The following is a 72089-nucleotide window of genomic DNA, read 5'->3' as shown; positions in this document are numbered from 1 at the left end:
GCTCTGTGCTTTCACTGTGTATTTAAAGTAAATTACCAGGATGAATGTATGGAAGACATATTCAGCAATTTTACTAACAACTTGGATTTAGGAAAGTGAAAGTGTTAGTTGCTCAGTCGTGCATCCAACTCTGGGACCCCATGGACTCTAGCCTGCCAGACTCTTCTGTCCCTGGGATTCTCCGAGCAAGAATACTGGAGTGGGTTGCCATTCCCTTCTCCAAGGGATCTTCCCAACCCAGTGGTTGATCCCGGATCTCCCATCCTGCAGGCAGATTCTTTACCATCTGAGCCACACAGGATTTAAGAAGGCCATCAGAAACTAGAATTAGCAAATCCCATGGGCAGAGGAGCCTGGTAGCCTGCAGTCCATGGGGTTGCTAAGAGTTGGACATGACTGAGCGAATTCACTTTCACTTTTCACTTTCATACATTGGAGAAGGAAATGGCAACCCATTCTGGTGTTCTTGCCTGGAGAATCCCAGGGATGGGGGAGCCTGATGGGCTGCAGTCTATGGGGTCGCACAGAGTTGGACACGACTGAAGCGACTTAGCAGCAGCAGTAGAATTAGTATTTAAACATATGTAATGGCCTGGGACAATGGAAAAGATCTCAGAGGATGAACTGTTTGAACATAATGACTCATATCTGACTACTACATTAAATTATACAAACAGCCTCCATAAACCTTATTTTGTGTAGTCCTCACAGTAGAGCTGTAGTAGGTTGAATGGTGGCTCCCCAAAAGATCTACTCACCCAGAACACACGGGTGTGACTTCATTAGGAAAAGAGGGGCTTCACAGGTGCAATTAAGATCAAGTTGCGATAAGATCCTCTTGGACTAGGACGGATGCTAAAGCCAGTGACAATGGTTGTTTGGAATGAAGGGGATAAGACACAGAGACAGTGATGTGGCAGTGGGGACAAAGATGGAGGGATGCTTCTAGAAGCCAAGGGACACTGAGGGCTGCCAGCAGGCACCAGAAGCCAGGAGAGACATAGGCAAAGGATTCTCCCTCAAAGATTCCCCTGACGGTGCAGTGGTTAGGAATCCCCCTGCCAATGCAGGGGACATGGGTTGATTCTTGGTCCAAGAAGATCCCACATGCCAAGGAGCGACTAAGCCTGTGTGCTACAAATACTGAGGCCATGAACTGAAACTACTGAAGTCTGCCTGCCCTAGAACCTGTGCTCTGCAACAAGAAAAGCCACTGCATTGAGAAGCCTACACGTTGCAACCAAAGAGTAGCCCCTGCATGCACACCGCAACTGGAGAAAGCCTGCGCGTAGCAGTGATGACCCAGTGTGGCCAAAAATAAATACACAAAGTTTAAAACAACCACAAGAAAAGGATTCTCCCTCAGAGCCTGAAAGCAAACAGAACCAACCCTCCTGATACCCTAGATTTTGGATTTCCAGCCTCCAGAACTATGAGAGAATAAAGGTCTACTGTTTTAAGCCAAGTGAGTGATACTTCACTGTAACACCTCTATGAAATTAACACAAACACCATTCATTTTTTATTCTATTTTATGTTTTTTACAAAGAAATCAAAGTCAGAAATGTAACAATATTCTGGAAAACTTATTTGACATATATGTGTTATATGCCTACTATGTACCAGGCATTATTCTAGGTGTTGGGATTCAGCAGTAAATAAAACAGTCTTGACCTTCAGGAATTACTGTTATAGTTGAGGAAGACAGCCAGCCAGTAATACAACAAAGTGAACATGTTTTGGGGCCAGTAGACTGACGTGGCTGTAAAGTTTGATGGCCAGGGTAAAGAAAGTAAAACCTGTAAATGCCTCAAGGGTATAAAATCAAACTCTAAGCCAAATCCACAGTCAACTAGGCTTTAAGCTATAGCCAATCATTTCCTTTCTCTGCTTCTGCACCCTCTCTATATAAATCTTCCATCGTTGGAATGCTCCTAACTACTTCTGGTTTGCTGCTGCCTAATTTGAATCCATTTTTGCTCATATCCGCTCTTAAAATCTGTAATAACACCTCAGCTTGTCTTTAACAATGTGACATGACAGGCCGTGGTGGGTGCTCCTGAGGAAACTCAAGCAGGCTGTGGAAGACAGGCAGCTCTATTCTGTAGAGCGAGGGAAGGGTTCTCTGAGAAGGGGCATTGGAGCAGAGATCCAAATGCTGTGATGGAATGGGCCAAGCATAGAAGAGAGTTTCAAAAGACACATGCACCCCAATGTTCACCGCAGCACTGTTTACAATAGCCCAGACATGGAAGCAACTTAGATGTTCTTTGGCAGAGGACTGGATAAACAAGATGTGGTGCATAGATACAATGGAATATTACTTGGCCATTAAAAAGAGGGAAATAATGCCATTTGTAGCAACATGGAAGGGCCTAGAGGTTGCTATACTGAGTGAAGTAAGTCAGACAGAAAAGGAGAAACATCATATGATGTATGATGGAACATACATCATACCCCTTGTATGTGGAACCCAAAAAGAAAGGATACAAATGAACTTATTTACAAAACTCATAGACTTAGAGAACAAACTTACAGCTGCCAAGGGGAAAAATAAGGAGTAGGTATAGTTAAGGAGTTTGGGAGGGAGATGTACATACTGCTGTATCTGAAATGGATAACCAACAACGACCTCCTGTACAGCACAGGGAACTCTGCTCAATGTTATGTGGCAGCCTGGATGGGAGGGGAGTTTGGGAGAGAATGGATGCATGTATATGTATGGCTGAGTCCCTCTGCTGTCCATCTAAAACTATCACAACACTATTAATCAGCTATACTCCAGTATAAAATAAAAAGGTTTTTAAAAAGGTCCTACAGCAGGTTTTTAATGAGTTTGAGGAACACAAGGCATCCAGGGATGAATGGAGTGAACAAGCGAGAAAATAGTTTGAACAAGGAGAGATTCACAGGGTGGAGGGAAGAAATGGTTTGTGTTGGGGATTGTAGGCCTTGTCAGTATTTCATCTTTTGCTCTGAATTAAACAATAAGACACTGGAGAATTTTGAGCAGAGAAATAATCTGCTCTGACATGACTTAAAATGATCACCTGGACTGCTGTAGAGAGCTGACGGTAAAGGGGCATGTGTGGAAGGAAGTGAGGACACCAATTAGGAAGCTGCTGCAGAACCCAGATAAGAACTGATGCATGGGAATCTGAGAGGTTTTGATGGAGGTGGTGAGATATGACCAGCTTCCAGAAATGTTTGAAGCTGAAAAGACTTTGGAGAGTGGAGTCAAGGCTGATTTTAAGGTTCTGGGTCTGAGCAACTGGAAGGATGGCATTGCCAATTACTGAGATGGAAAGACTAGCTAACTAACTGCACAGCAGGAACTTGAGCTCAGGGCAGACCTGTCTGTGCCCAGTGGTCAGTCAATTCACCCCAGACCTCCCAGGACTAATTGGCTCTGTCCTAGAATTACAGCCAAAAAAAAAGAAAAAGAAAACACTCTCACATGTAAAGGATGGGGAAAGGTAACAGCAGGAACAGGACTGAGCAGCCATGTAATTAAAACTCTTAGAAGTTTCAGCTGAGGCCAAGCCTACATCAGTCCTTCACAGGCTGGCATTGCCGAGCGCAATGTTACACTGCCTTCCAAGAGCCATCTCGGATCTCAGTAGATTAAAGCACAGTTGAGATAGCCAAGCCTAGCACGATGCTCAATTCCCAGAGTTACGCTTTTTAACAAGTAGAACGGACAAGAGAGAAAGAACTCAGAGGGCAACAGTCAGAAGAGGAGTGTGTGTCCAAAGACTCGAAAGTTGAGTGAGACAGGTTTGGGGAAAGGTGAAGGTGAGACAGCAGAGAGAAGAAAGTGTTCTGTGAAATGGAGGATAACTATGCTATGTCACAGGAGCACTGAGAGGATTGAACGTGATAATGTATGCGAAACCATTTTGTCAATGAGCAAATGCTTCACAAATGTTAAGCACCGTTATTAAAAGTGAAGGCTTGTCACGCAGAAGAGGCTGTAGATGTGCTCTGTGTGGCCCCAAGGGGTGGAGGTGGGACCAAGAGTTAAAAGCATTTCTGTTCAGAAAAAAGAACTCTCCACTGGTGGAAAGGGTAGTTTCAGTCAATTGACTTCTTCAAGTCTGGAGACGTTCAAAAGCAGACCAGCTGAAGATTTGATTGATACAAAGGTAAAAGGGGGATTTTCCCATCTAATGGTCTATAAGGTTTTTTATTGGTTTTTGTTTTTGTAGCAACTCTGAGGCTATGGTAGCAGCTTAATTTTTGTTTAATTTTCCTGAAGTATAGTTGATTTACAATGTTGGATTAATTTCTGCTGTACTGCAAATTGATTTAGTTATATATATATATATATATATATATATATATATATATATATATATATATATTTTGTTTGTTTGTTTGTTTGTTTCCATGATGGTTTATCACAGGGTACTGAATATAGTTCCCTGTGCTATACAATAGGACCTTGTTGTTTATCCATCTCTGGTGGCTCAGATGGTAAAGAATCCACCTGCAAGGCAGGAGACCCAAGTTTGATCCCAGAGTCAGGACGAGTCCCTGGAGAAGAGAGTGGTTACCCACTCCAGTATTCTGCCTGGAGAATTCCATGGACAGCCTGGCAGGCTACAGTCCCTGGGTCACAAAGTTGGGCATGACTGAGTGACTAACAGTTTCACCTTCATGTATAATACTTTGCAACAATGTTTTCTTCTTATTGCTTCTATATTGGATCCTGTAGCACATTTATCCCACAAAAAGATACTTCAACTCCCAAAATTAATCTGTAAAGGAAAGCCTTCCTACAAGGGCCCAGTTATGCCAGTTAAGGCAGTCTCCAGATAGAATTTCCTATAGAAGAGTTTAAAGAAATCGATGCTCCCTAACTCATCAAAAACCAATGATCAAATAAAAAGCCAGTAATAATTATGTATCTCACCAAACCATGGAAGTGTCTTTAAACCAGGGAAACTTTTCTTTTGAAAAACTGGAAACAATATCAATTATTATTGGATAACTGATAAACACCACCATGATGAAATGTTCTTGTTAGGATAAAATAATTGAGATGATAATTAGGCATAATTAGCATTATTATGAGTCAATCATATTTCAGTGAAAAGAAGAAAACATATTTGGCTAAAAGGATATAATTTTGTTGTTGGTACTTTTCAAATTCTTTCTGGTTCAGCTAGGTCACTCATTGTATTTGCCAATCAATTATTTTAGAGATGACTAGAGATTTCCATTTTAACAAAAGCCCATTTTAGCAAACAGCAGAGCTTTTAGAAGCCCCTCTACTTGATGCATCCAAAATCTTTTCACTGGCTCTTGTCACTCCCCTGCTAATCCGTATATCTCATAATGACTACTGCCAGTGTCAGAGGTAAGCCAACAACAAGATGACAGTGTTGAGAAGAAGAGATTACTTTATTTTCTCTGTTTTATTATACAACTCATATATTTGGCAGGGGAGGGATTGTTGGGGAGAATAATATTTTAGCATAGAAAAAAACAATCTTTTTCATTTTGCCATATTATCCAGAATATTTATAGTCACATTTATTAATTTGGTCAGTTCCTATCTACACACACTAAATCCCCCAAAGGATTTTACTTTTTCCTTCTATATTTCTAAAAGAATTCTTAGGATGCTGGTTAAAAAAAGAGAGAGAGAGTAGAAAAAATTAGAGTAAAGAAAGGCAGTTCATAATAAAAGAAGACAGAAATACAGTATTGGACAAGTTAGGCAATTGCTTCAGTTCAGTTCAGTTCAGTCGCTCAGTCGTTTCCGACTCTTTGCAACCCCATGAATCGCAGCACTCCAGGCCTCCCTGTCCATCACCAACTCCCAGAGTTCACTCAGACTCACATTCATCGAGTCCGTGACGCCATCCAGCCATCTCATCCTCTGTCGTCCCCTTCTCCTCCTGCCCTCAGTCCCTCCCAGCATCAGAGTCTTTTCCAATGAGTCAACTCTTCACATGAGGTGGCCAAAGTACTGGAGCTTCAGCTTTAGCATCATTCCTTCCAAAGAAATCCCAGGGCTGATCTCCTTCAGATTGGACTGGTTGGATCTCCTTGCAGTCCAAGGGACTCTCAAGAGTCTTCTCCAACACCACAGTTCAAACGCATCAATTCTTCGGCGCTCAGCCTTCTTCACAGTCCAACTCTCACATCCATACATGACCACAGGAAAAACCATAGCCTTCACTAGACGGACCTTAGTCGGCAAAGTAATGTCTCTGCTTTTGAATATGCTATCTAGGTTGGTCATAACTTTTCTTCCAAGGAGTAAGCTTCTTTTAATTTCATGGCTGCAATCATCATCTGCAGTGATTTTGGAGCCCCAAAAAATAAAGTCTGACACTGTTTCCACTGTTTCCCTATCTATTTCCCATGAAGTGATGGGACCGGATGCCATGATCTTCGTTCTCTGAATGTTGAGCTTTAAGCCAACCTTTTCACTCTCCTCTTTCACTTTCATCAAGAAGCTTTTGGGTTCCTCTTCATTTTCTGCCATAAGGGTGGTGTCATCTGCATATCTGAGGTTATTGATATTTCTCCCACAATCTTGATACCAGCTTGTATTTTTTCCAGTCCAGCGTTTCTCATGATGTACTCTGCATAGAAGTTAAATAAGCAGGGTGACAATATACAGCCTTGACATACTCCTTTTCCTATTTGGAACCAGTCTGTTGTTCCATGTCCAGTTCTAACTGTTGCCTCCTGACCTGCATACAGATTTCTCAAGAGGCAGGTCAGGTGGTCTGGTATTCCCATCTCTTTCAGAATTTTCCACAGTTTCTTGTGATCCACACAGTCAAAGGCTTTGGCATAGCCAATAAAGCAGAAATAGATGTTCTTCTGGAACTCTCTTGCTTTTTCCATGATCCAGCGGATGTTGGCAATTTGATCTCTTGTTCCTCTGCCTTTTCTAAAACCAGCTTGAACATCAGGAAGTCCGAGGCCAGGGGCGGCCGGGAGAAGCCACCTCACGCCGGAGGCCAGGGGCGGTGGCCCTGAGAAGCCACCCCGTGCCCGAGGCCAGGTGTGGCGGCCGGGAGGAGCAACCCAAGGAGCGGTGGCTGCTCGGGCACAGGAGGGCCTAGAGGAGCTATCCCAAGTTGAAGATCAGGAAGGCCGGCGGTAAAGAGATACCCCTCATCCAAGGCAACTGCTTTAGTGGAAGTAAAAGAGGACATCAGAGTAAACAAATGGTGTAAAATAGATAGCTAGTGAGAAGTTGTAATATAACACAGGAAGCCGAGTATGGCACTCTGTGACAACCTAGAGGGGTAGATAGGAGCATATTATATATATATATATATATATATATATATATATATATATACCAATCCTGAATATTCACTGGAAGGACTAATGCTGAAACTGAAGCTCCAATATTTCGGCCACCTGATTTAAAGAGCTGACTCATTGGAAAAGACCCTGATGCTGGGAAAGATTGAGGGTAGCAGAAGGGGGCAAGAGAATACGATGGTTGGATGGCATCACTGACTCAACAGACATGAGTTTGAGCAAACTCAAACTAGTGAAGGACAGGGAGACATGGTGTGCTGCAGTCCATGGGGTCGCAGAGTCAGACACGACTGAATGACTGAAAAACAACATGGCTGATTAGAGTTGTTGTACAGCAGAAATGAGCTCAACTTTGTAAAGCAATTATCCTCCAATTAAATTTTTTAAAAAAGAACAAACAAATGTATTATTTCAATTCCTAGGACTGGGAGAGTTATGATGGTAAAACCCAAGCAGAGGTTAAGTAGGGTGCCAACTATATAAGAGAATGTGGTTTTCTACAAGAAGATGGCTGTGGCTCTTTAAAAATAATCTCAACATGTGCTTCAACGGGGGAAAAAGGCCCTAGGAGGAAAGTTGCTAGCAACTGTCACAGTTATTAATATAGTAACAATCATTATGATGTATACAATTGTGGAATAACTGACAGAATAACCATGATCCCAAGATTTCAACAATCTAAATGGAAAATTACATTTTCTGAATTCTTGATATAATCCTATCCCGAGATGAAAAGGCTAAGGATGTTATGACAAAGAAAATGAAAATTTCATATAGATAAAAAAATTCTGAATTCCTCTTTGAGAATCAGTACTTCCCATAGAAGCCTCAAAAACCCAAAGACCCCATTACATATAAATTCTAATGAACATAGAGAATTTTCACAGTTTAAATGATCTGAAGAAATATAATAATAATGGGCATTTAAAAAATGAACTACAGGATGCTCAATGTTAGATAATAGCAGTTACATAGCTTTTTACATCTCTCAATGCACTTATCAATAATTTATTAGGAATATGTCAAAATGCCCTTGTTATGAAGGTACACAGGATAATGGTACTTGCTTTAAAAGACAGTTCATGTGAGAAGCTGCAAAATGATAGTGAGGTGTTCAAGGCGTGCTTCCAACTCTTCCATCTAGCCACCTACTTAAATATTAGGGGACATAAATCAAAGAACACACAGCTAAAAATGAGTCCTTTGAAAATGCAGTCTTCCACAGTGAAATGCAGATGAGGTCCTGTCTTGTAATTGGCATATTTTATCATTGTCCTGTAGCTAAAGAAACATTTCAAAACTCTCATTTTGCCATCAAATCCCCCAGCTGATGACCATATTATCTCATTAGTTCAATAAAGTTAACATTTTTACCTCTGTCATCTCTTGTTTTTCCAGATGTCATCTTTTCACCTTGATGAAATATGAGCATGGTAAGTACAGAGTAATGTGTATGACTTTTAACAAGCATCCAAATGTTTGACTGAGAGAGTGACATCTTTTTCAAGGAAACTGCAAAAATGCTGTAAGCACAAACAGCGAAGTAGGATTAAATACGGAGCCTACTTCCCCATGTCTGAAGGACAGCATTCAACTGGAAGTATGATTTGTGGTATGGATAGTTGAACACACTGTTTTTACTTTTTTGTTCTTTTATTTTTAATAATCACTGTTATAATATTTGTTACTAATTTGGGTGAGAAAATTAGTGTTTCAGTTGCCATTAGCCTATTGATGGGCAATATCTCCATGTGATCAAAAGACATTAATATATATTTTATGAAAACATCAATTTTACTTCTCTGATAGTCATTCACCCATCTGTCTATCCTTTCCTTGCTAACTATTATGCACCAGCTACCATATTAGGTGCTGTAGCATGTCAATAAATAAGATATAAACTTTACTCTCAAGGAACTAATAATGGTATCTGGTTCAAGGTCTAATTCATCAACATTTGTGAAAACACAGTAGCGAAGAAATGAAGCCAATTCTGTTTGTGTTATATTGGGTGAGTCAATGAATCACAGAATGTAATATTAAAGGGAACCAAAAGATTTGTTTACTCTAAGCCATTTTTCTAAGTTCAGTTTCAGCTCTGAGTATTAGAGTTCTAATATGCTATGGTACCAAACGTGCATGGAATACAATTTATGTTCCTGCCCAAAACAATATTGGAGATGCTGTAAGAGCATAAATAATCAAAATAAACATTGAATAAAATACTATGAAGATCCCAGGAGCATCCTACTCTTGATTCTACGTATCTTTGAAGTGTTAACTATGGTTAACAGATTTGATGTTTAACTTTTGAAAAAAATGATTAATTAAAGAACTCTCATTTCTAGACCAATCCTATATTTTCTTACAACATCAAACTCCACACTTGACCAACTTCTCATTACAATCTATATTACTGGAGTTTTGTTGATTAGCAGAGTCAATAGCAGACTAACATCACTGAAATACTTAGGATTCTATCATCTCAAAGGGAAGAAAAATGAATTCACCCACAAAAACAGCACAGAAAGTATGAGTCATGACTAAGTGAATATCAAGGTAGTATAACAAATAAGACCTTAAATGAATTATAGATTTGAATAATTACTTATTTGCTTATAGTGATAAATGTATCTCTGTATCCACAGAATATTAATAATCTTCATACTACTGGCCCTATACCAGGTACTGGGCTTATAAAAATTAATGAAACTAGTCTCTAGGAATTCACAGCCCAGAGAATAATATTGTTACAGGTATCACCAATGATCTTGGAGTTAGATCAAAAAGAAGGCTGAGCACCAAAGAATTGATGCCTTTGAATTGTGGTGCTGGAGAACACTCTTGAGAGTCCCTTGGACTGCAAGGAGATCCAGCCAGCCAATCCTAAAGGAAATCAATCCTGAATGTTCATTGGAAGGATGATGCTGAAGCTGAAGCTCCAATATTTTGGCCACCTGATGCAAAGAATCAGCTCATTGGAAAAGACCCTGATGCTGGGAAAGATTGAAAGCAGGAGGAGAAGGGGACACAGAGGATGAGATCGTTGGATGGCACCTTCTACTCAAAGGACATGAGTCTGAGCAAACTCAGGCGGATAGTGAAGAACAGGGAAGCCTGGCATGCTGCAGTTCATGGGGTCACAAAAAGTCAGACATGACTTCGCGACTGAACAACAACAGTGACAACAACAGATATCATGGTGTGCTACAGTATGATGATGGCATTTCCGATGTTATTTTAACAGATTTAAGATCATGAAATCCCAGACGTGCCGTTTACCATGTGTCTGACTTTGTACCTCAGTTTCCTTGTCTGTGTAATGGAGATAATATTGTGTTCTGAGACTAAATGAGGTCATCTATGTAGAGCACTTCAGGATAGTGCCTAACCCATAGGAAAGACTGTATGTGAAGTGGCTCAATCATGTCCGACTCTTTGCAACCCCATGGACTGTAGCCTACCACGCTTCTCCATCCATGGGATTTTCCAGGCAAGACTACTGGAGTGGGTTGCCATTTTCTTCTCCAAGGGATCTTCCTGACCCAGGGATCGAACCCGGGTCTCCTACATTGTAGGAAGACGCTTTACCGTCTGAGCCACCGTCAGTGTTATTATTATTGTTATTATTATTAGGATTATGCTCATAATCTCAATAGACTATCCAAGTCTCAACTGAATGTGGAAGGCGAAAAGTTCCAGGCTTTGAATACCTGTGCTTTTTTCCAGTAAAAGAAATTAAATATGTTCACACCTAAGGTGTGGAGAAAGCAATGGCAGCCCACTCCAGTGTTCTTGCCTTGAGAATCCCAGGGACAGGGGAGCCTGGTGGGCTGCGTCTTTGGGGTCGCACAGAGTCGGACACGACTGAAGCAACTTAGCAGCAGCAGCAGCGGCAGCACACATAGGGTGCACTGTTGGACCATAAAAAGTGAAAGTGTTAGTCACAGTCGTATCCAACTCTGCAACCCCAGGGACTGTAGGAGCCCCGTCAGGCTCCTCTGTTCTTGGAATTCACCAGGCAAGAATACTTGAGTGGGCTGCCATTTCCTTCTCCAGGGGATCTTCCCAAACCAGGGATTAAACCTACATCTCCTGCATTGGCAGATGGATTCTTTGCCATCTGAGCCACCAGAGAAGACCATGTTAGACCATTAATATATACAAACATCATTTTTCCAAGGAAATGATTGGTGTTTACAATCATTAAATAGTATGTGCAGAGAAAGTAAATACTTCATATCTAGAAAATGATTAATTCATGTATGAATAGAGGTTAGCTTATATAGAAACTGAAGCATAATTCAAAATTAAATTGTGCTTCTTCAATGAAAAACAACACAAATATGTGTACAGATTAACTAACATAATTTAGGTTTCAAATGGTAGCCACAGCTGGCGTACCAGCTTTCCATACAGTTTTATGGCCCAGCTTTCTAACTATCTCGAGCTCTTAAGATAATGCATACGTGGGTCATTCATCATTTATTGTGGCAGTTTGCCTCGCTGGTCCCAATTTGTCACTCCTTCTTCTTTCCCTGCCCTTTTATGTGACTTTTCACTTCCTCTGAAAGAAATCAAGTTTAATTTCTCATCTCCTGACTTTGGATGTAGTCACTTTGGCTTTGGCTAAAAGAGTGGGGCAGAAAAGAGCTAGTAAGGAGCCCAAGCCTCAAGAGACTGTGCATGTTTCTGCTTTCATCTCGTGCCTCTACCATGCCATGAAAAAACCACTCCTACGCTAGCCTTCTGGTCCTGAGGGAGTAAGAGGAATGAAGCTGTCCCAGGCAAACTGACTCAACCCAGCTCAGACTCAAGCACAGCCCCAGTTTATCCTCAGCAGAATCAACAGGCTGGCTGGCTTGCAGCTGGTTCATGATTAAGCCCAGGGGATATTAACAGAGCCCCTCAGCAAAGCTGAGCCTGAATCAGTGGACCCCAACCAACATACAGGCAGTTGTCCCATAATAAGAAATCACCTTATTGTTTTTAATAAGTCATTGAATTTTCGGGTATTTTGTTATGAAGCAAAAGCTGACTCAGAATGTTTTCCATTTCTGATGTGTGCACGCTAACTTGGTTCAGTTATGTTCGACTCTGCGACTCTATGGACTGGAGCCTGCCAGGCTTCTCTGTTCTTGGGATTCTCCAGGTAAAAATACTGGAGTGGGTTGCCATGCCCTCCTCCAGGGGATCTTCCAGACCCAGGGATCGAACCCACCTCTACTTATTGAGTCTCCTGCATTGGCAGGCAGTTCTTACCACTAGCGCCACCTGGGCAGCCCCTAAGCATTTTTAAAATGAGTTGTTTAACCAAACTGAAAAGGCCAACGATAGTTTGGCTGGTTTTGACCCATAAATTCAGCATGTCCTCTGAAAACCTCTGTTAATCTGTCTGTAATCTCTGGCCTCTGGACCCTTCCTTGTGTCAGCTTTGTCCCTTTGGCACAAAATGACATTCTTACATACTTCATCTCACATATTTCATCTTGAGAAAAAGAGAGATAAAGAGTGCCTTAATCCTGGCGCTCCAAACAAAAGTCATGAGGTTCACTCAGATAGGATCATCTTAGATCACTGTTGGCTCCTGAACCAATTAACCCAGCCATGGGAAAAAATGTTCTGATAACTCTTAAGTCACAGCTTCCAAACCTGAGGCTACAGGGGCTAAAATCAGATTTGCCAGATTCCATGATTGTTGGTTTTTTTTTCCCCCCAGTGCCAAGGACTGTTAGAGGGAAAGGAAAATAAATATGGGAGAAGCAGCAAGCAGTACACACATTTCAGTCTTGCAGTGCATTTTCACATCTTTCTCACGTCACGTCTTAGATATTCAAAGCCTCGGATTGTTACCCCCGCCAAATATTCTTTTATTAAAAGCAATCAATACAACTTATTTGAATTAACCGTACGTACTGAAAAGTATAAAGAATTTTTTTAGATCAATAAAAATGTAAAGAGACAAGAAAACAAAAGAAGTGATAATGCCACCGTTTATCCCTGCAGTAACTAGAAACAGCTTCTATTTGAAATCTCAGTACCACCTGCTTTGCATCTGCTCAACCAACTGAAAAACGCAGGTCCGGCAAAGAGAAAAAAATCCATTTTAAGTAGATCTGTGACAATACAGGGCGAGGAGGTCTTGAAATCCACCAAGGGTTTTAATCAATAAGACTGACAGCACAGAGCACGCCAGAAGCCAGGAAAAGAAGTGTTTGCAAAAAGCATTCAAGAAACAGCCTGAGCTATAAGGTTCTGGTGACAAACCAGGGCCAGAGAGGCAGAGGCACATACCACCATCTCTCTCTTCTGATCTCAGGAAAGGCGAGGGAGGTAAAGGGCTGATTAGCTTGGGGAGGGTTTTTGTTCGGTCCTTTTATTCAGATTCCAACTTTCTGAATCACGGAAGAATTCTAAAACCTATTGTTTAATTTCAAAAGTTGCGTTTGAAAAACAAGACAAGCTCTTTCTGTTACCTAATTCTCAGCTGTACACTGAAGCTTCTTGAGTGTGCATGCTTCATAAAAGGCAAAGGGACTTAATTGAATTTCGCATGCGGCTTCTAAGTGGATTGCTAGGGTATACCAAGATTAATTAGTTTTGTGTTGTTAATTCAATTCAAAGGTTGCTGATAAACTAAGACCATCAAACTCCATTAGGAGAAACAAAAACTTCTTAATTATGACAGCATCTTTGGGGTTATGGATAAGTTTTATCAGTATGCTAACCTTCCATCCTGGGTATTTAGGGTTTGCGATGGATCTACCGCAGTGCCCCAAAGAGCCCACAATGATTAAAGAGCTTTTCACCAAAATTTTAATTTTCAAATTTGGCATCTTTGAAAAAAAAATCAACCCTTGATTTCAAGGACACCTTCTGCCTTTCTGAATATAAACTTCTATTTTTGGAAAACTAATCTCAGGAGAATTACTCCAGCCTTTTCATATGCATGCATGCATGGAAGTTGTACAAGGCTACAAATACACTAGATTTTGCCATCTCCCTGCCTAACACAATCATAATATCATGATCCCTTGTAGGTGAGAAAAATATCTTTCACCATTCACATATTTGATTTTGTGTAGAGGATATTAAAAATATAATCTCCTGGGCTTCCCAGGTGGTGCAATGGTAAAGAATCTGCCTGCCAATGCAGGAGACACAAGAAACACAGGTTTGATCCCTGGGTTGGGAAGATTCCCTGGAGTAGGAAATGGCAACCCACTCCAGTATTCTTGCCTGGAGATTCCCATGGATGGAGGAGCCCGTGGGCTATAGTCCATGGGATTGCAAGAGGCAGACATGACTGTCTGATTTCCTACATAGCCTTACAAATAACTGCTTCTCTCAGCCTTACACCCAATGAAACCTCACTTTTCCATGAAAGCACATAGGTGAGCACTCTTGCACATCCTGGCACACACACTCATTGGCTTACCACTTGGTTTGGATGCATATGTATATTGCAGTTCAGGATCCAGCCAACTTTCTTTGCAGCCTGCCACAATAGGTCCCTTTAACATCCTTCCCTATTTAGTGCAAGGGACTTCTCTGCATCTGGAACATTCCCCCAGGTGTGTGCATATCTGCACACATACGTGGACACACACAGATACACACACTTACATATGCACACATTTCTATGAATTCTTCCTCACCCCTCAACTCTCAGTGAACCCACACCCCACCTAGGACATCTTCCTTGTTTTCCAGAGCTAGTCTGAATATCAATGTTATGGGCTACTTCAGCACCTATGTTTAGCGTTAATATTGTAATTGACAGATTGTAACAATCTTTCAATTTATCAGTAATTCTTATCAGGTTCCTGAAAGACCTGAACTGGACCTTATTCATGGTTGTATTATCAAACAGGTCGGTGTCTGGTACACTGAAGGAATTCTATTAGCATTTTTGAATAAATGAATGAAGACCACAGTGATTACAAAATTAGCTGTGAAGCCCCTGCCTTAATACATCATTCCATCCTACATCATTTAAGTAAGAATGCCTTTTACTTCCCCTCCCTCTCATCCTGCATCTCTGTGGACTGATTAATCTCTAGCAACTCATCCTAGAGACTTCTAGCTGCCTTCCAATGTTGATTCTCCCCTTTCCCTTTGTAAAAGAACACTTGAGTGTTAGGAGAGAATTCAAATACGGGATGGAACTGGAGAGATATTTTCCATAATTCAAACTAAACTGGTCATTTGAATAAGTATGGTCATTAAAATGTAAAAGTAAGTACTACATGGGACTTCTGGAAAGTCTTTTTAAAAGGCAAAAACATATGCCCTTCTTCAATCCTTCCTCCCTATTGCTACTTAAGATGTGGAAATGATGCCTGGCTCTCTAGCAGCCATTTTGGACCATGGAGCAATATACTAAGGATAGAAAAAGTCTGTGAGTTTTCCGGAGTCACCACACCAGCCATACCACATAACAACTTACTGCTAGACTTCTTGTATATGAGAATAAGAGAAATTTCAGTAAACTCACTTGCAGGCATTTTTCTATAACAACTAGACAATCCTAAATTCTATAACAAGCATAGCCAGAGACTTCTTGTATCTATGCACAGGTTCTAAGGACAATTCTTGGTCCTTGCCTTGGGTAAGCCTTGGGTGGGAGAGGAACTGATGTCCAGTATGGTTTTTCCATATAGGTATAGACTTACCATTCCCCAAGGCTATATATTCCCTCATCTGCAGTAGAACTCTAAATTTTCCAAAATTTATTCTCCATCTCCTACTTCTGTTTTGTTTTCCAGCAAAGGTCATTGCAGCTGACTCAAAGACTTTTCCTGGAAAATATATTTCTAATTTTTCCTGAGCCTTAAAAATTTAAACCAGTGTTTCTCAAAGACTAGTCTCAGAACTTCATCATAGTCCCTGGGATTATTATTATTAATGTGGAGTCCTGGCCTTAAACCAGACATACTTAGTCACAATTTCAGCGGGGGGGGAGCCTCTACATTCTATAAGGTCTCTAAGGGACCGTGAGGCACAAAAGTATGACAACAATTGCTTTCAAACAGACAGTAGAGGCAATTTTTGCTACCCCTCAAATCATAATTCAGAGGACTCCTCTTCCTCCACAAAGAGTTTTGGAAATTCTACTGCCTAGCAGTCCTAAGTGTGGACCATGGACCAGTGGTATCATCTTCCCTTTTTAGAAATGCCTATCTTGGGTCTCACTTCAGACCTACCTATTCTGAATCCGTACTTTAACAAGACCTCCAAGTGCTTCCCAAGCAAGTTAGTGTTTGGGAAGCACTGAGCTCCAGTACTGTGCCCTCTCGAAGTATTTACCTCCGAGCTCTCCTCCTATTCCCACCACTTGGACACACGCTGCAACTCACACTGTCCACAAACCTACTGCTACTGAGCTGTGGTAGAACCATTTACTGAGCATCTAGCAAGTGCCAGAGACAAAATGGTAGGAAGATGTCTGTGATGGCTAATTTTATGTCATCTTGGCTAAGTTATGGTACCCAGATAGTTGTTTCAAAATTAATCTAAATGTTACCATGATGGTACTTTTTAGATGAGTGTGTGTGTGTGTGCGTGTGTGTGCACACGCATGTGCGGTCAGTCGCTTCAGTCGTGTCTGACTCTTTGAGACCCAGTGGACTGCAGCCTGCCAGGCTCCTTGTCCAAGGGATTCTCCAGGCAAGAATACTGGAGTGGGCTGCCATGCCTCCTCCAGGGGGTCCTCCAGAGCCAGGGATCAAACCTGTGTCTCCTGCATTGCAGGTGGATTCTTTACTGCTGAGCCACAGGGGAAGCCTAACTTTTCAGATGAGATTAACATTTAAATCAGTAGATTTTCAGGGAAGCAGATTATCCTCTGCAATGTAGGTGGACCTCATCCAATCAGTTGAAGACCTTAAGAGAAAAAGGATTGACCTCCCCCAAGTGAGAGAGAATTCTGCTTGCAGCCTGCTGTTCTACCCTGAAGATCTGGGACTTACTGGCCTTCATAACTGCATGAGCCAATTCCTTAAAATTCAATCAGTCTTGCTTTCTTTCTATATATACATGCAAATATATATATATATGTATAAAATATATATAACATATTTCTAATATTTAAATATATTTAAAATATTAAATATATTCAACATTTATCAATATTAGAAATAAATATACATACACACACATATATATATACACATTCACATATATATCCTAGTAGGTCTGTTTCTTTGGAGAACCCTAATAAAATTTACTATTATTTGGGTAATATATATATATAAGGTTCACAAATTCATTGTGAACCTTCTTTAGATTGATTCATTCATTGAATCAGAGTCTTCATCTCTCCCTGTTGCCTATGGGATAAACCACAACTCCTTAGCATGCAGTTTCATGCCTTCAGGGTCTTCTCAGCCACACTGCACATCTTGACCACATCAGGCTACTTTTTGTTTTTCAGACCGGCTTTTCTGTCTGTGCTCATTCCTTCTCAACCCTGACCTCCTATCAAATCTTTCTCATCCCCTTTGATGCCTCGCACAAATGACCAACCTTTACTTACTAAACACACACAAATGTTTGTTGAATTTTATTGAATAAAACCTTCCCCTTCCCAGTATCTTGCCAGCTGCAATTAATCACTGCTTTCTGAAAGACCTGTGGACAATCATTTCATTAGGAAATACATTATAGTTTGGTTAAATGTATATCCTGACTTTCACTAGACTTCATGCTCCTTTGAAGGCAGGAAATATGTTTTTATTACACATCTTATTTATTTGCATGTATTCCTTTTAATCTCTTCAGTAATATTTACTACATGAATTAAAAACTATGTTTGATATATATTTGATTATTACCATAATTAATATATTTTAAATACCAAGTGGAGAAGGAGAATAGTTAAATTTCTCCTTTTATCATGCTTTCTCTTTCTTTTCTTTTTCTTTGTTATACTACCTAGCATTTCAGTTATGTAGGATTTTGTTTAGGATGTATCTTATTCCTATTGAATGTAAGCTTGTGAGAGCACAGACTTTGTAAGTACTTAGTAAGTATAAGTTGAATGAATTCATTTGTCTGTGAGCATGAATATTCAGTCAAGGCAGGAGTGCCTATCCACTGAAAATAACAAAGTATCTGCACACTTAAGACAAAGGACCTGAATACAATGTCTTGCTGTAGAATGGTGAAAAGGTGGTCTTGCTGATTTCGGTTTTATCTTGGGTTACCTAAGATGGCTGGGGCTTCCCAGGCAGCACTAGTGGTAAAGAACCTGCCTGCCAATGCAGGAGAAGTAAGAGATGCGGGTTCGATCTCTGGGCCAGGAATATCGCCTGGAGGAGAGCGTGGCAACCCTCCTCAGTATCCTTGCTTGGAGGATCCCAGGGACAGAGGAGCCTGGCAGGCTACAATACATGGGGTCATGAAGAGTCGGACATGACTGAAGTGACAGCACGCACGAACCTAAGGTGGCTGGCCTAGGTCAGAGGTTTTCCAAATTACTTTTTGGTCATGGAGTCCCATTTTGGAAATCAAGTGTTATTGAAAATCACAGCCACCCTACTGTGGGTCAGTGTCCACCCAGAGGAAGGGTGACTTCTTTTCAACGTGCATGAAGCCTCCATATGGCCTAGAGATAGCCCTACGTAGAACACTAAATACAGAAGACAGATGGAAACCAAATCGCTCTGACTAGAGCAAGGATGAAGAACCTTTTCCTCTGGGCCTCTGCCTTATCATTCCCTTGTGGTTCCCAAGGCACCTATCGGGAAACAGGACTTCGTGGAAAGCCCTTTAAAACCACATTATTCAATGCCTCTGGAGATACTTCCAGATCCAAGCATCATTAATCAGGTGGGATTTTCAGCCTAAAACCACTAAGGCCTAAGGAGGTGTGAAGTCTTGATAGAAGCTAAAATAGCACTGATTTCATAGAGAAGCAAGACACCTGACAGTTAGCATCTGTAAGCATTTAGATTATGATGGAACCAAGGGCAATAAGCAGCCTGGATTTTAAGACTGAATCAAGCTGGGCAAACCTAATTGCTTTTTTTTTTTTTTCCTTTTTTTAAAGGGAGAGGGAATTGCATGATTAATAAAAGAGAGACAGAGAATGAAGACGTAACACAACCTAATTTTGGTAAAGCACTTAATACAGTTTCTAATAAAGCCTTACTTGCAAAATAAATTCAAATTGAATTGGATTTGGACTCCAGCATTCTCTACCGGCTGAAAGCTGAGTGTTGGTGACATAGAAACCAAGGATAAAAGCAATGTGTCAAGTTACAGAGGGGTCTGGTAGCCCTGCCTCAGGAATCAGTGAGGCACTAGTGTTAGTTAACAGCTTCATTAATGATCTACATGACGAGACAAAAGAGTATCTTAATGAGTGTTACTGAAGAAACTGTGGGGAGATGCTGTGAATTCTAGTCTCAACAGAGAGGTTTGCAACAAGAAAATAAATATGCAAAAACAGCTGGGAAGAAATATCTAAGAAGCTGATATTCGGGGGAAAACAGTTTAAAAGATTTTGAGGAAACCGACTGCTTAACTCTTATAAAATATCACTCTTTGAGATTTGAGTAAAACAAACATTTAATTCAATTTACTGTTTAGCCTATATGCCCAGGACAATCATTTTCCCCAAAACAACAAGTAAAAATAAAGAAATAACCACAGGGCATGATAAAGTAACTAAATAAAAGTCTTTTTCTTCTTCACTTTTCTTTTTCTCTTGGAGTGTTAGTGGGAGAACTCTGGTAGAGAATGAATACAAAGAATAACAGAATGAGATGTCATATTTTGAGATGGGGAGGGACTTCCCTAGAGGTCCAATGGCTAAGACTTCACTTTCCAACTGGGGGAATGTAGGTTCAATCTTTGGTCAGGGAGTTAAGATCCCACATGCCTCTGGGCCAAAAAAAAAACAAAACATAAAGCAGAAGCAATATTGCAACAAATTCAAAACAGACTTTAAAAATTAATTTAAAAAATTAAAAGCAGAGGTGGATATGCCATCAGGAGATAGAGGCACAATATCAGCAGATAGAGCACAAGATGGAATCAAATTTGCCGGAAGAAATATCAATAACCTCAGATATGCAGATGACACTACACTTATGGCAGAAAGAGAACTAAGCAGAATCTTGATGAAAGTGAAAGAGGAGAGTGAAAAAGTTGGCTTAAAACTCTGCATTCAGAAAACTAAAATCATGGCATCTGGTTCCATCACTTCACGGCAAATAGATGGGGAAACAATGCAAACTGTGAGAGACTTTACTCTTTTGGGCTCCAAAATCGCTGCAGATGGTGGGACTGCAGCCATGAAATTAAAAGACACTTGCTCCTTGGCAGAAAAGCTACGACCAACCTAGACATCATATTAAAAAGCAGAGACATTACTTTGCCAGCAAAGGCCTGTCTAGTCAAGGCTATGGTTTTTCCAGTAGTCATGTATGGATGTGAGAGTTGGACTGTGAAGAAAGCTGAGTGCTGAAGAATTGATACTTTTGAACTGTGGTGTTGGAGAAGACTTTTGAGAGTCCCTTCAACTGCAAGAATATCCAACCACTCAATCCTAAAGGAAATAAGTCCTAAATATTCATTGGAAGGGCTGATGCTGAAGCTGAAACTCCAATACTTTGGCTACCTGATGCACACAAAAAAACCACAACTCATTGGAAAAGACCTTGATGCTGGGAAAGATTGAAGGCAGGGGAAGAAGGGGATGACAAGGATTAAATTGCTGGATGGAATCACCAACTCGATGGACATGAGTTTGAGCAAGCTTCAAGAGTTGGTGATTGATGGACAGGGAAGCCTGGCATGCTGCAATCAGTGGGGCTGCAGAGAGTCAGACACGACTGAGTGACTGAATTGAGCTGAGACAGAGACAGCATTTGTAAATTTCCCCCCACCAACTTCATCCAGATAAAGATTTCAGTGGCCTCTTGAGTTTTTTAAGCTTGACAAAGAGATAAAAAGAATCCAGTAACTCACATGGTTTCAAAACCCAACACCTCTTCTACCATCCTCCACCTTGCCTCCCCTAGGTTGCCTGCCTAGAAGCTGATCACCTGACTCTCTCTTATCTTCAAAAGAATGCCTCCCTGGTATCTGCCAACCATCATCTCTCTTCCTTGGTGAGTAACTGACATTACAATAAACCTCCATTACATTTCATGTTTTAAATAAATGAAGCCTAGTTACTTTCAAATTGTCATTTATTACTTATAAAAAGATATCCCTGTTGTTCAGTTGATCCTATTTTCTATTTTAAATGTTGATTGGGTGTTCTCAGTTGGGCGGAATGCATCAGAACTTTTTCCAATCAAAATTAATAGAAAAAATGTTTTTATTTAATGGCTTTTCACTTACTGGCAAGGCTTTTAGAAACAAATCAAAATCATTAAATGAGAGACAGGGTTTCTGATTTATTCTTCTAGGGTTTTTTTTTCTTTTTTTTTTTTTTTTTGTAGATATCCAACTACATACAGTAATATTAACAATCTAGTTTTTTTATTGGAGTATAATTGCTTTACAATATTGTGTTAGTTTCTGCTGTACAATGAAGTGGATCCATCACATGTGTACATGCATCCCGTTCCTCTTGATCCTCCCTCCCCTCAAACCCCATCTAGGTCATTACAGAGCACCAAGCTGAAACTCCAGTATTTTGGCCACCTGATGTGAAGAACTGACTCATTTGAAAAGATCTTGATGCTGGGAAAGATTGAAGGTGGGAGAAGAAGGGGACGACAGAGGATGAGATGGTTGGATGGCCTCACCGACTCAATGGACATGAGTTTGAGTAAGCTCTGGGAGTTGGTGCTACACAGGAACCCAGGCATGCTGCAGTCCACGGGGTCACAAAGAGCCAGACACGACTGAGTGGCTGAACTGAAGCTGAGCTTCCTGGTCCTTGTTTATTATTCTGTCATTGGTTCTAGTTTTAAATTTACTTTAGTCCTCACAGTGCCTCTCTTTGTAGATAGGTAGGTCTCACCTGAAAACTGCTTACTTGCCCCCGAGGTTCCACCTCCAAATCTTTTTCCCTTGCTGGGGGGGATCAAAGCAGCAAGGCAGCAATAACAGGGCTCACCACGCCCTTCAATTTTCTCCAAGTCCAACCCCCAGCTACCCTGAATAACAGGAAAGCCATGCCAAGACAGAGCCCAGACTGTCTGGAATGCTTGAGCGTTTAATGACTGACAGTGGGAGTCCAGTTGTATGAAGGGACATGCAGTGAAAGAAAGAGAAAGTTTTCCTGTGGTGGGGCAGGGGTGGAGGGTGAGGAGAAGCATTTGGAAGGGATACATACATAAGGACACGCATATACAAACACCATACACAAGAAATCACCAAAAGGATCAAAGGGATCAAAGAACTTCCTCCATTCAGCCTCTTCTACCCTAATTAAGGCATGGTGCTGACAAATGTCTGCAAGGGCAGAAATTAGTATCAGGTTCACACCTAGCCCCAGAGGTAGTATAAAATTTAATCTTGATCTGCCTTAATTCCAGGATAAATTTTCACAGATTTTATTTCATCTCATTGGATCCCTAAGCCAATCACCTGAGCACTAACTCACTTAAAAAAAAAAAAAAGTCAGCATGCTTCCTCAAATCCCAAAATGAATAGCTCTATTATATTCACTTTGCAAATAACCTTTATTTTACATGGAATCTACTCTTAATTCAAACAGTTCTGAGAAGATGTACTACATTCTCTCAAACTTGATCGTTGTGATGTGAAGGCTTAGATGGGTCTCCTTTTGGATTCTGACAAGACAGTCACAGAAAAATAAAACACAAACGAGTGTTACTAAAGGACAGATCTTCTTACGGCTCATCCTGCCTGGAAATTACTATTAAGAGCAAATAAATAAACTATATAATAGAGAAACCCAAACTTATAGCGGTGGCATTAATGTGGTTTATACTTGACTAAAATCTAATAGAAGAGCTTGTCAATAACATAGACATTTCAAAAGCATTCACTTCAGTTCAGTTCACTCAGTCATGTCCAACTCTTTGCAACCCCACTGACTGCAGCACGCCAGGCTTCCCTGTCCATCACTAACTCCCAGAGCTTGCTCAAATTCATGTCCATTGAGTTGGTGATGCCATCCAACCATCTCATCCTCTGTTGTCCCCTTCTCTTCCTGCCTTCAATCTTTCCCAGCATCAGGGTTTTCTAATTAGTCAGCTCTTCTTCACATCAGATGGCCAAAGTATTGGAGTTTCAACTTCAGAATCAGTCTTTCCAATGAATATTCAGGACTTATTTCCTTTAAGATAGACTGGTTTGATATCCCTGCAGTCCAAGGGACTCTCAAGAGTCTTCTCCAGCACCATAGATCGAAAGTATCAATTCTTTGGTGCTCAGCCTTCTTTAGGGTCCAACTCTCTCATCTGTACGTGATGACTGGAAATACCACAGTTCTGACTACAGGGACCTTTGTTGGCAGAGTGATATCTCTGCTTTTCAATACGCTCTCTAGGTTTGTCAGAGCTTTTCTTCCAAGAAGCAAGCATTCAATAGGTTCTGGTTAAATATTTTGGGGATTTCCTGGTGACTCATAGGTAAAGAATCTGCCTGCCAATGCCAGAGACACAGGTTCAATCCATGGGTCAGAAAGATCCACCGGAGAAGGAAATAACAACCCACTCTAGTATTCTTGCCTGGGAAATCCCCATGGACAGAGGAGCCTGGTGGGCTACAGTCTACGGGATTGCAAAGAGTAACACAACTTAGCGCTTGAGCACACATGCAAATATTTCAGGCAAGAATATGATAGGAGAGGCTGGATCTTCAGATTACATCAGGAGGAGACCCTTAAGGCTAGGTTGTCCCACTACTCAGGATACCAAGTTGCCACCCTGATTATAAAGGTAGGCTCTCCTTTTGCAATCAGCAATTAGACTATGCTCTGAGCCTTTGGCACCATGACAGCATCCCAGTGCCCCAACAACCTCTCATCTAATGGTTTAATCATCCATTTACCATCCTTGTCTAAATCAAGACTTTTCCTGGAGGCTGCAGATGGTGATTTCCTCATCCCATCATTTTCAACATTCAGATCTCGGATTTTTTTTTTTTTTTTGTAAAGAAGAGCTTTCCTCAGTAACCAGAAATATAGTTCTTACATTAAACTTGTTATTCTATTGTAAAAAGAACACAGTAAATTTGTTATTCTTATTGTTTTCTTTTCTTTTCAATCACTACATTTCAGAATAAAGAGTTGATGTGATAACCACTTCCAATATTGTCAGATGACTCTCTCTTAGGATCCACAGTTTTTATTCAGTCAATGTTTTTAACTTAATTATCATAATTATTCTTTTGATGCTCAAATTGCCCCAGATGTGGGGCAGTGGAAGCACCGTTTAGCTGACTCCTGAGTTCTCTGAAATGCCCCTTTAGTCTGTTGAGTGTTTCTTTCTCTTCTAGCACTATCTGTCCCTTGCTCATATTATCCCCTGTTCCAAATTTGAAATTAGCCATTTCTCTAATGAGCTCTGAGTCCTTTGAATGGGGAATGGTAGTTAGAAAACAAAATTCATTATTCCATGTACTCTTTTCTACTGAAGTATTATTGCTCCTAAATCCTTTAGTGATTCAGAAATCACAAATTTATATTGATATTTTTCAGTCCAAATTTAAATTACAGGACTTTTCTTAATGTCTTCAGTTTTATATTCATATTAGAACACCTTGGTTTCTAATAGCATGAGCATTCTTTTTTTAATACAATATAAACAAAACAGTTTCAAGTCTATAACACCATATTACTACTACTAACAACAAAATCACTGAATGAAATTTAAGATTTTTTTTTGGTAGTTGTTTTCAGTCAGAAGGCTTCCCTGGTGACTCAGAGGGTAAAGCATCTGCCTGCAATGCAGGACACCTGGGTTTGATCCCTGGGTCAGGAAGATCCCCTGGAGAAGGCAATGGCAACCCACTCCAGTACTCTTGCCTGGAAAATTCCACGGATGGAGGAGCCTGGCACCCGATAGTTTATGGAATCGCAGAGTCACACACGACTGAGTAACCTCACTTCATTTTAGTCATATACCCTACTAATGAACAGCCAGAACACTGTGCTCAAAAGTCACTTGGGATACACTTCCTGCATGATTATGTTATAATTCTGATGTAGAATCAGACTAATTTATTTTCATTTGTTTACATTTGGGGGGTTGTCCCTTTTTTCAATCTTTTGAATTAATTTTGTCTTTTGAGTATGTAAAATATTCATATGATGAAAAATAAAAATTATATAAAAGTTACACTCAAAGGAGTCTGGTTTTTATCCCTCCTCATCCATAAAGGTAGCCATTTTTATTAAAACTGACTTATCCTTCCAGTGTTTCTTATTTTGTAATCAAATAGCCACATAATTATTTTATTTGATTGCCTTTCTCGTCAAAGGTAGCATGCTATAAACCTGAACCTGTACTCTGTTGGCTTCCACCTAACAGTACACCCTGGAGACCACCAAAATAAGAATCTAGAGTTCTTTCTCATTCTTTTTCACAGCTTCATAGTACTCCATCATGTGAAATTACTATAATTTATTTAATCATTTCATAATAATTTTTCCTGTTTTCCAAGCACAGAAAAATCTCAGCTAATGCTAAAATGTAAAATATACACTGATATTTATAATTTCCCCTTCAAATATATAATACTGTCTGAACAATTGTTTACTTTCTTATATTTAAATAGCAGCCTTTTCAGTTAGACTCTAAGTTCCTTAAACATAAAGATTGTCTTACATCTGGTATCATACAAGACTTGACACTACTGGGTATCTGATAAATAATAAGCCATATTTATTGAGTTTTTACTGTGTTCCAAGCAGTACCCTAATAAGTACTCATTTATGCATGTCATTTAATTTAATATCCAAAACGAACCTAGGAGGTGGACATTTTCCTACCACCATATAACACCTGAGGTTTACCCATGTGACATAGCTTACAGCGGTGGCAGAGACCAGGGCATAAACCCAAGCAGACTTGCTTGAACTGTGGTCTTAATCCTGAGATTCTATGACTATACTAAGTGTTGTCTCCATTTAAAACTCTCCTCCCTCCAAGCAATTGACTTGGTAAATTTCCAATTAACTAATTAGATTTAGTTTAACTGGGGTTAGAGAACCTAGAATAACTGCCTGGCTGACTCTCCCTGATCCTTAGTCTGAGCCCACGTTTCATAGCTTCCCCTTCTCTCCTCTCATTTTTCCAGGTATGTGGTTAGCAATCAAAGTTAATCAGCTCATGAACACCCATCTCCCATCCCCATCTCAGGGAGGTAGGCAGGATCCCAGTCCTTGTTTGCCTCGATCACAAAATGCTCCAGTCATAAACTTCTCAGTATTAACTGTGGTTTAGATTCAACTATGACTAGAGCTTAGCAGGGGCTTCCTTCCCACCTGCCAAATGGTCCAGGCTTAACTACAATAGATGCTGCTACTGTGAAGAAGTTCAAAGGAATCATCATTATAGCTAGAAATCAGGGAAACGTGGTTCCTTTCTGTAGGTACAACTTTAAACATGAAAGAGACATGTTATCTCACTTAAAGGTATTCCCCATCAAGGAAAAAAAAAGGCTATGTTGAGCAGAAGAGGAGTTAGTAAGCCAGAGTAGCAAAGGAAAAGAAAGCTGATAATGGAAATGCCCTTTCAAGACAGAAGGTGATCAGACCCAATAATGAGGTTGAACTACCTGATCTCATTCCATCCCCAGTCTGTATCTTTCTGATTGTGACTTGGCACCTGTATTGGCCAGGAGCTGTTATAGTAATGCTCCATCACAAACAATGCAAAAATCCTAGTAGCCTTCATTAACAAACATTTGTTGCTTGCTCACAGATCTTTCAGAGAAGGCGATGGCACCCCACTCCAGTACTCTTGCCTGGAAAATCCCATGGATGGAGGAGCCTGGCGGGCTGCAGTCCATGGGGTCGCTGAGAATTGGACACGACTCAGTGACCTCACTTTCAGTTTTCACTTCCATGCATTGGAGAAGGAAATGGCAACCCACTCCACTGTTCTTGCCTGGAGAATCTCTGGGACGGCAGAGCCTGTTGGGCTGCCATCTATGGGGTCCCACAGAGTCGGACACGACTGCAGCGACTTAGCAGTAGCAGCACAGATCTTTGGGTTGGCTAAAGTTGTTATATTTCAGACTTCAGGTTGGGTTCAGATCTATTGCGTATGTCTCTCTCGTATTCCAAGACTCAGGATGAAGGACTGTGGCTATTGGGCATACTTGCAGGGCAGGACACAAATGCAATCTAAACCACAGGAGAACATTTAAAGCTTCACACTGGATGGTTTGTCCATGTTTTGTACAGAACATCCCTCATATTCCATTGGCCAAGCCAGGTCATAGGACCAAGACCAAAGTTAGAGAAAGTAGTAAGCATATTCTGCCCTCGGTCAATCATGGCAAAGGTGAGAGGAAGAGGAAGAATTGTAAACAAATAATGCAAAAAAAAAAAAAAAAAGTCTTCCCTAGTGACTCAGTTGGTTAAGAACCCACTTGTAATACAGGAGACTGCTTGCAATGCAGCAGAGACACAGGCAATCTCTGGGTTGGGAAGATCCTCTTGAGAAGAAAATGGCAACCACTACAGTATTCTTGCCTGGGAAATCCTATAGACAGAGGAGCCTTGTGGGCTACAGTTCATGGGGCCACAGAGTTGGACATCACTTAGCGAATAAACCACCAAATGCAAAGAAACCCTACAGCATTCCACGTGGCATGTGTGCAAAAAGAAACTGGGCCATCATATCCTTCCTGATCTTCTATTGCTGCTGCTGCTGCTGCTGCTAAGTCACTTCAGTCATGTCCGACTCTGTGCAACCCCATAGACGGCAGCCCTCTCTCTCTCTGGGATTCTCCAGTCAAGAGTACTGGAGTGGGGTGCCATTGCCTTCTCCAATGCATGAAAGTGAAAAGCGAAAGTGAAGTTGCTCAGTCATGCCCGACTCTTAGCAACCCCATGGACTGCAGCCTACCAGGCTCCTCCGTCCATGGGACTTTCTAGGCAAGAGTACTAGAGTGGGGTGCCATTGCCTTCTCACTAAGGGTAAATTCATAATTTGGCATATGTCTCTGCAAACTTGATTTATATGTCTTCTCCAGAAATAAATGCATTTTCCATGGATTGACTAGTCAGATTTGTGTTCAAAGTATCTGCCAAGAACCACACAGCATGACCCATGCAAATAAGACTGTGCTCCATAGACAATTAGGTTCAAAGTCTGGCCAATCGTGTATTGATTTTGGTGCACAGGGTTCAATATTTATACAAAGTTCAGTTACCCTTCACGTAGTTCTCATGCCCCATGCTTCACTCATAATCTTTAAGGGATGAACTCACATACATATTTATACCCAGGCAAGAGCAAGGCTGTGCCTGTGTGCGCGCAGTCGCTCAGTCCTGTCCGACTCTTTGCGACTCCATGGACTATAAGCCTGTCAGGCTCCTCGGTCCATGGGATTTCCTAGGTAAGACTACTGGAGTAGGTTGCCATTTCCTTCTTCAGGGGATCTTCCTGACACAGGGATTGAACCTGCATCTCTTATATCTCCTGCATTGGCAGGCATATTCTTTACCATTGAGCCATCTGGGAAGCCCCAGAGAGCAATGCTACTACTTGGTAAAGCAGGAAGAACACTGGACCTGGATTCAAACAGTCCCGATTCCACCAACCATCATCACTGTGATTCTGAACAAGTCCTTTGATTTTCATGATCCTCATTTTCCTTAGCGGTAAAACGGAGGTGATAAATTCTTCCTTACTTAACATACACACTGCGAGAGTAAAAGTCAAAGTAGATAAACAATAAAGTGCCAGAGACGTAGGAGAAATTGCCATTGAGGAAACTCCCTTTCTCATCCATTCTGCTCTACTACCTCTCCCGCAAGTGGTACTCTGTCCCAGACATCCCTGGCACACACTGTACAAATGACTCTAAGGATTATCCTCCCAACCTATAGGACACCCAGGATGTTCCGGCCACAGAATCCACCCACGAGTCATCTTTGTATGCGCAGCTTGTTCCTGGTTGATGGCAGCTGTGCACCATTAACGGCCTCCTAAGCATCAGAGATGCTCTTGTGCAGCAATTATTTGCATTAATCAAAGGCTCCAAGCAATCTCCCATTTTTGGCTGAATAGTGAAAGTATATATTCATGCTGTGCCCAAATGAGAGATTTTATAGGAAAAGGGATGCTTTGGGTACATGGTTACTACTCTGGTATTCAGTTTCTAACCAAACTCTCACTTAGGGGTCAATTTTGCTGGAGAATATTATCTGTATACAAGCTAACTTAGCAAAAGAGAATGTTTGGTGGTATATTAGTACCCATGCATAGACATATTTGCTAACTAATCAATATCTGAGTATGCTGAATACCACTACTGAATCTATTTCAAATCCAGAGTGTGGAAATGAGAGCTAATCAGCATGGACAGACACTTGTTTGAATCGTTCCAGGTGGGATTTAAGTGAATCACTCTCAGCCTTGCATTTGAAGGTGATACTACAGACCATGGCATGGACCCACAATGTGAAGCCACTTTCACACTAAAGGCATGGATGGGGTCCATTTTCCAGAGGCCCCACTGGCTCTCAAATGGAGTAGCCCAGATGACATTGCCCTACGGCCAGGAGTCCTTCTTCTCATCCTCAGGACAGTTGGTAGGAAGAAGGCACTGAAATACCGGGACTCGGGATGCTTGCAGTACCAGCAAACCAGGCTTGGAGATCTAAGAAGACAGCACAGAAGAGGGCTTTGGGAGCTTGGGAAGGCTCATGTCAAGACTCACTGCATTTCTCTGTGGTCAAACTAAATCTAAACTCTTTTTAACTATCCAGCCCAGATAGAAAAGAAAAGGGACACTGAAATTTTCTCAATTGGTGTGTGGTGACTTGCATTCTGTATGCTGAAGGAGAATTAGAATAATGAGGAGGAAATTCTGCAGCAATTGAATGCTAAGAAGCCCGCTAACACTGAGGCAATATTCACCAAGGAGCGCAGTGGGTGAGCGGTAGGAAAGAGGGACTCAGCTGAGCTTGAAGAGGCTCCTCTCCTCCGGAGACCTCTGCCTGCGTGCCCCTAGTGCTCTAGCCGATCGGTAGTCAACTCAGGTTATTGCTTTAAAATTTCACCATATATTTTTTTTCTAAAATAATAAGAACTTACATTTTAATGAAAGGATCATTATCATATTCAAGCATACTCTTTCCCATAGGACTTGAACTGTTCTTTGCATATTTATGATTCTGCTGGGCTAAAGCTGAGAGAAATTTACAAATGAACAAAGGAAAGGAAGCTGTTGATTTCTGAAAAGACTGTCATCAAATGTGGTTTGTAATGATTATCCGTATTGTCCACGTTCACTCAGCCTTCGTCAGGTAAACAGGCCCCAGTCTTCCTCTAGAGAACAGCCTTCTCTACTCTCAATGCTTCTGTTAGAACTGATGATGTTCTTGCCTCTGAAGGCACCTGATTCAGGCCCATCCCTGGAAAGCATCACTCCCCCAGGCCATAAGGATAAATCTGGAAAGTGGGTATGTGACCCAACTGAGCTAGTACGGGTTAGGTCAAATTATTGGAGAAGAGAGGGATACTCTTTTGCCTTGAGTTCGAACCTGAGAGGATATAGTCCTGGCATTGTGGGCAGCCAGCTTGCATGGAGCCTACAGTGAAACCACGATGATAAGACGTCAGGGGATCAGAAATTAAGACAGACCTGGGCCTGCTTTAAGTCCTAGACTTTTTCTTGCATAAGCTACTAGGTTCTATTTTGTCACTAAAACCATTGGTATTGAGCTTTGTGTGTGCCCTTAGCTGAACGAACCATGTCAAAGAGACTTAAAACACTGTTGCATATTTCACCCTCTATAGAAGGAAATTTTTTTTGCCTAACTTACCACTGTGAAGTACCAGGAAAGGATTCTGGTCAGGAACAGGACCACCTATTTTCTGGTTTCACAAGTGCCCCCCAAACTATCTGTGAGAAACTGGTTAAACCACTGAGTCAGCACTGACACCTAAGGAAATGAGAGGTCTGAATCTGAGCATTTCTAAGCGCGCTCCAGCCCCATGTGTGCGTGCTTATTTGCATATTTATGATTCTGCTGGGCTAAAGCTGAGAGAAATTTACAAATTTACAAATTTCAAAATTACAAATTTACAATTTACCTATCTGACTCTTTGTGACTACATGGACTGTAGCCTGCCAGGCTCCTCTGTCCGTGGGATTCTCCAGGCAAGACTACTGGAGTGGGTTGCTATTCCTTCCACCAGGTGATTTTGCTGACCCAGAGATCGAACCTGCATCTCCTGCATTGCAGGCAGATTCTTTGCCACTGAGCCACATAGGAAGCCCATAATTCCCTCTAATGCTTGCTCAACCATCCCGACTGGGAAGACACTTAAATAATCAGAAAGAAAAAATATGTTTTCTACTCAAATGTCAGATTTTTGGTGTTCTTCAATGACCTCTAGCACAGGCCCTAAATCTTATGACCCATGGCAAAGAATGTGGCTTAAAAAAATAAATGAAAGGAACATATTTCTTAATACATGTATTTCTTCACCTGCTAGAGAGGTCTTCTATGTGAATCAGATTAAGTGATTTTCCAATTTTCAAACCAGACCAGCTGGGCAAAGCAACACCATCTTTGATAAATGAGAAGGAAAGCCTCATTAAAAAGACCGTCCATGCTTTCCTTTTCTTTCTTGTTTCTTTTTCTTGTTTTGTCAAGAATCTCTGCAAGCTGCAGTTAACGACTGGAACAGAGTGCAGGCTGCTGTTAACTATCCACGTGGTGTTTGTGTCTCTGCTGAACTTGTTTATTTGCATTTAAAACAGATTTGGGATAGATGTAAACACTTTGATGGGATTTATGGCAGAGACAAAGGTCAGTTCACATTTTGATCCAGTGAGTAGAAACTGAAAATCCATCATTAAATTGATAACCAATAGTATTGAAGTTACCTTTTGAAACCACAGAAAGGATGTCTGGAGCATGAAAGATCAAAACAAGAGTTACAACTGAAAGGAAAAAAGACGGGCACACCAAACTTGTTTTTGGAATTTAAATATTTTTATGTTATAATCATAAAACAAGCCAAGGCACTTTATGTTTTTATTAATCAATATATCCCTGAAGATTAAAAAGCAAGCTGAAATAGCACTTCATTTATTGGACATTTATTGGTCATTATATGGACAATTCGGAATAGAGATACAAGAATTCCGCACTTACCAGGGCTTCCCCGGTGGCTCAGTGGTAAACAATCTGCCTGCCAAGGCAAGACACATGGGTTCGATCCCTGCTCCAGGAAGATTCCCCCATGCCTCAGGGTGATTAAGCCTGCGCTCTAGAGCCCGGGGGCTACAGTGACTGAGTCCACATGTCAAAACGACTGAACTCTGCCCACCCTGGATCCCACGTTCCAAAACAAGAAAGTGAAGTGAGCTCGCTCAGTCGCATCCGACTCTTTGTGGCCCTGTGGACTGTAGCCTACCAGGCTTCTCCGTCCATGGGATTCTCCAGGCAAGAATACTGGAGTGGGTTACCGTTTCCTTCTCCGGGAAATCTTCCTGACCCAGGGATTGAACCTGGGTCTCCCGCACTGCGGGCAGACGCTGTAACTTCTGAGCCACCAGGGAAGCCTGAGCACCACAACTGGAGAATAGCCGTCCCCGCTCATGCATATAGAGGGAAAAGCCCACACAGCAATGAGGACCCAGCACAGCCAAAACAAATAAATGAACAACTAGTGTTTTAAAAAGAGAGTACTGTACCTATCAGACTCCGTGCCTTCAGGAGGACCATCTGAAATAAAGAAGCTTGGAAGTGTTCTATCAGCTCAGAGATACCACAACACAAAACTTCTTCCATCTCAAGTGACTCGGAGGCTCACAGAGCTCCTGGCCACTTCCCCAGAACCTGGGGAAGAAAGACAGCAGAGTCAGGGGATAAGGTCTGGATGCACACACATGAGCTCAAGACCCAAATTCGGTACTTTCTGACTGAAATCCTTGAGTCTTAAGAGTTATCAAACCTCACTTCCCTCGTCGATACAAATGAAAGGAACAGCACTTATCTCACAGTTTTTGTAAAGATTCGACAGTTTCTCCCTGATTTCACCTAGCTGGGGTCAATGCTTCTCCTTTATGCTTCCTTGCTGCTAAGTCACTTCAGTCGTGTCCGACTCTGTGCGACCCCATAGACGGCAGCCCACCAGGCTCCCCCGTCCCTGGGATTCTCCAGGCAAGAACACTGGAGTGGGCTTCCTTAAAACCAAATTTACATTCCTTTCACAGCCCATACTAGGAGCTCTGACTTTTCCTGTTGGTTTTCTGTCTCTGTCAGGACACTGAGGACTTAGTAGGGACATACTTGGATTCACTGATTGCTACTGATCAAATATCCATTCTGTGACAGGCAGCCTCTTGGAAGGAATTCATCAGTGAATAAGACATAGCGGTTGCCCTCAGGGGGCTTATAGCCTAGTAGCAGCAGGAGAGGTTCAGGTAGAAAACAAATTACAACATAATCTCATTTTGTGAGAAAAGGACTGGGTCATTTTTAGAAATAAAAGGCATCCTCGATCCTCAATTACTTGTTGAAGAAATGATTAAATGAATCGATGAATAAATGAATGAATAAATCACTCAATTCCATCCCCTGGGGAGTCATCAAGCACTCTTTCATTATACAGGTGTGTAAGTTTCATTATGCAGGTGTGAGGATTAGGGAGATAAGTGACCTGTCAAAATTTCATATTTGCTTTGTACTATAGTTCCTGTCACTTTGATCAAAATCTGTAGAATCATGAGAATACCCCTGTTTGCAACTCAGCCTCAATTTAGAGAAGCTCCACTTTTCAGATTTGTTGGTGTGTGTGGTATGAATGTGAAACCCTTGATCTGTGAAGCAATGATCCTAGCATGAACCAGATGGTACACAGGGTAGACTGCCTACTGAATAGCCTTAGTTTCTTCTTTTGATTTTTATTTAAACTTTCTTCAAGCTTCAAATTCTCCAGTAACATTTAGGAGTGATAATTGTATCTCTCAGGAGGTATGTCTAATGTTTAAAAAGAATCGTTGACTTCTAAGACAATGAAGGAGCTGTTTACACTTGGCCACAGCAGCCAAATCTATTTATCAATATCCTGTCTCTCCTAAATGAGTTCATATAACTACTCATCTGGCCAAGACTATTGATGTTTAGCATATCTCAGGCCTTTTGAATTAATTTTCTCACTGCTGAGTAGCAATGAAAGACTATTTATATTTGTCTTCTAACATTGGAGTAAACAGAACTCTAAACACTGGTTTAGCCTAGGTGTCCCCAAACTGGATCAACTCTCCCAACTGTGCTTTGTTTTTTGTTTTTTTTTCCATTTTCCTCCTACAGATTTAACCTCTCTGGACCCCAGTTTTCTTAATTGTAAAATGAGAGAATAAAAGTAGAAAATCTCTTGAAAACTCACATAGCTCTGATATTCTGAGACTCTAATATTCCCATTTTATCAAAATGTTAGACACAAAAATCTTTTAAAAAGAATAAAACCTTTTGGCACCAATATGTAGATACGCACATGCCTCCTTCCCCAATACACACACAGCCACAAAATCACAGGACAGACTTCTACCCCTCCACCCCTCCCGTGTAAAATTCTGGAGCCAACAGTGCAGATTCTTAAGCACCAAGTACAAACTAAACAAGAGAGACGAATGAAAGACAAGTGATTTATGTGGTGTACACGTGAAAAATTACGTGGGTAGGATCTGCAGTCTGAATCATGTGCATTTTGGGAATAAATTTTAGATTTCTTATTTTGCCCTTTCAATAGAAGCGTACAGTGAATAAGGGAGAAACAAGACAAGAGGCATGTGTGAGACCAGAGACACATTTTCCTTGGGTCGCTGAGGTCAAAGGCAAATGACACAATGCCCAGAAATAAAGCAAAGATGGTCTTACTTGAAATAAAAGATGAGTATATCATTAAGTTGTTAACTACTCTAGGCACATAGTCCTGGAGAAGTTTTTTTAATAACATTATTATAGTTAACAATATTTAAGATGAAACACTGGGTTACAAGGTTGAACAGAATGACTGTCTTGGTCTGCTTCAAAAGCTCTTTCAATACATCAGCAGACTGTGAATAGGATACATAAGTGAAAAGCAGGTAAATAAGCTATGCTATTAAAACAGATATTAAGAGCCAGTTAAAAACCAATCCAAGGTCATGTGAAATTTCAAAGTATGGGATAATGGCACTCAGCAAGAGAACTCTTCAACCAAATTGACCCAGATAGTTGATTTTCAGGCAATTCTGAGAAAAGAGAGCTAAAAAAAACAGTTTCTTTATGACGGTCCTGTTTAAAACCCCTCTTCAAAATTCTACCTGCACTGATTCTGGTTCTGAAGAAGGTTCTGTTCTTACAAACACTTTGCAACCTGAATCTAGCAACTAGAAAGCATGAAAGTGCCGGAAGACTAACAGCTCATAATCATTCATTCATTCAACAAATTTCTATTGTGCTTCTAAAAAAGCAGATCCCCTGGATCAGATGCTGAGGTTGCTGTGGTGAAACATTGCACAAGGTCTTTCTTTGTCTTCAAAATTTTGAAATCTAATTACTGGGAGGGTAGGTGGGAATTCCTAATCACTAGCAACCACTGAAAGAGTGTAAACACTCACAAGAAGGCATTAAGGGCTTGCTGGTGAAAGTAAAGTGTTCCAAGGTCATTGCCATCAAAATTAGTTATCATGGTATATGGCAGTGACCATAATAAGTCTTCAGTCAGAGTACATGATGTATATAAACTCTCACTGGCTCTCTCAACCTTCACTTTCAGTTTGGTTCAGTTGCTCAGTCATGTCCGACTCTTTGTGACCCCATGGACTGCAGCATGCCAGGCTTCCCGGTCCATCACCAACTCCCGTCAAACTCATGTCCATAGATTTGGTGATGCAATCCAACCATCTTATCCTCGGTCATCCCCTTTCTCCTCCTGCCTTTAAGCTTTCCCCAAATCAGGGTCTTTACTAATGAGCAGTTCTTCGCATCAGGTGGCCAAAGTATTGGAGCTTCAGCTTCAGCTGAATGAATATTCAGGACTGATTTCCTTTAGGACTGACAGGTTTCACTTCACCTTGCTTCTATTTGGAGAGTTCCAGTTCAGTTCAGTTCAGTCGTTCAGTCGTGTCCGACTCTTTGCAACCCCATGAATCACAGCATGCCAGGCCTCCCTGTCCATCACCAACTACCAAAGTCTACTCAAACTCATGTCCATTGAGTAGGTGATGCCATCCAGCCATCTCATCCCCTGTCGTCCCCTTCTCCTGCCCCCAATCCTTCCTAGCATCAGGGTCTTTTCCAATGAGTCAGTTCTTCACATGAGGTGGCCAAAGTATTGGAGTTTCAGCTTTAGCATCAGTCCTTCCAATGGACACCCAGGACTGATCTCCTTTAGGATGGACTGGTTGGACCTCCTTGCAGTTTAGAAAATGTGAAATGACATTCCCAGACTCCCTTTCAGCTAGGACTTTTCAAATAAATTGTGTTTTGCTAACTAGACACATTTGCAGAGATTAAGACTGCATTGGCATAGAGAGGCAATGGTATTCTTCCCACGTCTGTGACTGGTGGCTGGAGAGTAAATCCCAACCGGTTGAGTGTTTACAAGGAAAGTGAAAGTGAAGTTGCTCAGTTGTATCTGACTCTTTGTGACCCCATGGATTGTAGCCTACCAGGCTGCCCCCTCCATGGGATTCTCCAGGCAAGGATACTGGAGTGGATTGCCATTTCCTTCTTCAGGGGATCTTCCCGACCCAGGGATTGAACACGGGTCTCCCGCATTGCAGGCAGATGCTTTACCCTCTGTGTTTACAATGGTGGACTTCACATCACTCAGGCCCCCTCTGTGGGTATAAAGCAACTATCACAGCAGGTTTTTGATGCATGGATTATAGCTCCAGTACTGAATGTTCAACCAGCAGTCTGGTAGAACCCTCATGACTTCGGCTTTTCTCGCTCTCACCTCATGCCTTAGTCAAGGATCTCCAGGAAAATAGAATATATATAGAAAATGTTTATGTGTTCTCTTCTAGTGACTCTCTCTTTATGTTCATTCAATCCCCACCCTTTCCTCCCTTTCTTCTCTTCTTCCCTTCTTCTTCCCCCCACCTTCCTTCCATCTTTCCCAAATTTCACATATATGTATATAATTCTAGAGACTGAGAAGTCCCATGATCTGGCACCAGTTTTGTAAGTCTTGATTTGAGTCTGAACGATGGAGAGCCAGGAGTGCCAATGTCTGAGGAGAAGCTGGGCGTCCCAGCTCAGGCAGAGAGCAAATCTGCTCCTTCTCCTCCCTTCTGTTTTATTCATTCTCTCAATGGACTGGCTGATGCCCAACCACAATGGTGAGGGTGATCTTCTTTACTTAGTCCCCCACTTCAAATGTGGGTCTCTTCCAGAAACACCCTCACAGACATACTCAGCAATGTTTTCCAGCTATCTGTGCATCCATAGCCCAGCCGAGTTAACACATAAAACTAACCATTGCACCTTGATTTTGTAAAGGACCATAATTCTGCACAATCGATCATTTAAATCACTCTGTGCTTGAAAGATACAGTGTTTCTGGTTTCTTGCACTCAACCTTGACTTATAAGCACAGTGAAACCATCACCAAATATCCAAATATCACAAATATCTAAACATTGAGCTTGATGTCCATCTCCAGTACCAGAGAGCAGAATGAACATAATGAGCTCAGAAGAGTAGGAAAGGCACACACACAGGCTTCAAAAGATGGGGAATCTCTCTCATCCAAGAACTCTGGATGAAAGATAGATGAAATACTTACTATGACTTCTTGCTTTGGGATTATATGGAACATGAAATATTTAGACAGGAGGAGATTTAAGGTCCTTCCTGTTCCGATTCTATGACTGGGACTGTCTCCAGGTCTATAAAGCAGTGAATTCATGCTTGTAACTGCAAGATGTTTGAGCTGATTATCATAGGTTCAAATACACTATGGTTTTCCCAAGATCACCCAGCGGCTAAACAGTTGAGTGGGGTGATTGTAAAGTATGTGCACCAGTTCTTTGATGTATTTCCTTTCAAAATGTATCATCTAATCCCCCACGCCATGAATGTGGGCTGGACTTAATACTCACTCCTAACACTGAGGATGTGGTGGAAGGGGCAGTGTGTGACTCCCAAATTTGAGTCACAAAAGACATTCTCACTTCTGCTTTGCCTTATTTTGAATTGCCTGATTTGAAGGAAGTCCGTGGCTTTGTTATGAGGACACTCCAGCAGCCTCTAGGGAGGCCCAGCTGGGGAAAAACTAGGGTTTACTGCCACAACCAGCATCAACACACCAGCGTCAGGGAGAGAAAAAATTATTTTCCTTCTATCCCTCTAGGTTTCAGCTGGGGATCTTTAAAAAAAGTACATAGCAACAAGAGAAAAACAGAAATAAGTTTACTAAATGTATCTCTCATATATACATGGGAAAAACTCAAGGATGAGAACCTCAAAGGAATGGTTACAACTTGGGTTTGTAAACCAACTTGGCGCTAAAACATAGGGAAAGGGGGTTTGGGCTTCTGAGCAAGTTATGAGAAGGTGGTCAGGAAAAGTGTGCTGAACAAGGGTAAGATCTAGTATACAAATTTAAGCCACTGCCTTCTCCATGGATAAGGGTGTCTTGGGAGTATGTCATTTTTCTCTTCCTGGTACAGAGTGGGAAACATCCATTGGAAATTTCCCTTATTAATATAAACTTCCTTCACAAAAGGGAAACTTACGCTGTGTCTTCAGAGCTTCTCCTGTGTCTTCTGTTTCTCAAAATAACCCTGATGCTAAAAAGGTACATTTGGGGTTGGCATATTCTAGTCTCCTACACCAGTCATGTGAATGAACTACCCTGAAAGCAGATTTCCTAGCCTCAGTTATGACTTCAGATGACTGCAGGCCTGGCCAACATCTTGACTACAGCTTCATGAAAGAGTCTTGTTATGGGCTGAATTTTACTTCCTAAAAAATATTCCTAACCCCACCCCCACCCAGCATTTATGAATGTGACCTCATTACTGTAGATGTAAGAAGGTTAATACGATGTCATTAGGGCAGGCCCTAAACCAACATGACTGGTGTCCCACAAAGGGGAAATCTAGACACAGACAGAGATGCACACAGTGGGAAGATGGTATTGATACCGAGACACACTAGAAGACAGCCATGTGACCTCTGTGTCAGAGGCTGGAGTGACATGTCTACTTACTAAGGGACACTGAGGATTTACCATGTGAACCCCAAGAGAGAGAAGCAGCAACACAGGCTTCTTCCCTATGGGTTTTGGAAGAAGCGGGACTCTGCTAAACACCTTGATTTCGGACTTTTGGTCTCCAGAATGGTGAGACCATAAGGGTCTGTTGTTTTAAGTCACTCATCCTGTGAAGTACTAGAAAACTAATACAACCCAGAGTCATCCAAAGAAGCCACTCCTGAATTTCTGACCTACAAAGACTGTTAAGATGCTAAATGTTTATTGTTTTCAGGCACTAAATTTTGGTACAATGTATTATTAACCAATAGTTAACACTCAGAGCTAGACCAAAACTTAAGCCTTCGAGTAATCTTTCTACTACATCAAGTTGCTGTTTGTTACCTTTGAGAATGAGAAAGGCTAGGAATGTTTACCTTAAATTGTTAATAATATTTCTGGAGACACTGGCAGAATTTTTCACTATGAGGCAGCAAAGTTATCTTCACGGGGGGTTGTGGAACTAATCTAACAGTAAACCTAATCGCATCTAGGTCTGTGCTGCCCTTATGAGTACTTCTACGTTCCTCTAGGAGAGGCATCAAATGATCAGTACTGGACCACAAAATGCAGCAAGACTGACCTTATGTAACAAAGAACATTCTCTGTAACTATTCAGCCATTCTCCAGACAGAGATGAAAGACAGATGGAGAGAGAGATGGATGGGAGGAAGGGAAGGAGGAAAGGAGGGAGGAAGGTAGGGAGCCAGGGAGGGAAGGAAGGAGGTTGAATGAACACAGAGAGTTACTAGGCAAAAGCACACAAAAATAAATAGTAGATTTCTCTGTGTCTGAAAGGCGGAATTATGGCTCATTATCTTCTATTTTTCAAGCTAAATTATTACACTGTGGCTTATAAATTGATATTTGTCTTCTCCCTTTCCCCATCCCACCCCCTGCCAACTTTTTTAATACATAATTTTTCTGTCTTCAGATGATGGGAACGAAAGTATGTATTTACATCTTAATTAATAATTTAAAGTATCAACATTATAAATTTAGAGGTCTTTTGTTTAGTGTCATCAATTTATTGATTATAACTTGATCTAAATGAGATGATCTTAGGATATTTGAATTTTGATGAACAACAACAACAACAAAAAAGGGAAAATAGATGTGATGTGTTTCAGTCCATCATTTCACGTCTCAGAAAGTAATTCACTGAGCTCCATGTAGTCCAGCACAGGGTCCACCATGAGATATGCTGGGGACCAGCACAACTTATCCACTACTTGGGCAGTTACATTGATAATTTTTTTATACAAAGCTGTTTGGACTCTCAAATCTAACACTACCAAACATGACCGTTCCATTATTTGTATTATTTCCCCTCTTATTTGGTATAAAGAAAGCCAACTACCTCCAAAGGAAAATTTTTCCCTTTTCAAACATCAGTAAATGTGGAAATTTTTAGTGCTTTCTTTAAACATCCAACATCGACTTCACTGAGTGGGCAGAGGATGCTATTTTAATTTCGCTCTGTATGCTGTGGTCACCGGCCAAAGAAGTTGCATGTAAACAAAGCTTGTCAAGCTTAATGTATTCAGGGGATCAACATATTCACAAAGACACCAATTTCATGAATCCATTCTATTTCAACAGAGTTGAAGTTAATATTTTTCTTGCAGGTTTGTTTGTTTTTAATCAAAAGCAGATGAAAACGACAACTTTCCTTGGACCCACCATATTTTCTACAAAGCAACTATTGGCTGTGATTAAGGGAAGACAAAGCTACATGCTGTGGGTAGCTGAAATACTTCTGGAATTTATTAACTTGGGTATACATGCTAAGGCCAAATGAGTTTCTTTAATTTCCATAATGAAATTGTTTTTGTAAAGTTAAAAATACTGTAATGAGGCCAAAACGGTGTGCTTTCAGGGGGCTCCCATGGTGAAACAAATGAGATTTTAGCTTCTCTAATTGGGCATACTGCAAGCTGGCTTGATGCTGTCCTCAATGCAGGATGTTTGTTATCCTAACAAAAAAGAGGTCTACAGCTGTCAGCACAATGCTATATGGCTTTTCAGCAGCCAGGCTATCGGAGGAAGACCGCTGCTCTCTAAGGGGACCACCCAAAGGGAAAGATCAAGTAGAGAACAGCTCTCCTCTTCCCTGATTAAGAAGTTGTTCGTAAGGTAATTTGTTTACAGCTATCAAAGGGAAGCATTGGAAACAACTGGGGAGAATTCCCAGAATCCTCTGAAAGAATTTTATTTGATTAAGCAATGAATATGGATATCATCTATCCCCCGCCCCCACCACCACATTTTTGTCTTCTTATGAATTAAATCTCATTACCTGTCAACACAGGCCTTTAGAGTCTCACTGTTCCTGCAGAAAACAAAAGTTAGGCCCATTTTATTGAGGCAGCTCTTGCCAAACTCTGCTGGTGAGCTGCCACACTGGAACCATGGAAACAGCCTACGAACCTCTTTGAGCTCTGGAATGGTTTTGATGTAATATTGTCTTCATTTATTTTTAACCATTACCTTCAAGTACAAAGGGAAGTAAAATAGAAGGCTAGTCAAATTAATTTTTAGCCACCAGAAGGAAGTCAGTAACTGAATTTTCCCAGTTTGTAACGAGCACTTTCTTTTGGATGTAAATATTCAAAAGGATCCAGAAAGATGAATAATTTTACTATAAAGTTCCACCCTGCTCAGTTACATTTGCTAGATGCTAAACAAGTGGAATGACTGGTATACTATCAAACTATATGAAAAATTAATAGCATATGCACCAAATGAATTCAAATCTCCCAAACCCAATTATTCAAAGAGATAAATATTTAAAGGATAGTGTAAGCTGCTATAGTAGGCTATAATTATACATTACAGTAGTAAAATGTGTATTTCCAGCAGCATAGATTCAAAATGCTCTTTTTCCATTATTCTAAAGAACAATATAATAAATCATTACACAGGAATTAGGTGAAATAGATTTTACTACAGTAAAACTTTCTGAATTGCCCCCAACTAGTAGCTTCTATGTTACATTAATTTGATTGTTGTTTCCAATTTGTTCAAAACATAAAACAAGAGTGCTATAATAAAACAAATGGATGTTACCCACTATCATTCTCCCTTTTCATTGGTTATACTTTTCACTTCTTTTTTTCCAACAAGTTTTCAAATGCTGGTCATTTCAAGAATTCTAACCAATCCTATATTTTTCAACATGAGCTTAAATATAAAAAACTATTTGAGGGGAAATCTTTCATTTAAAATTTTGCAAATATAGAATCTAAGTAAAAATGAATTGATTCATTATGTGCATATATTCTGCAAATAAAAGGAATAAAATAAAATTGTAGCTCCAGAATGATGGCAGCATCAAAATTATATATGGGCTAAAAAAAAAAAAAAACCTATATATGGGCTAAGTATATATCATTTCATTTAATTATAAATCACCCAAAATCTGACATTCTAAGACAACAGAAAAGCTTGGTAGCTAACAGCATAGACTCTGGAGTCTAAGACGTACGGGCTGGGATCTCAGGTCACCCTTACCAGTTGTATGATCTTGGGCACTTGAGCTCTTTAAACCTTAGTTTCCTATCAGTCAAATGGGGATCATAAAAGCATCTACCTCACTTGCTGCTGTATCAAATGTGACCATACACGCTGAGGCAGCACCTGCAAGGTATAAAGCTGTCAGTTAATCTATGTGATAAGAATAATGCAGTGAAGATGATGATGGTGATAACAATTTTGACACTGGGGATTCACACACCACAAAATACTCACTCTGAATACACGTGAACTGATCTCCTTGATGCCCGGAAACCAACTCTTTGCAACCGCATGGGCTGTAGCCCGCCAGGCTTCTCTGTCCATGGGATTCACCAAGCAAGAATACTGGAGTGGGTTGCCGTTTCCTACTCCAGGGGATCTCCCCGACCCAGGGATCAAACCTGCATCTCCTGCATCTCCTATACTGGCAGACAGAGTATTAACTGTGCCACCTGGGAAGCTCCTCCCATGTATTTAATTGCCCATAATCTGCTGCCTCTAAAATTTCAAAATGGGTTTCCTTGGTGGCTCAGTGGTAAAGATTCCACTTGCCAATGGAGGAGACACAGGAGACTTTTCGATCCCTGGGTTAGGAAGATTCTCCGGAGGAGCACAAGGCAACCAACTCCAGTATTCTTGCCTGGAGAATCCCATGGACAGAGGAGCCTGGTGGGCTACAGCCCATAGGGTCCCAAAGAGTCAGACAGGACTGAATTAGTTCAGCACTAATACACACAGGCAATGAGCCTATAATAAGTAGAAGAAAAAGTATTTTTTCCTTCCCTATACTTGATACAAAGTATAATGTTTTAAGTGAAATGTATTTAAAATGCCTCAGTATTAGAGACAAGAAATCTGAATCAAGAGGAGTCAGGAGACTTGTTTAATTAAAAGGGGAAGATGAGATGAAGACAATGAATGGTACAGCCACAGATGCCTCAGACGGCCCCAGAAGAATGTCTGAAAACAAGAAAAACTAGAAGCAGAACTCTGCTACCGAATGACAATATTCATTCAACAGAAAATTTCCAAGAGTAAAGACAAGCTTCATATCACTGGAGTTGTCCAAACGTTAATACATCTTGAGGATGCATTAATATATCTTGAGGAAAATTGATTCAGTAGAAATGGAGATGTTCGTATAATTCATTAGTGGAAATCTACCAAGCAAATTGTGAAATCTCACCTAACAGGCCCCCCAGATTATGGCTTCCCAAGCCATGGGTGGCTCCATGAATGCTGACTAGAGGAATAATCTCATTTCCCTTCTACACCTAAAGTAATTGCACATCCTCTTATCTTTTTACTTTTCATAATATTTGGCCAAGTCTACTTCATGATGAATATATCATGATAGCAGAAATTTCTATATGTGAAAACAAAAACAAGAAAATGTTGCTAGACATGTTACTAATAGTGAGTGAACAGCACACTTAATAATTTTGATCCACATAGTTTCTATTTGACATTAGGTCATAATAACCATTTTATTGCCATTGAAATGGTTTTTATAAACCATTTATACCAATACGTACTAATAAACTCATTTTATAGTCTCAAATCCCTTATGGTGTGTGAACATCTCAAGTAACTGACCTTTTTTTTTAGTATAACATACATCTATGTGTGTGTAAATGTGTGTGTGCGCATGTATATGTATTCTTAAAAATGAGCATTTACTCATTTATATTTTCAGAAAGAATTTTCAACCATGCAAAGCCTTGTGCCACATCTCCACTCATCTCAGACATGAATACTGTAACATGTATGGGCATAGCTGAGACAAATTTATCATGACAGCAACCAAATAATAAATCTGTATCTCTATAACCAGTTCCATTTCCGAATAATTTCTCTGTCGCACATTATTTTAGTCTGGCAGATTGCTCCATTCTTTTTTTTCCCCCTTTACTTTGGGGTTAAACTGCACTTTCGAATTCACATTATTTTGCAGATAGCATGTCACCTTCACTTAAGTTGCTATGGCTGGCATTTCTCTTCTATCAGCTGGAGCGGTTAATTTACTTGCATTGACCAGCCAACAGTATAATCTACCACCTGATAATTGTGTTCTTCGTGGGCCACCAAAGTCGTAAAAGACAAAGAAGAAGACTTAATTTTTGCAGTTTTATAGTTTGCATTCTTATGATTTGATCTTAAATTCTTTGATTTGCTGAGGAACTCCATGACCGAGTAGGGAGGGCTTTTTTTTATTTTCTCATTTTTAAAAAATAAATCACATTTATCTATCAGTGTTGGGTTTAACATAGGAGGACTCTTGCCAGTTATACTGTAACTGACGCAGTAATGCTGGACTTCCAAATAGAGAGAAATATAAATAGTATACATCTTTAAAGGCTGCTGGATAAATTGTTTACATAAAGGCTGGTTATTCCAAATAAAATGGTTTTTGTCATTGATGTTACTAAAAGAATGGAGAACTTTGCAGGAGAAGCAAAAGACTAAATATCATGCGGTACCAAAACGCTAAAATGTGTACATGCCAGCAATTTAATATTGTAAAGCTGAAGCGGAAATATTTTAGAAACCCACTAAGTCATATCAAAAGTAAATATTTCTGTTAATCCAAAAATATTAGACAATTTAAACCTGTTAAAGTTGAATTTCACAGCTATTTTATCCTTCTGTAAATAATTACTATTTCTCCATTTCTCTAGACAATTATGATACTGGAAAATGCTAATTCATGCTTATCAAGATAAGATAGAGCTAAAAATCAGAAACATGCTCTCCTCAGTCTGTTACTTTATTTTGGGCTAAGAGACTGCAGTTTTGACAGCGGGGCCATCTGCTACTAACTTTTCTCCTTATCACCATGCCAGTCCAGTCAAAAGCAATTAAACCTGTTTTGCCATTATAATATGTAGATAATGATGATAAATTATAGCTTTAAAATGAGTCTCAAATTATGCATACGCTAGGTATTTCCCTTACAGCTACTGATATAAAAGATATTCCTGTACTTGTGAAAATTTTCAGCTATTTTATTAATGATGTTAGCTCTATAATGAGCTACCTACCAGGATATTTTGCAGGCACAGAGCCTAACAGTCATTATAAATCTATTTATATCCCAGCAAGATGTTTCTCCAAGTGGAGAGCAGAGCCCCAACACTCTGCATTGCGGTTGAACAAAATATATAGCGCGTATGGCTCTGACTTCCTATGTTTTATTATGTCACATAATCAATAAAACACATAAATATCACAAATAAAAAGTAGAAGGAAGAAAATTCTATGGCTCCAGCACAACATGGGGCTATGTGGCAGAAAGAAGATGAGGCTTAATGATTTCCAGGAACAGATACAAAGCTATCATTCTTGAAGCAAACCATATATTACCTCTGATTTCCATCAGAAACGTCTGGAGTTTTTTCAAGGCAGAAACTACGAATAAGCCAATGTTCCAAAATGGTAACTAATATCAGTCTCTTACTAGGACTGCCAATGGGAACCACCATATTGGACAGCTTGACTGGTTGGCTTTTCAGATTTGCAGCTGCTAGCATAATTGTTTTTTCAGAAGATTTGTTACAATTTGTTACCACCTTTTAATTCTGTTAGACAAAAAAGAAGAACCAGGAAATCCAGGAAATGCCTTGAATGCCCCAAGAAACTCTATTTAAATAAACTCTTCTGTGGACTCCCACTCCAAAGCACAGCTATTTAAGACACCACCCTCTGCAGTAACTAATGTGGCTTTGCTAATTGAGAGTCGGAGAAAGGAAGCCCTTCTTATACTGTTTCCTGCCACTGTTTTCTCTAGCAAAAAACCATTTGGCGTGGTAAACGTATTAATTATGGATATCCGGCTTCCTCATTCTGTTTTATCATCAAAACACAGACTAATGATGACATGGTAGGAAAAAAAAAAAAAAAAAGAACAATTTGGTCCCAAAGAAAAGGAACTCTTAGCAACACTAGAAAAATGTACTGCCTAGCAGTTGTTACAACCTATCTTTTTTCATTACTATGTAACACTCATAAGTAGGTCAGGGGGAGGAGGAATATGGAAAACGAAGAAACTCACCAATTACATCTGCCACAACGCTATATTAATGGAGGCAGTTCATTGATATTTTAAGAGGTCTTCTCTTGAACTATACTGGAAACAGGAATCTCAATTGCAGCTTATCACCCATTTGCAGACAAAGGTATTATTCATTATGACTCACACAAGGACCCACCTCAAATTCATACCCTTCAAATCATCATTTTCTGTCATACCCTTAGCATCTCAGTGTGCTTCCCCAGACAAACATGAAGAGCAGGCATTTACCCAGGGCATACAAACTGCCAACTCTAGTAACCAACAGTGTGGGAATTCTGCCTTTCATTTTTCTCCCTCTTTATAATGTGGAGGCTTTTGGCAAGAGTAAAGTTTTACAGTATGGGAGATGTATGGTCAGACTCTTACATTGGGGAAACTATTGCAAATCATAGAGGAAAAAAATGAGATTGCTTCCCCTCGTTTCCCCATCTGTTTAATGAAATGTGTGCTGAGTTGAATGTATGCAAATAATGGTTTAAAAAAAAATTCAATGTGCCAGAAAGCAGATTTTGCAATGCACAATTTAAACAGTCTAATATTGGCCTTAGCAGGGAAAAGAAGGGTAGGAATATAACAAGATAGGATAACAAAATAGAAGGGCAAAAGGATGAAGAAAGTGGAAAACAGAGGCAATTTCAAATAATATGAAGAATACAGAATAGCACCCTTGTTTCTACAGCTCTGAGAGATGACTATGAAGGGAGAAAGTCCAAGGTTGCACAGTTTCTCTTTAAAGTTAGGCTGCGGGAAAAGCAGTGAGTCTGAAGGAAGCAGCTTTGACATTTCTCAGCTACAGATGCGGCTCCAGCCCAACCAGCTGCGTAATCCTAAGTATTTTTCCCAGAGCCTCTATTTCTTCATCTGTCAAGTGGATAAATTCAGCTACCTTATAGAACTGCTATGAAGAGTGAAAGAAATATGACATAAAAATATCATGTCCCTTGCACAAAGTTAGGTGCTAATAAATCTCATTTGCCCTTATTAACTCTTATGCCCAGCATTTATTTCCATTAAAAAAATTTTTTCCAGATTAAAAAAGCTGTACACCTCATCATCCTAGGAAATATTTTCTTCCCGCTATCCTCAAATATGCTTTCTCCCCCAAATTAGTGAATCCTCTATACAATAAAGACTTCTGCCTCTCCTGCAACTTTTAGGCAGTCAGGAGAGCAACATCTCATAAACCTAAGGTTCTCAATCTTGGTTGCACATTATAATCACCTGGGACATTGCCTGTTTGATTGTTTAAATAACAATGCCAGAGATCTTGATGAGTTGATCTGGGTTTCAAGCTTTCTGAAAGATACCCAGCCAATTCTAATGTGTAGCTGACGCTGAGTCCAGGGCTTCACCCTGTAGGTGGGCAAGGCAGGACAGCAAGACCACCTGCGGCAAGTTACAGGGGTAAATCTAAGCTCCCAGGTGAGCAGAGATTCCTTAACTTTAGTTTCATTTTTAAAGGAGACATTTTCCATGCTAACTAGGAGGATGAGTGGCACTTGGTACACAGTATCTTTTTAATCAAGTCTCAAACCAGCTAAATAAATACAATGTGTTCCATTTTTCCCATTTGGCCTCTTCATTCTCATTAGCAGCTGCCAATGTGTTGCCATATTTTTATTTCCCTTGGCAGAGAAGGCAAATTCCTCCCCGAGGAGTCTGTGCCAATCAATAGCATGGCAAAGATGGTCTGTGGACCATCAGCATTCTTCCCTCTGCCCACATAAGAGCATAAATTATCCTCCATGTGATCTCAGACTACAGCTCCCAAGTCACAAATGTATCCCTAGGCCAGCTTTCTTCAACTTTGACATCCAGCTGCTCTGTCCTTCCATAATTAATTGTTACTTCAAAGTCCTGGGAGTATAGTGAGCTTTTTCTTACTATTAAATTGGAAATATGCAGTACTTCGTTGTAACTGTATTTCAAAAAAAAAAAAAAAAAAGCTTCCTCAACAAAGCTTGTAGCTCAATCATTTTCTGGAAATGAAAAAGGTAATGACTGAAATTAGATCCAAGCCTGATTCACCTGAAAGCATACCATGTTCCAGAAAGTGTGCTAATTCTTCTAATACTCCGTTCAGGGAGAAGTTAAGCCACCCACTCTTTTTATCAAGTTCATGCAAACACTGCTTTGTGTTACCTCCTCTGCACAGCTCTGTTGCAGTTAACTGATAAACATGAATCCAGCTTCGTTGACATCAGTCAATTATGCCAGTGCCAAACAGAAATAGTAAGCAATGGAAACATGCTGTATGAATTGCGATTGTATCAAAATAGCCATATTGATTTCAACTTGATTCCCATTGTACAAAGAAAAGCAGTAAAGTGTTTTCCAAGCAGAAAGCAAAAGAGAAAGATGCAAGAGAATACATCCTGGGTTTTTATTATTATTATTATTATTCCATTGGAACATGCTAATTTAGAACTGGTAGTTGGATCTTACTCTTCTCTCAATATAATTTAAGGAACAAATAAGGTTTGGAATCTGTTTTAAAAGGTTGAGAAGGTCTGTTGGTCTGTTACTGTGGCAACAGTCATCCCCGAGACGCAGCATAACTAATAAGTTAACTAGATGCACCTAGCTCCAACCATCCAGCATAGGCTATAAAACTAAACTGCTGAGAATCACTGGCAACTTCGCTGAGGGAGGAATGGTGCAAACTGGTACACTGGGGAAGCCAATAATCCAATTTAGAAGTGCGGATTCTCATTTCAGTTTCATTGGCATGTTCATTTTGAACTAAAGGGATCTGAGCAGTAATTCTATAAACAACCAGCACTTAGAAATCAGAGGCAACGAGATTCTCTAGAGGTATAATTGCTTTTAAACTAGGCAACCTGAAATTGTATCTGCCTGGTTGTAGCAGGGAGAAAGGGGGGAATATCTCAGCTGGGAAAATGGGTAGTTGGCCAAAGAATATCCACAAACTGGGCATGGCTTGGGCATCTCCATATACCCATTGATGTGATTTTATTCAATAAAATTTATCAAGGATTCCTGTAGCACTTAGAATTTTATTAGTCATCACACATTTTACATAGACTAAATTTTGTAATATCAGGAGAACCAATTATATAAATAAGACCCAGTTCAAATAGCAAGTCTGCCATCTTACCATCTGCAGCAGTGAAACCTTTGCTAGGTAACACAATTTCTCTAATCCCTGTTACATCATCTCTAAAATGGTGATCACAGTGGCATCTAAATCATAGGTCATGGGTACCAAATGGAATAGTCCACGTGTTTATCACAGATCTCTTCGTCTCTTGCATTGGCAAGGATGATTCTTTACCACTGGGCCACCTGGGAAACCCAATAAATGTTAGCTCTCAATATTAGTAATCTTTAACTATACATTCTGTTCCTATTTTGAATATGAATCCAGTCTTTTCAGAGATTCTGTTGGCTTTGAATTCAAATTATAGTTAAGAGCCCAAGCACCTCTCATAACCCCACTGCTAAACTGCTACCAACACATAAGCCACCAATACCACCTGCTCCGATAGATAACGTTTACTTTTGCTTCCCTGGCATCTGTTTATATCACAACAGCCAGAAAATCCTTTCAAAATACAAGTCAGAGCATGCCAATCTTCTGGTCAAAATCCTGCAATACCCCCCCATTTCATTTGATGATAAGATCCCACATGATCTGACCCCCATCACTGTCGAACCTCATTCTCTACTGCTCACCCCTTAATTCTTTTCCCTCCAGCCACTCTCATGTCCTTGTCATTTCTAAAGTGTTCTAGGAATGTTCTTTAGGCCCTCTGCTGTAACTGTTCCCACTGCCTGCCCCACTCATGAATCAAGGAGAGATCCCGGCTAATATAAACAAATCAGTGCATGACATTTGCCTGGCGAGAGCCAGGGGTTCCCAAGTAGTGCAATGGTAAAGAATCTGCTTCCCAAGGAGGGAGATGCAGGAGGCGTGAGTTCGATCCCTGGGTTTGGAAGATTCCCTGGAGGAAGAAATGGCAACCCGTTCCAGTATTCCTGTCTGGAAAACTTTTTGGACAGAGGAGCCTGTGGGCTATAGCCCTGGAGTAACAAAGAGTCAGACGCAACTGAGCAAACACACACAGCCATTGGTCATGGGATGATAAAGTGCACCAGTAAGAACGATGGGAAAGATTTTCATCCCCTACTTGAAAGATAAGCTTCTTTCTTACTTGAAGAGAAAGCATGCAGCCCAGACTGCCACTGACAGCCATCTTGCAACATTAAGGAGAAATGCCCTTATCAGGGAGCTAAATTAAGGGCCAGATTAAAGAGATAGAAAACACTAGGGACTTCGATGACATCTCTGAACCCTAATTATAACATGACTGTGACTTACCCCATCCATGGACTTGCTGTTCTGTAATATAAGGAATATCTTTACTGTTTAAGCTTGGTTGAATCTGGTTTCTATTTCTTACTGTCAAAAACATTTGAAAGATACAAGGGTTCATTGAATAATGATGTCACATACAAAAAGTAAGACTGAAGGTTGAACCAATCATGCCTGGCACATTTCACTGACCCTTGGCCTCACCTGACATCTATAAAATGGGAATATCAATTCATATGCCATGTAGTACTTCAGCAACTAAATGAAATTGTGTTAATCATAAAACACTACATAAGTGTTAATTATATTTGATCTTTGAGTGCTTCAGGATGAAGCACCAGGTAAATATTTTAGAAATTAAAGGTTACAGGGCAATTCAGACTGAGGAACCACTTATCTTAGTGAAATTATCCGTTATTCCTTCCTTCCTTCATATTCCACCCAAAAATTCTGCAGTTCTACATGTGACATTGATAAAGATTGTGATTCTGTCTAACTAGCCCGGCTGCAGCCACCATAAGCCACTTACTCTAAGCCACCAACCATTACAATAGCTTCCCCTCTCGTCCCCGTTTTCATCCTTGCCATCTTAGTCTACTTGCCTCGCAAAAACCAGAGAGATACTTGGAAAATGTAATTCAGATCACATCACTCCTCAACATCTTCCCAAGTCTTTCCATCTCTCCTAGAGTCAAAATCCAGCCCTGATTCTGTCTGAGGGCGTCTTTTCCTCACTCTCCCTCCTAACTCTGCTTCTGACCACTGCCTTCCTTCTTCTTCTCTGAACACCAAGTAAGCCCCTGCCTCCCGGCTTTTACAATCACTGTTCCTCTGCCTGGAACTCCTTCCCACACTGAACCACCTCAAGGCTCTGCTCAAATGCCGTCTTATCAGTGGGACCTGTTCCCGTCCCATATCCTCATCTCTTTCTATTCCCACACCCTGCTTTTCTTTTTTTTCATGATCCCTGACATACAATTATCTATTAATATCTGTCAGTTTTCTACCTCCCCCAGCTAGCATGGATGCTCCATGAGTGCAGAGATGATGTCTAGAACACTCGTTTACCCAGTAACTAGAGCAGTCCCATGCACACAGTAGATATGCTAGCTAGTGAAGAAGAAATGAAGCTGAGTCAAAAGAACAAATAGTATTGGTCGTGTCATTTTACATGCATTTGCTTGTATAGCCAGAATTCTAGGCTCTTAGGGAAAAGAACCCCATCCCCTACATGCAGTAAAAGTTTACTTCGACAGGCTTGGGGAGTACCCATCCTCCAAATAAGAATCGGCCCTTGATCAGCTTCTGAGAGATAAGTGCTAAGCCCTTGCAATATCCTGCCAGATGGAGTGTCTGCGTATACATAGAGTCTTGGGCCACATCAGATAGTTTATGCTAACAATGTGGTTTATGGTGATTGCCTATTTTTGCTTGCCTGAGGCCTTGAGACCCACTGTATCCATCTGACCTCTGAGGGTGTAGAGGCTAGACACTGAGTAGCTTAAGTCAGTAATGCAGGTGCCCCATGCCAACATGACTGACCCCTAATAAAAACCTTGGACACCACAGCTCAGCTGAGCCACCCTGGTTGGTAATACTTCATCCATGTATGGTTCTGCTGAGAGAGGACAGCTAGAAGTTTGCATTGGTCTGTCCTGGACCTCATCCTACATGCCTTTTTCCTTCACATGTTTTAATCTGTATCCTTTTGCTGTAATGAACCAAAAACATGAATATAACAGCTATTCTGAGTTCTGTGAGTCCTTCTAGTGAACTGAAATCTGAGGGTAGTCTTGAGCACCGTGGACACACCTAGCATTCGACACGGTGCACATAGAGGTGTTCACTAACGGGTGAGTGAGGGAGTGAATGAATGAATGAATTCAGTGGATCCAGGTCATGTTAACCACCCGACTGAATTCTTCTCTCTTTACTCTTTCACTCTGCTTCTCCCAATGCATGTTTCCTTTTTTTTTTCCCCTTCCACTCTGATTTAAAATAGCAGGTATGACTGCTGTCTAGTAAAACAGCAGTCCTGAAAACTGTCACTAAACATGAGAACAGTTGACAGAAAGGTTAAGACTTAGAGATCAAGACAATTTGGGAAAACAGAGCTTCACCTCTGCAGGTCACCTTTCAGGCCAGTGTTTTGCATGGAATCATTTGCTTTGCTGCCTGACTGTTGCCCTTCTGACCTGGCCTGAACCTGGCTGGAATGCACCCACCAAGAGCTGGCTCCAACTTTTCCTCACTGTTTCTCATTGAATCAATAATAAGGAAATCTTCTTTGTTGGCTTGGGACTTACAGCCCAGTGACAGACAGGACAGGGAAGTAGCCATGGCCTCAGCTGGGCTGCACTTACATCACTCACGTGTAATGGCACATGTGTGTGAGATTTAAGGATGGATGGTAACACTGAAGGTCTTGAGTGGGTTTCCTCTAGTCCACTGTACTGGCGTATATCATTTTAATAGCCACCAACGAAGGAAAATACAGTTCTCATTAATACCCTGACCTTCCACTTGTTTTGAATGAAAACTCACTTAAAGCCTGGATGCAATTGTGCCCATTAAAAGAAGGGAGTTTCCCTTCCTGGTGTTACTTCATGTTTCCTATGGAGCACAGAACAGAAAGGAAAAGTCAAGGCTGAGGTGGACAAGGTCGTGATAGGAGAGCTACTTCTTTTTTGAGGTCTTACCATTAAGGAGACTATAAGACATTCTGCTAGACTAGAAATTAAGGCAAATTTCTTGTGGGATCACTTATCCAAAGAAAAAAAGGATGAAAATAAAGTCAGAATTTGACAGAATTAGAAAAATCAAGCCTATTGGTTCTATGAGGTATGTGATAATCTAATTAAAATTTGGACAGAATCAGTTTCTATTTCTTGCAACCAGAGAATCCTAAATAATAGATATTACATACCACTTTGTCTAAGATGGATCCATACTAGAATCTGTCATAGGACGGCTCAACAGGTGGTCCACAGATAATGAGTGCCTGGTGTAGCAGTAATAATCATCATAGAGCGATCACATCCCAATGATATTTGCCTTTGTACTGGATGTGGGTAGGAGACGAGACAAAGTATTCATTGCTAAGCAAATGAATAGTGCAAACAAAGCTGAAATTTGGTCTGCTTAAGTACGAAGGCCAGCAATCCTTTCAATACTCATAAAACAATTTTGTACAGTATGATTCTTTAAAAGCACTGTGCTTCATGAATTTGAATGTAACAAATATAGAATTTCCTTAATAAAATCTATAATTCTGGTTTTATACTGTAAAAAATAAAATTGAACTAGATTTCCCTTTAATTAAGAGCAATAAGCCCAGTTTAATCATCCTTAGAATCAATTTATTTTTTAAGACAAGACAGAGCAAATCACCGGTCTTACACAGACTCTTCATTATTATTTTCCAAAAGGTGTTGACTGTGATGTAATCATTCCGACATTTCAAAAAATATAATTATTAAGCATGTACTCTAGATATAACAGTGTAAAGATGGCTTATAAGCCATCCAAATCTCTACCCTAAGGAGCTTCCAACTTAATTGGCAAGCTAAGGGATTGAAAGGCCAGTGAGAAATTAAGCTAAAAAAGCAAGGATGCAATAAAACACAGAGATGACTCAAGAAGAGCCCCAGATCTGGTCCTTACCTTTGAGTGTTTCATAACACAGCAAGAGAGACAGTTAAACATAGATATGCATTAGAACAGAGCCCAAGCTATATCAGTGGTATAAAAAGGGAGGGGAGAAGACATAAGAAGCCATTCATTAATTCTGTCCTACACATCTGTGAAGGCTTCATAGAGGATGTCACACCTAATATGGAATTTGCAAGACAGGCATGATTTAAATCAGTAGGGATGAGGAGGAAAGCATTCTAACCTGAGGGAAAAATAAGAATAAAGTTAGGACAGATTCACTTCTCCAAGGTTGTGGCAAGTAGGCAACCACACCTGGAGTATGAAGACATATAAGAGGATGAAGACTCCGGCAAGGCCATGCTAGTCGGTTTGTATTTTAACTTAAAGGTAATGAATGAGGAGTCAGGTGCTGGTGTTTAAGTAGGAACACCATAATCCAATTTGCATTCTATAAAGTCATTCTGTTGACTACAAAGATTGAAGGGAGAAGAAATTGGAAGCAGAGGAATCCGTGCTTCACTCACCTACACATCCATCCTCCCACCTGGTTTAGAGATACTAACAAGTACCAGAATTTGATTCTTTAAACAAAGGATGCAAACTCACAAGCCAGGTCTGAACTCCAGCTATGTTTGGCACATACTTACTTTGCTTCTGTTTCTTTTATTTGCTCCAAGCTTTAAAATAAAGAGATTCTCCATAAAGATCTAGATTTCACCTTCTCTGAAAAATTAAGTCTGACAAAGCTGGACCCACATTTCCAGCCAGAGATGAGTAGTAAATACACTTGTGAACAAGAGGCATCAATAACCAAGCCCCCTGGGTCCCCACCATTCATATTCTGTCCCTGACGTTGAAGCCGAGTGCAAGGAGCCACAACCACCGTGCTCACACTGCTGCCTAACTTCCGGTTGAGAACACTGTCCTTGTACCAGCGAAACTATCAAACGTGAGAAAGTAAAGACAGAAAAAGCAGCTTATTCCTAGAAAAACAGGAGGGAACATGTTTCTTTGTAGAAATGATGAATTGTTTTTAATGCAAAATATGGCAAGGATGTTGAAGAATACAGCTTAAGCTGCCTTTCTGCTAATATCTTTTCACTATACTCATCTGTTACCTGATTGGCATCTGACTTTCCAACCCTAAAGAAAAAGGAAGGTTATTGTAGGCTTTCCAAAGAAAGATGTATTTGAGCTAAGACCTAAAACATGAGCAGTCATTAGCTTCGCAAAGCCTTCTGTCGCTGAGCGGTATAGTTACTCCAGTGAAAGTGAAAGTTACAATGTTACTTGCTCAGCTGTGTCCTGACTCTCTGCAACTCTGTAGCTGGCTAGACTCTTCTGTCTACAGAATTCTCCAGGCAAGAATACTGGAATGGGTAGCCATTCCCTTCTCCAGGGTATCTTCCTGACCTAGGGATCAAACCTGGGTCTCCTGCATTGCAAGTAGATTCTTTACTATTTGAGACACCAGGGAAACCCAAAAGTTAGCTTGGGTATTCACCAAATCTACCTGGATGTCTGTGAGTCATTAGGTTGATTCTAGTCTCCTAAAGAATGTCACTACTGAGGACATAGGGCCTAGGACAAGTCACATATTCATTTTAATTATCCCTGAATATTCATTGGAAGGACTGATGCTAAAGCTCCAATACTTTGGCCACCTGATGCGAAGAGTTGACTCATTGGAAAACACCTTGATGCTGGGAAAGACTGAAGGCAGGAGGATAAGTGGACGACAGAGGATGAGATGGTTGGATGGCATCACTGACTCAATGGATATGAGTTTGAGCAAACTCCAGGAGATGGTGATGGACAGGGAAGCCTGGCGTGCTGCAGTTCATGGGGTCACAAAGAGTCAGACATGACTGAGCAACTGTACAATAAAACATATAATTAATTACCTATAATCATTTACCTATAGTTACATAGGTACAAAGATGATGTTCTCTGCTGGAGAACAGCGACTGTGGCCATTAACACTGGCTTTAACATCAGGAATGGAGACAGCCATGCTCAGTGCTCAACACTGCAGGGAGCATCAGTAAGTGAGGCAGCCTCAGGGCCTGTTGACAAGGAGAGAATCTAGGATCTCAGTGATGCCAGTGTCAGTAAGGTGGGGAAGTGGAACAGGCAGAAATCAGACTGCAGCTGGACACAAAAATGGGAAGGACAGACACTGGGAAAGTTATGGTAAGCAACTCTGTGAAGAGTTTTGCCTGTAAATAAGGAAGGGAAGGGAGAAGGCAATGGCACCCCACTCCAGTACTCTTGCCTGGAAAATCCCATGGATGGAGGAGCCTGGTGGGCTGCAGTCCATGGGGCTGCTAAGGGTCAGACACGACTGGGCGACTTCACTTTCACTGTTCACTTTCATACATTGGAGAAGGAAATGGCAGCCCACGCCAGTGTTCTCGCCTGGAGAATCCCAGGGATGGGGGAGCCTGGTGGGCTGCCGTCTATGGGGTCTCACAGAGTCGGACATGACTGAAGTGACTTAGCAGCAGCAGCAGCAGCAAGAAAGAGAAGGACAGTAGCTGCCAGCATTCCAGGAGGAAATTTTCACTAGAGCAGGACATATTTAAATGTTGATTGTCTCTATATTGGCCCAGACTCTGGTTCAAAAATGACAAAATTCCAATTGACTGAAGGAAACGAGGGATTGTAAAGGCTCAGTCACTCCAGAGGCTGACGTGGCAAGATTCCAAGACCCCACCTAGTCTCCGGGAATCACCTCTTACCCTGTGCATCTCTGCTTGCAGACCGTCTTTAATCACCTGCTGGGAAAGTGGTTAAAAGCAGCTCCAATTAGAAACCCCCATGGAGAGGGAATGCTTCTTTCTTAGGGGTCCTAGCAAGCCCATGTATTGACAATGACTTGGCCTAAAGACTGGAGGAGAGTTGGGTCAGCCCCGTCCAAATCACACAGGTGCAGAGTGATGGTGGGGTCTGGTTTCCCACTGGAAGAATAGGTTCTGTTGTCCAGACATGGGGATGGAGAAATAGGAATGGGGCAGGGATTTAAAAACATTAAGGCCATGGTCGGCAGGACTTCCCAGGTGACACTAATGGTAAAGATCCCGCCTGCCAAAGCAGGAGACTTAAGAGATCCAGGTTCAATCCCTGACCTGGGAAAATCCCCTGGAGGAGGGCACAGCAACCCACTCCCGTGTCCTTGCCTGGAGAATCCCATGGACAGAGGAGCCTGGACAGTTACCATCCGTAGAGTCACACAGAGTCAGACATGACTGAAACAACTTAGCACAGCAAGGCCATGGAATTGGCAGACCTTTACACCACCTAGGACTTCCCTGGTGGCTCAGACGGTAAAGCATCTGCCTGCACTGCGGGAGACCCAGGTTCGATCCCTGGGTTGGGAAGATGCTCTGGAGAAGGCAATGGCAACCCACTTCAGTACTCTTGCCTGGAAAATCCCATGGATGGAGGAACCTGGTAGGCAACAGTCTATGGGGTTGCAAAGGGTCAGACACGACTGAAACAACTTATCACAGCGGGCCATGGAACAGGAAGAACTTTACACCACCTGGTTTAGGGTTGGTGGAGAGCTGCTAGAGGGGATCAAAGAAATGTCAGATGACTTTGAACATTATAGATTAGCCAAGTGGGTGATGAGAAGTCTAAAGAGGGGACAGAGTGAACGCCAATGGCCTAAAACTTTCATGATTAGCTGTCTTTAGAGGATTCTTCCAACTTCACCTTCAGTGGTATCAGGTGAAATTACTGGAGAAGTGAACAGCAAATAAGAGAGGAGTAACCTTTGAGTGGGGCTTCCCAGGTGGCTCAGTGATAAAGAATCCTCCTATCTATGCAGGAGACACAGGTTCATCCCCTGGGTTGGGAAGATCCCCTGGAGAAGGAAATAGCAACCCACCCCCATATTCTTGCCTGGAAAATCCCAGGGACAGAGGAACCTGGCACCCTCCAGTTCATGGGATCACTGAGTCAGACACGACTGGGCCACTGAACGCTCGTGCGCAGCATTTGAGTCGGTTGTCTAATAAAACAGGGGCGAGAATAAGGTTGAGACATTCTGGGCACAAATAGCAACCAGAGGAATTTGCCATAGCTGATTTTGAATATTCATCATTTATGGCTTTTATTTAAGTGGTCACCAAACACTAAAAACAAGAATTCAAAAGTGAATGTCTGAACCATAGGACATTAATACAGGATTTTGTGAAAGGAAGATGGGAAGCTGTATGCTTTTTTAAAAAAAACTTTAATTGGAGAATAATTGCTTTCCAATGTTGTGTTAGTTTCCTCTGTACAACAATATGAATCACCCATATAATATATATATATATATACATATATATATATAGACCCTCCTTCTTGAGCCTCCCTCCCCTCTAGGTCATCACAGAGCCCCAAGCTGAGCTTCCTGTGCTATCCAGCAGTTTCCCACTAGCTATCGATTTTACACATGGTTGTGGGAACTTGTATCTTTTTCAGTAACAGAAGGGAGCTATGGCCTTCACGAGTGCATGAGAAACTGGCCCAGGAGGGCCCCCGGCTAACACACCGAGAGACCTGCTTTTAGGTAACTTTTTATTAAACACAATCTCCATTTGCAGAAGGGGAAAGAGCATTTGGGGAAGTAAGAACAGCAACCTTCCTTTGCTTTACTTTCATGTTATTCTAAAAATGATTTAATATATGAATATACCAATATGAATAGAGAAGAGCTCTATGGAAGACCTAATATCAAGTGTATTAAAAATGTATGACACACTGTATATTCTCACAGAAGTTCTGTCCAGGACCTCTACAGCTGATAAAATGACATAAAAATGTGATTAATAATATTGTAAATCCTGCTGATTGGAAAACTCAGGGACACATGACAGATTGACCTGACTCTTTGATTTAAGCCAATATCACTGAAATAACCTTTCATATCCCAAGAAAGAATAATGTCTTGCCTGCAGCATAGAACACAGCAACAGAAAATGCAGTTGTCTTTTGAGGTTTGATTTTATACATTAAAATCTCTTGAAATATTTGTATCTGAGTCTTTAGATACCAAGGTCTTAGCCCAGAACTGCCACTATTTCATTGATCTTTCTAAATCACTCCTATAATTTTTGATGCAAAATAAAACAATAGAAAAAGGAAATATGTCAAGATGCTAATAGTGAAAATCTTAAGCTGATGAGTCTCAGTGATTTTTGCTCATTTCTTTTTATGGGATTTCCCCAAGTTTTCTACAAAGACATAAGATGGGAGGTATGGGGAGAGATGCAATTGTTTTTTAATAGCATTAAAAAAAGAAGTCAAAGAGGAAGTCACTTCAAAAACAAAATGTTACAAGTGTTTCCATCAGACTTAGACAAAAAGAAACTAAAAATGAATCTAATGAATCAGTGAAGAGCCGGAGGACATAGGACTCATCATCACACATTCCCAACGGCTTAACTGCTGTTCCATTTTACACCTTAGAGAGGAATGTTCACCTGGAAGTCTGGACTAGCCACACTCTTTTGTTAGATACTTCGACCTTGCTGTACTTTTTCTTCTTGCATCCCAGTGCCTTTTCTTCTGCTACTTGCATCCTAACATTTCTCTGAGGAACCAGCCCTTCCCTCAACCTTAGATTATGGGTGTAGAGGTGACTCCACTCCTGACTCCAAAGTGGGCATGTGATTCACTTCTAGAAAAACAGAAGATTATGTTTTCCAGCTACAGCAATTGGCTCAAGAATGGGTCCATGATCAATATTAGATGCAGAGACTTAGGGAGGAGCATGCTCTTTTCTGCTGGACTTGAAACTGGATAAGTTCATGTTTAAAGCTTTTAACAGTTGTTTTTCTGGCATAAAAGAAACTCAAGAATAAAAACTTACTTGGGGAAAGATTAGGTCTTCATGACATTGTTTGAGCCCCTGGATTAAGCCAGTCCTGAAGCTTTCCCTGCTTCTGAACATTTCTGGTGTAGGAGCAATAAATTCTCTTTCTGCTTAAGTCAATTCAATGTGAGTTTTTCTGCCTTACAATTGAAACAAGTTCTAACTGATAGAACTTTTTATCTATTTAACACCCTATTCAGAGGCATTGTTATCAGATGATTTATTTTTTATACCTGGATAAGGCCAATGGAGTTACACAGGCAGACTCCTGTGTATTCCTTTTAATGCATAAACTTTTAGTATTTATGTAGCACTTGTTTTTTTAGAGTCTGAGTACAACAGTTTACACACTGAGGATATAAAAACAGCTATCGATGCTTATATTATAAATAAATTAAGCATAAAGTTAAATAACATATACAAACATTAATAGGCATCAATGTATTAAAAATTAATCTTTGGAAAGTTCCAAGCAGTACCCTAAAAACAGTTTCTGTGTTTTGATAAATACACCAAAAAAATAAATTCAAGCAAATGCTCTTAACCCTATTTGGTTTCCTTGTCATTAAAAGTCCATAACAATTTGAAGATAGAAAATTTTCTGAGGGTAAAAAAATTTCATCTAGTTTAAACTCAGTCACATCCTTCTTAAGAGCACTCTAATATAAGCAAGGACCACAGGAGAACCTCCATCTTGGTTCACAGAAAATGACAATAAACTCATCCGCTGATTCTGAAGATACCTTGTTTGAGAGGAAGGTTCAGAGAAGAGGAAAGTGCATGCCATCATTTGTTTTTCTCTCCTCCTGCAGGAAAGGGATTCAGTGGCACATGATAGCACAACTACAGAGATGAATGGGAGTCAGAGAAGAGAAGAGAACAGCCTTCACCATTACTGTTGGAAATGATCAGTTCTGGCAGTGGCCTGCTGTGGTTGGCTCTAGAGTGCCCATGTGCTTTACTTTCATCTGTTATAAGACTGTCATAACAATTTTATTAGAACAGGACACTTTTTGTGTCTTCCAGGCAATGATAGTGATGAATATACCTATTTATTATGCCTATTATATGAACATATCCCTTAGACATACACATCGTATTTAATGCCCATCCTATACAACTGTATATGGCAACCTTATGAGCAAAGACTATGCTAAAGAGTACCCACATACACTGGCCCACCTTAAAAGAGTTGAAGTCTTTTCTGACTCTTCTCTCATATTTCAACTATGGTCAAACACTTCCATGAATATTAGACATGACAGATTTGACCATCTTCTCCTGTCCAGAAAACAGGGTCAGAAAAATGCCAGTGATAGGTGGAGAAAAGAAACAGTCATGTTTTAATATTTGTCATAGGCTGGGAAATATAATTTCTTATTTTCAAAATTATCTTTTATATGTATTTTTAAAATGCACTTTTAAAAATCCAAGCAAAAAGGTAAGGTATAAGGTAAAAAATAAAAATCTTCTTCCTAACAACCATTCTAACTTCTCATAGATGAATAGTATTAATAACAGTTCCTCCAGGGAGTTTCTATACCCTTATGCATTGTCAACAAGCAAATAAATAAACAGAAACTTGCATGCTTTAGAAATATAAATATTCAGACAAATGGGATGCCGAGTAAGTCAGGGATGAACACCCATTTCCTCCAAATTATTACCTGTTTGAATGGGCAGATCCAGCAAGTCACCTTGAAGGGGATGTCTTCATTCTGCAATGAAAAAGCAGCTGTTTATAGTTATGCAAACACGAGGCTAGCAGACACCCAATGTCTTGGGATGGGAGAGGAAGGGACAATACAAACATGCTTGCTTTATCAAAAGCCACTCTTGTCCTTGGTATGCAGAGTTTGGAGAGGATATGGGCGAATTTGAGAAAGAACCACTGTCCCCTTTGTCTTCTAGGAAAGAGGAAGTTCAATCTGTGCCCGAAGTTAGGGAAACTGGTTGAATGGCTGGTTGGGTGGTTCTACCAGGAAAAGACACAGAGGCCTCACCGGGAGGGCAAGAGGACATCAGGTCATCACTGAGCCCGTGGGCTTCCATTGAAGGGCTCCTGTAGAAAATGCAGCTGAGACTAGACCTGTGATTTAGAGAATAATGACTGTGCAAACTAAGACAGCTATTCTTCCACAGCACAAACATGAACCATCACAGCCTCTCAGGATTCTGGAAGAGTGAGGCATTCCAAGAGCCATGAAAAAGCAAAACCTGGTAGCTGCCACTCGAGCCAGTCAGTACAATTTAGCCTGGAAAGGTAAAGCCCGGCCAAGAGAGGACCGAACAGACGCTGCTGTGCTGGCTCCCCCTGGTGTTGAGAGCTTGAATGACACACAGCTGGACGCGAGCAGTTAGTGGAACAAATCAGGCAGGTGTGTTCACCTGTGACCACAAATTAGTGGAGCGTATCAAGCTGGTTACATACAAGATCCTACATATTTTTTGCGTTTATATATACTTATTATATGTATGTATGTATACACATATACATTTGCATGTGTCTCTACACGATAGCTATATATACTATTCTTCAACTAGCTCAACTAGCTATTTAATATAATAATACATATTGGATATCTTTCCATAATTGTGTATCTATCTCATTCCTTTTCACGGCTACATATAATTCTATTATATAAATTTATTATCATTTGACTAGTTCCCAATTGATGGATGTCTAAGTTGTTTTTAGTCATTTACTATTCCAAACATGGTGCAATAAAGATCCTCACATAGATATTTTTATTTATCAACAACATAAGCTTCTAGAAGTAAAATTGCTGGACAAAACAGGTACATTTAAATGGATACCAGATATTGCCAACTGTCCTTCAAAACAGTTGTACCAATTTATACTTCTGCTAATGGAGTATGAACCCTTTCCCCATATTTTCCCAACAATGCAGAGAATCAAATATATAGATTTTCCACTCTAATAGTGAAAAATATAATTTTATTTGATGTTATCCAACAATCCTAGAAGACAGAAATTATTTCCCTGATTTTTCATATGAGGAAATCTAAACTGAGACATATTGTATAACTGCTCATATGCCTAATGATTAGAAGAACAAAGATTCAAACCCTGATTTGTTTGATTCCAAAGGCCATTCATACGTTCATTCATTTAATAGACTCTACTGTTTTAGACATTGTTCTAACCATGTTACATATTTGTTTATCTTTATATCAAGACTTTAAGGAAGATGCAATTAATATCCCCATTTTACAGATGAAGTAATATTGCAAAAAGAAGTTAATTTACTTGCCCAATATCACATAGCTACAAAGTATCAAAGATGGAGTTAGAACCCCAACTGTTTGGTGTCCATTTGTTTCAAGGTAAGAACAACCTCCTTAAAACTATTTTTGTTTTGCAAAGAGAGAAATTCGCCCCTGCAAAGGCACAGGCTTTACAGTATTTATAAAAATAGTTATAAGGAAATAAAAACGGATTGATGAAAATTCATTGGGCTTCAAAAGGCTACATAATTTGATATGCATTCAATAGCATGCCTTTCACTCTCCTTCTTAAATACTGAATGTGACACTATCTCTCAGGGTTTGCAATGATAGTCAACAAGGTTGACAGTCTTTTCTATGCACAGCACCATTGCTGTCACACATTTTGTGATATAAATTTAATAATTTAGATGGTAGGCACAAATGTCTAATAACCACTGTACCCTAAGCTGCAAAATATTGTGGGCAGATATAAACATGACCATGTATTAGTCAGTGATGAATGGAAAACTTAGAAAATTTTAGGAAAATGGGCAAAAAGGCATTTTTCTAATACTTCTTTTCACTGTAGATTTTTTTTTATCATATTTTAGAACCAGCAAATTTAGCATTATTTTAAATAAGGACATACTAGACTGCCATGATATCAGCCCTTTAAATTAGTATTTAATAAAGGAAATTAAAGAGGACTTCTAAAAATACTGTGTATCTGAATAACTATAATGGGTTAAATAAGATAAAAGTACTTCTGACTGAACCAAACATAGAAGGTCACCTAATAATACCTCTATTCCAAATAAAGCATTTTTCTAGATTTATCATCTTTGATTATATTTTGATACCCACATAAACATAAATATATAGATGTATTTATATACTACTTTTTTTAATTTTTATTTTTACTTTATTTTACTTTACAATACTGTATTGGTTTTGCCATACATTGACATGAATTTAAAGGTAAAAGGAAACAAGTTCACATGAGTTATTAATTCTACTAAAGAAAGCATTCTTAGCTAGAAAACTCTAGTGGCTTCAAAGTTTCATGGGCTGAGTAACAGGGCCAAGCATTGCCTATTTTTATTTTCTAAATCTTACTGTTCTTGGTATATTTTATTGTTACAAAGCCAAAGACCATGTCTAAGAGCTGTCTTATTAATACAAAAATAGGATGCCATTAATTAGGTTTATTAATGGACTCTGGAATGCAGCTGGTACTTTAATGGGATTTCAAGAGCAGTCAGCTCTTTAAGGGATCTGTTTTCTTTGGTTACTATTGTTTATGACAAATACTCTTACAGTTTTCTCTAGTTCATAAGCAATGCCAATAAATGTTCAGAAAAGACTGTGCCATGCTCTTCATAATCATTTCACCTTTGACATGAAGATTTACCTAATATTTTCTGGGCTTTACACAGTGTAATAATTTTCAAACATTGCAATGTCCCCTATATATAATAAGCAATCAACTACAGCTGGTTTCCTCCACCTGTGTATGACCATAACCATATTTTCCACCTATTTGCTAACCTCTCGCATCTTTTTCTCCCTAATAGCCAGGCAACATGACTGTCCCTCTAGACTTCTAAACATGATGAATTTGAGTCGATGGGCTTACAGAGGTAAGGGAGTACCAATAATTTTAAAGGCAATTTGATAAAGCAGCATACAATTCTAGATCAATAAGTTTCATTCCCATGAAGCTTAAAGTAATTATATACAAAGCTACGTTCATTTGAGGAGTACAGGTCGGGCAGAATTTTTTATATAAACATTATATAATCATATGTGCTACATCATATTATTATTAAGTTCTACCGTAGAACAAATCAGTCTACTTGGTTTGCTAAAAGCTGAATTAATTGAGATAAGCATTGGAACTTGAATCCAAACAATAGGAAAGTGTTCATTTATTCATTCAGCAACTATTTAATGAATCAGCTCTCTGAGTTCCAAGGACAGAGCAGGGAACAGAGCAGATGAAGACCTTAAGCCTTAAGAAGTCTACCTTATGCTGGGGGGACCCACAGTTAGTGATAAATAAGTAAAATATAAGAACCTCACAAGATGAGAGGCAATATGAAGAAAAATAAAGCAGGAATAGGAATGTCAAGAGAAAACCATTTAAAACAGAGTGGTCATTCCAAAGAATACACACAGATGGCCAACAAACATGTGAAAAGATGTTCAACATCACTGATTATTTAAAAAATGCGAATCAAAACTACAATGAGGTATTACCTCACACTGGTCAGAATGGCCATCATCAAAAAATCTACAAACAATAAATGCTGGAGAGGGTGTAGAGAAAAGGGAACCATTCTGCACTGTTGGTGGGAATGTGAATTGGCACAACCACTATGGACAACAGTATGGAAGTTCCTTTAAAAAGGTAAAATTAGAGCTGCCGTACGACACAGAAATCCTAGACACACACCCAGAGAAAACTATAATTTGAAAGAATGAATGGATCCCAGTGTTCATAGCAGCACTATTTACAATAGCCAGGGCATGGAAGCAACCTAAACATCCGTCAATAGAGGAATGGATAAAGATGTGGTCCATATATATAATGGAACATTACTCAGCTATTGAAAGGAACAAAGAGTGCCCTTTGCAGAGATGTGAAGAGATCTGGAGACTGTCACAAAGAGTAAAGTAAGCCAGAAAGGGGAAAACAAACATTATATAATATGCTTATATGTGGAATCTAGAAAAATGGTTAAGATGAACTTACTTGCAAAGCAGAAATAGAGTCACAGATGTAAAGAACAAACTTATGGCTACCAAGGCAGTTGGTGAGGTGGGATGAATTGGGAGATTGGGACTGACATATATACACTACTTCCCTGGTGGTGCAGAGGTTAAAGCATCTGCCTGCAATGTGGGAGACCTGGGTTCAATCCCTGGGTCGGGAAGATCCCCTGGAGAAGGAAATGGCAACCCACTCGAGTATTCTTGCCTGGAGAATCCCATGGACGGAGGAGCTTGGTAGGCTACAGTCCACGGGTCGCAAAGAGTCGGACACGACTGAACGACTTCACTTCACTTCACTTCATGTATAAAATAGATAACTATGTATAAAATAGATAACCTACAGTATAGCATAGGGAACTCCATTCAGTGCTTTGTGATGACTTAAATGGGAAGGAAATCTAAAAAAGAGTGGATCTATAAATGCATGTATGCAAGCTCAGAGGTTTCAGTTGTGTCCAAGTCTTTGCAACCCTATGGACTGTAGCCCACCAGACTCCTTTGTCCATGGGATTCTCCAGGCAAGAATACTGAAGTGGGTTGCCATTTCCTCCTCTGGGAATCTTTGTGACCCAGGGATTGAACCAGCATCTCTTAAGTCTCCTGCATTGGCAGTTGGGTTCTTTACCACTCGCGCCACCTGGGAAGCCCAGATATAAGTATATGTATGACTAATTCACTTGGCTGTACAGCAGAGTCTAACACAACATTCTAAAGCAATATACTCCAATAAAATCAATTGATAAAAAGGAAAGGCAACAATAAAAAATAAAGTAGAGTGGTCAGTGAAGGATTTTGGAGAAGGTGACATTTGAGTAAATTCCTAAAGGAGGTCGGGGAAGCAGCCATGGAGATATGTGTGGGAAGAGTGTTCTGTATGGGAGGAAAGGGGGTGGTGGGGTGAAGACCACACTCGTGGCCCTGTGAGGGCAACTGTGGTCAGCGGGAGGAAGCATGGGAGGGCAAGAAAGTCCTAGTTGAAGTCCTAGATTAGGTCCTTGACAAAGTCCTAGATGAGATCTGAAGTCCAAGAGACAAAGCAGAGCAGATCTGAGGTCACTGTAAGGATTCTGGCTATTACTCTGAGTGAAATGGGGAGCCAGAAATGTTTCTGAGCAGAGGAATTTAAAGAATCTGACTTAAAAAGGTCTTAAGGAATCACTGTGGCTGCTTTGCTGAGCGAAGTCTGTAGGAGACCTGGTAGGAGGGCACGGTGACAGTTCAGACAAGAGACAGTGGTAGCCTGAACCCAAGCAGTGAGAGACAGTCATAGTCCAGGTATTTGGAAAGTGGAGACAATAGGAGGCGTTTACTCATTGGGTATAGACTTCCCAGGCACTAGCGGTAAAGGCCCCACCTGCCAATACAGGAGACATGAGACACAGGTTCGATTCCTGGGTCAGGAAGATCCCCTAGACAACAGCATGGCGACCCTCTCCAGTGTTCTTGCCTGGAGAATCCCATGGACAGAGGAGCCTGGAGGGCTACAGTCCATAGGGTTGCACAGAGTCAGGCACAACTGAGGTGACTTAGCCTGCACACGTGTACACACTCACTGGATGAGGGAGAGAAAAGAGAAGTATGACTTCAAAGTCTTTGGTATAAGAGACTGGCAGGATGGAAGTACTATTAAAAATGAAAAGGAATGCTCAGGAAAGAAAGTGAAAGTTGCTCAGTCATATCTGACTCTTTGTGACCCCATGGATAGTCCATAATATTCTCTAGGCCAGAATACTGGAGTGGGTGGCCGTTCCCTTCTCCAGGGGATCTTCCCAACTTAGGGACTGAACGCAGGTCTCCCATACTGTGGGCAGATTCTTTACCAGCTGAGCCATCAGGGAAGCCAAAGAATAGTGGAGTGGGCAGCCTATCCCTTCTCCAGGGGATCTTCCCAACCCAGGAATCAAACCAGGGTCTCCTGCATTGCAGGCGGATTCTTTACCTTTTTTTTTACAGGAAAGAAAATGTAACATTAAATAGCATTGACAATGTTACTTACCAAATCGAGACAGGAACTTACTCTCATTACTTATAATTACCAACAAAAAATACAAATGAACAGAGAGGACCCCCAGATTAGACTGTAGTTATCCCTGACTTAAGTGCTAATTATGAACACAGTATAAATATTTTTTCCACATAAAATTCAGAAACATCTGATTTTAAAAGATGACCCTGGGATCTTGGGGTCCATCATTAATTTTGCTCATTAGTACTTCCACCATAGATTAAATTATTCCATTGGAAAAATACATATTTAGCATTTAACATGAGCCAGGCAAGGTGCTGGGCAGCTTAGGCAGAAACATTAGGCATTAGAGACATAATCATGAGTAACACCCAGCTTCTTTTCTTGCCTTTTTATTTTCTCTGGCATTCTAACAATATATGTCCTGATCATAAATCAGCTGTGAAAACATCAAAGAGTTCTACACCATCACCAGGAGGGAGATGAGTTAGTTGGAAATGACTGGAAAGAATCCTGGTGTGAAAGTACCAAATGGAAAGAAGGGAGAGGAAGGCTGGAGTATAAAATCAACATTAAAAATGAAATGGGAACTAAGAGAGAGCAGGGCCATTCAAAATATTTTGCATTACAGATGCTCTTCAGCTCTGCCTTCTTCTGTGATAGCAAAGTCAGGAATGTGCCACTGTTGGGCTTTCTCTGGGATTCTGAGGTTCAGAATCATCAAAGGGATCTGGCCATGCTAACTTTAGACCAGAGGAGGAAGAAAACACAGGAGACGGATCGTAAAATGTCACTAAATCAAAATAACTCTGGCAGTAAAAAAAACTTGGAGGAATTCATCAAAGGGGTAACTTGGAAGGGGTTCACAGTGAAGAAGAGAGCATCTCATTGTCATTGGGCCTCCCAGATGGCAGGGAGCCACATTTAACATGCTCACGCCTCCTGACGCACCTGTCGAAAGCACCCAAGTTACCCACAGTGGACTATTCCTGGTGTTCCTTTTGAGCACGTTTGGTCTAGTCTTAACCTCTCTTATTTTTTCCTATTAGATATGTGGATTTCATTACACAGCTCCAAAGCTATAGTGAAGCCCCAACTTTCTCCTCTCTGTTAGAAGATACTTTATGTTCGCTTTAACCATAATTAACTACAGCACACAATTTCCTGTCTTATTTTTGCTTTTTATTGGTAACAGTAACTTCTACAGACTTTAGGCTGGAACAGTACTAACAATATTCATTTTTACTAACTTCTTTTGAAAGCATTTAGCATGCTCACTCTTTATCATTTGTATAGTTTCTCAGGAATGTTTTCTTTCCTTTTCTTTCTTCCTTTAAAAACAAACAAACAAAAACAAAAAACATTTCCTTCATTTTTATGGATGAAGTACTGAGTCAAGGAGGGAAAGTTCCAGGAAGTTGCCCAGAACTGGAAATTAAACCTGTAAGGCCTCCTCCTGCCCCTCCTGACCTTTCAGATCAATGGAATTTTACTTCTGAATGCTTTAAATCTTCAGCGACAAATCCAATAAGGGCGCTGGAATGCACCCCACCACTTCAGCCCAGAGTGGAGCAGAGGAAACAAAAGAGCCAGCCTCTCAGCGCGCATTCTAATCAAATCTCTCACGAGTCCCCCCAGCTAAGTACAGGAAATCTCAAGTTTTCAGCCAGTCTTCAATTTCCTAATCACGGACTTCAATTCCCTGGGTCTTTATGCTTGAGCTAGCAGGCAGCGCCTGGCAGGTTTAGTCCAACGGCGCTGGCAGCCTCTGTGCTGAGTGTCCACATTGCCGAGGTGAAGCTGAAGGAGCGGGAGGGGGCGAGGGGGGCAAGCTGTTCTGCCTCTGGAAAGGCTGTCCTGCCCTGAAAATCCTTTCTCTTCCAGGCCCTCGTTCCCACAGTGTTTACCGACGCCGGATCTTTTCTCTCTCGATTTCTGTTGCTCTCGGTCATGGCTATTTTGCCTGTAAACTGATAAGTTTGGGGAAAGTTATTCTAACCAGACTAACAGTGAGCGTCACTCTGATCGACTTTTATAAATAATTTCCATTTGACTTTCACATCAGGTACAACATAAAAGTGATTTGTTGGATGTCATTCATGACCTTTCTCCAGAAGACTTGAGTCAGATCTTCAACCACAGTAAACAGCATCTATCAAAATCTTCCTGCAGCCCGCGGGGCCAATAGCAATCGTCTTGCTTCTTCTCAGCGTCCCAACACATACAAAACACACACACGCACTCATCAGATAGATTTATATGTGTGTTTTAGCACTTCAAGTCCATGCTAATAAAAACTGGGACATTCTACAGTGAGAGGAGACTTATCTTACTCGACTCTGTCAGGCAATCATTGATCTGCATCTTTTTTTCCTTTTCTTTGACACCATGTTTACAGTGTGAGCTATTTTGTTGTTGTTGTTGTGAATGACAACAAAAAAGTCACTTGCCTGTGAAAAGGAAGAATGGTCATCAAACACACTGCAATTTCCCTATAGCTAGAGGAAGTAAATACAGTTACAGGTCTGAAAATACTGAAAAGAGTCTTTCCAGACAGAAAAAGAACAAAATAGTGTTACACTAATCTATGGGAGAGTAATTTGTTCCTGAAAAGAAATCTGTAGGGCTACTTCTCAAAATGTTATTACAATCAATTTCAGTGGGAAAGAGTTTTGTGTTCATTCTCCAAATTGATAAGCATTTATGTTAAAACAACATCAAATCCCACTACAATGGGCTCAATTACCTCAACAGTTAACATTCATTATCATAACATAACCTAACAAGGTGTTTCTCCTTCATTAATTATTCTACAATATGGCTGTTCCCCTGATCCTTTTTAGGTTTTTTATGGAGCTATTTTCTATCTAATGATTGAGACAATGATCACAGAAAGGTCTACACATGGTATACTGTTAAGTAATTCAAAAAATGCAGGAAAACATTGCATTACAGTCAAAACAAACCCATGAAAGTGGTACAAATAATCTCACTATCAT

The sequence above is a fragment of the Ovis canadensis genome, chromosome 3, assembly GCF_042477335.2.
Source record: "Ovis canadensis isolate MfBH-ARS-UI-01 breed Bighorn chromosome 3, ARS-UI_OviCan_v2, whole genome shotgun sequence".
Taxonomy (NCBI): Eukaryota; Metazoa; Chordata; class Mammalia; order Artiodactyla; family Bovidae; genus Ovis; species Ovis canadensis.
The sequence above is the reverse complement of the archived record's forward strand: the minus strand, read 5'-3'. Positions refer to the sequence as shown.